This window comes from Protopterus annectens, chromosome 8.part1, assembly GCF_019279795.1.
Source record: "Protopterus annectens isolate FY-2018-M chromosome 8.part1, PAN1.0, whole genome shotgun sequence".
Classification (NCBI taxonomy): Eukaryota; Metazoa; Chordata; order Ceratodontiformes; family Protopteridae; genus Protopterus; species Protopterus annectens.
The window spans coordinates 522,434,129-522,506,217 of NC_056742.1; positions in this window are offsets into that span (position 1 = coordinate 522,434,129).

A 72,089-nucleotide genomic window follows, 5' to 3' on the forward strand; every position below is an offset into this window, starting at 1 on the left:
ATCTTCAGGCAAGGTTTCTACCAGGAGCACAGAACTCCTTAGCGGATGTGTTGAGCAGACAAATTGTGGATCCTCACGAGTGGAAACTGGATCCTCATGTGTTTCAAAAGTTGACAATGTTATGGGGACTCCAGACATAGATCTGTTCGCTTCTCCACTAAATTACCAGTTGCCAAAGTTTTGCACAAAATGTTTCATCCCACAGCTTAGAAGGTGGATGCTCTATCATTCAGTTGGAACAATCTTCATGTCTATGCCTTTCCACCTCTGCCTCTCATTCCCAAGGTACTCCTGAAGGCCAGAATAGACAAGCCATCCATGATTCTGATAGCGCGGATTGGCCTCGACAGCACTGGTACCCACTACTGAGGAGTTTGACGGGAGCCTCCATGGCCTCTGCCTTTGATTCCGCATCTTTTGTCTCAGGAGGGCAATCACTTCCTCAATGTCAAGATTCAGTCTCTGCATCTCACAGCCTGGCATATTCTGTTTTAGACCCTGGAGGGTCTCAGCTTCCACAACAAGTTTTGAATGTTATTTTGGAGGCCAGAAGGCCTAGTGCAAGGAAAGTTTACGCTGATAAATGGAGGAGATTTTTCTTTGGAGCAAAGCGAAGGACTTTGATGTTTCCAAGCCTGATTTAAGTGTTTCTCTTCAATATCTTACTGAGTTATTGGACAAGGGTTTGTCTTTCTCCTCGATAAAGGTTCATGCTGCAGCCATTTCTGCTCACTATGACTGTGACCCTCCTTTATTTTCCCATCCTTTGTTTAAGCAATTTCTTAGAGGGGCAAAGAACATAAGACCCCCGTAGAGCTCCTACTCCTGCTTGGGATCTCAATTTTGTGTTGGAAAAGCTTACTCTACAACCTTTTGAGCCTGCAGCTACTGCCGAGTTAAAGTATTTATCATGGAAGTCTGCTTTTTTGTTGGCCATTACCTCTGCAAGAAGGATTTCTGAATTACAGGCCCTTATGGCAGTGGAACCTTTCCTGATTTTTCATAAGGATAGGGTATCTTTGCGTATTAATCCTTCCTTTATGCCTAAAGTGGTTTCTAGTGTGGCCTTGAACCAAACTATTCATTTGCCTACTTTTTATGCAAACCCTCAAAATAATGGGGAGAAGATTTTGCATACTTTGGATATTCACAGGCAGTTACGTTATTATTTGAGCAGAACCAAGGGGTTCATGCAGTCTCAGCAGTTGTTTGTTTCTTTTGCTTTGGGTTCTCAGGGAAAACCTGTTTCAAAACAAACTATTTCTAAATGGATTGGGTTTTGTATTTCTTTCTGTTATTCCCATCATGGTAAGGAGATTCCGGCTGGAATCAGACCTCATTCCACTAGAGCTACTGCCACTTCTACTGCCTTTCTAAGGGGGGTAGCTACAAAAGATATTTTGGAAGCAGCCATGGAGTTCAGTACATACTTTTTCCAAGCATTACCACCTTCCTCTTTATTCTAAGTCTAGGGCTGGATTTGCCACTGCTATATTACAGGGCATTTTAGCAGCCCCTAATGCTTTATGATTTTGCCATCCTCCCTTTACCTCTGCTTTGGGATTCTACCCATATGTAAGGACTGCAGCAATGTGAGATGAAGAACATAGTACAGTTTTGTACCTACCATAAATGTAGATGTTCGAAGATCCACATTGCTGCAGTCCAATACCTCCCTCCTTCCCCTCTGTAGTTTGGCATGGTTATATGGTTTGGGTGATGGTTGTTGGGCATGTTTTTGGGAGGCATCCTGTTTTTGGGCTGTGGCCTTTCCTTTTAGGGCCTTCTGACATCTGGGGCAAGAAAAGACTGAGGATATGACGTCGGTCATGCGCTTTTATACCCTGACGCTATGATGTCAGATCTGAGCGCCCATGACCGACGTCAGCCTAATACTTTGGTATTCGGGCCGACCGAGGACAGCGGACTACCCATATGTAAGGACTGCAGCAATGTGGATCTTCGAACATCTACATTTATGGTAGGTACAAAACTGTACTTTACAGGCATTAATGGCGGTGGAACCTTATATCATTTTTCATCCGGACAGGGTTTCTCTAAGGACTAACCCAACATTTATGCCAAAGGTAGTATCTGGTGTGGCTCTTAACCAAACCATTCATTTGCCAACATTTTATCTAAATCCCCAGAATAAAGGGGAGGAACTTCTGCACTCTTTGGACATACACAGGCAGCTATGCTTCTACTTGGCCAAAACAAAAGCTTTCTGAAAAACTGAGCAACTGTTTGTAGCCTATGCTGCAGGATCACAAGGAAAGGCCATCTCAAAGCAGACTATTTCAAAATGGATAGGACACTGTATTCGTTTCTGCTATGCACAGCATGGCAAGTCAGTGCCTAAGAATATTAGGCCACATTCTACCAGGGCAGCAGCCTTTCTCAGAGGAGTACCAACCAAGGAAATTTTGGAGGCTGCAACTTGGAGTTCAGTGCACACTTTTACCAAGCATCATCACTTACCGCTTTACTCTAAATCCAGAGCAGGCTTTGCCACTGCAGTTCTGCAGGGCCTCATAGCCACTCCTAATCCTACTTAGACCCAGCCGCCCTACCTCAGCTTTGGGATTCAACCCAAGTGTAATGACTGCAATAGTGAAACACGAACATAGTACAGTTGTGTACCTACCATAAATGTAGATGTTCGAGTGTATTCACTGTTGCAGTCCAGGTTACCCACCCTCCATCCCCTTTTCTTTGCTGGGACTTATCTATACTTCTCTATCCTATACAACCTATGTGGTGTATTTGATTGTAGATGAAGTTTATTTCACTGTGTGTTTTTATAAGCAATATATATTGCCTACCTTCTTGGGGGCACCTGACATCTGGGGCAAGAAAAACTGAAGAAAATGGCGTCTGCTGCATCTTATATACCCCTGGCGCACTGACGTCAGGGAAGAGGCAACAGCAACCGACGCCGAACCAGGACTTTGGAATTCAGGCCGACTGAGGTTAGCCTGCCAGCAGGATAACCCAAGTGTAATGACTGCAACAGTGAATACACTCTAACATCTCCATTTATGGTAGATACACAGCTGTACTTTGTGTACCTACCATAAATGTAGATTTTTGAGTGTATTCACTGTTGCAGTCCAGGTTACCCACCCACCATCCCCCTTTCATTGCTGGGACTTATCTGTACTTCTCTATTCTATACAACCTATGTGGTGTATTTGCTTGTAGATGAAGGTAATGTTTATTTTAGTGCATGCATTTTTATTGGCATAATTTTTAGCCTACCCTTTTGGTGGCACCTGACATCTGGGGCAAGAAAAACTGAAAAAAATGGAGTCTGCTGCATCTTTTACACCCCTGGCGCACTGACGTCAGGGAAGAGGTGACAGCAACCGACACCGGACCAAGACTTTGGAATTCAGGCCAACTGCGGGTAGCCTGCAAGCAGGATAACCAAAGGGTAATGAATGCAACAGTGAATACACTCTAACATTTACATTTATGGTAGGTACACAATTGTACTTTTCCTGTTCCTTCCCTTGCTAAGGTCAAGTGAACGTTTATACTGGTTTCCGTTGGAAAGCTTCAAATTGTCTTCATATGGCACTTAACCAGTTGCTTTCTGTTCCACTGGTTTCCCCTTAATTTTGGATGTCCTTTGCTCTGTCCTGATGTTCTTCGTGTTTCACTGTTGCAGTTATTACATCAAGGTAATCTGCTGGCAGGTTGCCCTCAGTCGGCCTTAACAGTCTTGGGTCCTGCATTGGTTGCTGTCTCCTCTTCCATGACGTCAGGGGTATAAAACATGCATCTGACGCCATTTTAATCAGTATTTCTTGCCGTGTGGTGCCCGAAGCAGTTCGCAAATGCTGGTCGGCAGACTCCTGAAGTTTTCGTTTTCGAGTTTCAGAACCGAAGTCTTCAAACTAAAGCTAAGTACCCTGTTGTGGAAACTTTTTCTTGCTCCTTACCGATGTCAGTAAAAGTTAATAATTGCATTACTTGTTGGAATCAAATACCTCATAAGGATTTTCATTTGTATTGTATTCCTTGCCTAGGCCCTGATCACAACGTGCCTTGCTGTCGTTTTGTGCTAAATGTAACCGGTGCGCTATTAAGCGTCTGTATGTTTTTGCTTCTAAACATTTGGGGTAAAGATTTAACTACCCTGAAATGTCTGTTAGCAATCAGACTACCGGAGTTCACAAAAAATGCAAGGAAAAAGACAGACAGACCGAGGTCCAAAACAGACGAAGCTTCTCCTAAGCCATTCGCCAGTTTGTCGGTACTCAGGTGCTTTTGCAGCCCCTGATGCCTGCTACTTTTGAGTTGCAGGCCTCTACTGAGACCCATTCGGAGTCCGGTATGCCTCGAGATTCGTAAAGTATTGAACCCGTGGATGTCTCTCCCTTGGATGGGTCTGGAGCTGCTAGGCAGGCACCGGCTTTTGAGGGTGTTTTCAGGCCTCAACATTTTTATATTAAACCGACACCATCAACAAAAACAATGTCAAAAACAACTTTGTCTAAAAAAACAGACGCATGAGCCACGTGCTCAGGCCCCTATGCCTAAAAAACAAATGATCAAAATGGCTGAGTATTTAATTACCTTGATCAGGGGTTCCCAACCATCCCCTGTTAAGAGGCCTAGACAAGGCACTGATTATTAATCTTCAGATCAGGTTTCCATTTTTTCTGATTCCTCTTCTGATCAGGAATTTTCTGTCCCACCTTATGAGGATTCTCATGCAGAGGAATCCATCCCATCTGCTTCTCCTCTTGAGGATTACTCTTTTTGAGAGATTTTGCATACTTTAAGGGAACATTTTCACTGGGAGAGTCGGGACTTCTCTGAATCAAAAAGAGGCTTAGGGATTTCCTTCTTCCTCAGCGTAGGCCTTTGGCAATACCTCCTGTTTTAGACATTGTTGATGGGTTCTCTGAATCATGCATGGCTCCTGATTCCCTGCTTCCGGCTTCTAGTAAGCCAGACAGATATTAGTGTTCCTGACTCCCACAAATTTCTTATTAAAAATCCTGCTGCTGATCCTGAGACTAATTCTCAGGGTCCCCAAGGGTGTAAAGGCTTCTGCAACCAAAAATCCTACCCCTTCAGATAGAGATTCCAGGGCGCTGAATAGATGGGGTAAGAAAGTTTATACGTCTGCAGCCCTGGTAATCAGGGCTTTAAACTGCCAATTTCATATGCTTAAATATCAACATGTTATGGGATTACTGAAACAGAAAATTGTTGATTTCCGATTGTGTGGAAAATAGTTACAGGATTTATTGCATTCAGCAGAACAGGTTGGAAAAGCATACTTTGCAATGTGGTTTTTGTTCCTTGGAGGCCTCTTGCAGGGCCGCCGTTACTGGATCTGTGATAAGAAGGCATGCCTGGCTCAAGGAGCAAAATATTGCCTGATCATGTTAAAGCTAAATTGTTGGATGCCCCTTTGCAGCATGATACTCTGTTTGGTAATAAGGCAGAAGAGGTATTAAAGAAAATGGAAGACAAAGCCAAATCTATGCAAACTGTAAAAGATTTCTTGCAAGTGCAGCCACCCAGGTTCAGTAGGCACTGGCCTACTAAAAATTGGTCCTTTCCTGTGTCCAGCATTGCCAGTCAGGGCAAACCCAGGCGTCAAAAGGCTCCAGATATCAATCACGGGGAGCTTACTACAGGTCAAAGCAATGGGGTGCCTCCACCTCCAAATCTGGAGGTGGTAAAGCACAACCCTACAGTAAGCAGTCTCAATGACTTCCCTTTACCATCTCCAAGCCCTTAACTTTCGGCAGCCGCCTTGGGGGGAAAACTAGCACTTCATGCACAAAATTGGCAGTTAATAACCCAGGACAAGTGGGTATTAAACATAGTATCCCGGGGTACAGATTTCATTTCCATAGTTTGCCAGTTACAAATGGATGGCCGGATCTGCCACAAAACCAGTGGGCAGAGGCCCAGAAACAAGTCATGTCCCTCATGGATATGGGGGCTATTCAGCCGGTACCAGAAAAGGAAAAAGGACAAGGATTGTATTCAAGACTGTTCCTGGTACCCAGAAAAGACAGTTCATGGCGTCCAATACTGGACTTACTGATTCTGAACACGTTCCTGGACATCCCAAAATTCAAAATGTTGACATTACAACAGCTACTGCCTATGCTATGCAAGAATGCTTGGTTAGTAACTCTAGACTTAAGTGGCATACCTGCATATCCCAATAAGGGAATCTTGCAGAAGATATCTCCGCTTCAAAGCAGGTTTTTTGCATTACCAATTCTCTGCACTGCCCTTTGGCTTATCTACTGCGCCCAGGGTCTTTACAAAGTGTCTGGCACCAGTAATTGCATTCTGCAAACAAAGAAACATTCAAATTTATCCTTATCTGAATGATTGTCTCATTCAGGCAGAGGAGAAGGACACTCCCCTTCAACATCTGGCGTTTGTAAAAAGGCTTCTGTCATGCCTAGGTTGCACCATATATGAAAAGAAATCACAGCTTGTACCCTCTCAAATAATTGCAATCCTGGGTGCAAGCTTGAATACAACTGCCGAGATGGTTTACCTCATGCCAGACAAACAAGTACAATTGACAACATACTTCAAACAAATGACAACAAAAACCTAGTTATCTGCAAGACAAAATCTGCAGGCTTTGGGGTTCATGGCATCCTGCATTCTTGTAATTCCATATGCAAGACTGCATATGAGGAAACTTCAATGGTACCTTAAAAGTTTATGGAATCAACGTTGTCACAGCCTGGAAACAATGATTCCTCTCATTTCCTGCCTACAACAAGAGTTTATTTTGTGGGCAAAGACATGTCACCAAAGCCAGGGACTGTCATTCACTCTACCCCCTGCCACCCAGACTGCAACTACAGATGCATCAGACTATGCTTGGGGGGGGCCACCTGGCAGGGAGATGCATTCAGGGCAAATGGAGCCCAAACCAAATGCATCTGCATATCAACCAGAAAGAAATGCTAGCTGTTCAGAATGCTCTGACAGCCTTCAAGGACTCATGTCATCCAGGACAACTACTGATAGACTGACAACACCACAGTTATGTGGTACATAAACAAGCAGGGGGGTACCCATTCCTACCCTCTTTGCAGACTTGCCATGACCTTGTGGAACACAGCCTTGACTTAGCAAATACATCTTCAAACTCAATTCCTGCCAGGAAAGCAAAATATTCTGGCAGACTTACCTATGCAGAAATCTTATGGACCCGCACAAATGGAAACTGAATCAACAAATCTTCAGCATGTTAAAACAGAAATGGGGAAGCCTAGACATAGTTTTGGGGAGAGCAAATAGATCTATTAGTTGGACAAATTCTGCACAAGAACTTCACAAAAAAGCATGGAAAGTGGATGCTCTATCCTTCAGCTGGAAAAACCTGTCTGTCTATGCCTTTCCCCCTCTGCCTGTACTCTCCAAAGTCTTACTAAAAGTCAGGCAGGCAGGAAAAAACAAAAATGATTGTAATTGCTCCGGACTGGCCTCGCCAACACTGTTGCCCGCTTCTAAGGAATGTCGCACCTTTCTCCGTGGTACTTGCCTCAAACACCTCATCTACTGTCTCAGCAGAACTATCAAATTCTGTACACTAAGCTCCAAACTCTGAATCTTGCAGCATGGCTAATCATTTGATTATTCAAACCGCACCTCTCAGTAAACCTGTGATGGATGTCATTTTGGAAGCCAAAAGGCCTAGTTCTAGAAAATCTTATGCTGACAAATGGAAGAGATTCTGTGCAAGGAATACACACAGCCAGGCCCAATATTACTCAGATTTTACAGTACTTAACTGAGATGCTTGACAAGGGCCTATCTTTTTCTTCAATAAAAATCCATGCCTCTGCCATTTCGGCTCATTACAACACAGAACCTCCCCTCTTTTCTCATCCTCTGCTAAAACAGTATCTGGGGGGGGGGGGGGGGCAAAAATTTAAGGCCTCCCAGGACAGCACCAACTCCTGCATGTGGCCTCAATTTTGTGCTGGAAAAACTCACCCTGCCTCCTTTTGAACCAGCAGCTACTGTGGATATAAAATTTTTGTCTTTGAATACCGCTTTTCTTTTGGCGGTTAACTCAGCTAGAATGGTTTCGGAACTACAGGCTCTCATGGCAGTGGAGCCTTTCATTACCTTCTACCCGGACAGGGTGGCCCTCAGGACCCAACCCTTCCTTTATGCCTAAGGTGGTATCCAGTGTGGCTCTTAACCAGACCATTCACCTGCCAACTTTTTTCCCAAATCCGCAGAACAAGGGGAGCGGATTCTGCATTCATTGGATGTGCACAGACAAATAAGATTCTACTTAAACGGGACAAAATTTCTAAGAAAGTCTGAGTAACTACTGGTAGCATTTGCTGTAGGATCATAGGGGAAGGCTATATCAAAGCAGACTATTTCTAAATGGATAAGCCACTGCATTCGTTTCTGCTATTTGCACCATGAAAAACCTGTGCCCAAGGGGATCAGATCCCATTCCACCAGGGCTGCCTCCACTTCAGCAGCTTTTCTCAGAGGGGTCCCAACCAAAGACATTCTAGAAGCTGCAGCTTGGAGCTCTGTTCATACGTTCTCAAAGCATTATCATTTACCTCTTCTCAAAATCTAGGGCAGGCTTTGCCACTGCAGTCCTGCAGGTCTTTATAGCTGCTCCTAATGCCGTTTAGTTCTATCCTCCCCATCCATAGCTTTGGGATTCTACCCAAATGTGATGACTACAACAGTGAAACACGAAGAACATAGTACAGTTGAGTACACTTGCCATAAATGCAGATGTTTGAGTGTATTCACTGTTGCAGTCCAGGTTACCCACCCGCCATCCCCCATTTTATACCTTTTCTTTCCTTCACTATACTCAAAAGCCTTTGTAGTGTATTTGCTTTAAGTTGAAGGTAAATTTTATTTTTCTAAAGTGCATATATATATTTACAGTTTATTTATATATTTTTTGCTCCCCATTTGCGGGGCACCTGACATCTGGGGCAAAAAAAACTGATTAAAATGGCGTCTGCTGCATGTTTTATACCCCTGACGTCATGGAAGAGGAGACAGCAACTGACTTTGGACCGAATACTTTGTTATTCAGGCCGACTGAGGTCAACCTGCCAGCAGATTACCCTGATGTAATGACAGCAACAGTGAATACACTCTAACATCTACATTTATGGTAAGTGCACACAACTGTACTTTGTGGTGCTCTATGTATTAGATTTTCTACAATGAATCCTTCACTTTGCAGGTGCTCCATAACTTCAGTTTCTTTCTTTAACTTCTCCATTACTAATCTCCTTGTCTACTTTTCCTTTTAGTCGTCTTATTTTCTGTATTGTAAAGTTTTCCATACCAGGATTCCTTTGCCTGTATTTCTCTCTAAATATCTTTGGTGCTGCACTTTTTGTATTGTTTAGTTTTGCTTTCTCCTTTGCATAAACATTACACCATATTAAATCTCTCTTCCTTTCCCATGTTCATAGTTCTTCAGATGTCTCCTGATCTTCCTGCTTCGCCTTATTCTGGGAACTGACTCCATCATGCTGTGATGTAGTCTGTTAGACCTTCCACAGTAAATCCTTCACTTGGCAGGCACTCCATCACTTCTATTTCTTTAACTTCTGCTTCCCCACAGACGCCTGCGACCAGTGTTTCTTGTGTAGGCAATGAATGCAACCAGGAGAACTTTGCCATTTGCCGTTTGTTTGTCCCTAAGACCTTACGTCGACGGTTGCAGGCCTTACACCTGTGTCTAGAGAATCAGCACTTAAACCAATTTGCATTAGGGTTAGACGCAGCGTCTGATACCATGTGTGAACTACATAGGAAGAGGGCCAAGTTGATGCGGCCTACTTCATCTGCTGTGTGTCTGTCATACCTTAGTCTGTAGCAGATGTCAGCTTGGCCTAGGGTCTGACATCCGCCGGTGTAGATAAAGCGGGTACTCCTGAGGAAGCCAGACAATCTCGAGCGGATGGCACGTCCACAGAGTAATTACTAGCACCTTCCCTAGATACTGGGGGGGAACCAGTGTTCACTCTGGGCCCGTTGGAGCCCACCTCCAACATTCCGATGCCTGACCCTATACCTATCTCTACTCATATACCTGCTAGGCCTTTAAAAACAAAAGCAAAATACTAGACACCTCACTCTGACCTCTGAAAGCATGCCTGACTGGCATGCCTTCATCCAGAGTTTAACGTCTTTATGGCCCTTAGGCCTCCTGCTGAAGCCTCTGCCACTGCTCTTCCCCTTCTTAGCCTAAGACCTCACACTACTGAAAGGAGGACAGATCAGGCTGAAGAAGAGGAATCCCCATCTTACTCCTCCCAGATCTCATCCCCTCTGTGATATGGATCTCCTGAGGATGGCTCCGTCGAACCTGACTCTCCCCTGTTGAGAACCTAACCTTTGGGGAAACAATGTGATGAAAGGCCACTTCATGTCCTAATCCAAATGGACTCTCCCAGTCCTACTGCTATACCTCCCATTCAACCTGCATTCCTGGATGCATTTGCCTCTGCCCCATCAGCCCAGATTCCCAGCCTCCAGCTCCTCGTAGGGCAGACAAACTATAAATTGCCTGAAACAGAACAATTTCTCCAAGTGCCCTCCTGCTGACCCGGGCACTATCTCCATGACTTCTGATAGGGCCTCCAAGCTCCTTCTGACCACTGCTATCCTTCCTGCTGATGAGGACAGCAAGAGCATGGAGAGGCTAGGAAAGAAAATTTACACCTCAGCTTCCCTCTCCTTTAGGGCCACCAACTACCAGACTCGCATGATTAAATACTCCTTAGCTCTGCTGGAGAAAGCCACTAAGGACCTAGGTGATATTCCTGACTGTGCAGCCAAAGCTTCTCTGTCTTCCCTGATAGCCCGCAGCTCTCAAGTGAATAAACACTTAAAAATGCAGTTGCGATGCAGCTGAAGCCTCTGCCAGGTCAGCTGCATCATCATCAGTACTCAGGATACTCATGGCTGCGACTCCATCCTCTCCCTGATGACTTCAGGGCCAAACTTCTCGACACACAGGTGAGCAATTCAGCCCTATTTTGTGCAGCAGTGGTTGATCTTTTTAAATCCTTGCAAAAGAAAGTTAGAGCTACAGGACTTAAAGCACCTTCTAATTTCGCCCATTTCCAAGTTCCAGAGGAACTACCCAGCCAAGACAGTTATTCTGGAAAACCTCCATGCGCACAGCTTCACCTGTGTCTAGAACACCCCCTAGAAGGCAGCCTCCTCAGGCTAGACCTTCTCAGCCCTCCAGCCAAAGGCTCCCCCTTTCCTGATAGGGCAGGAAGTGTGACTGCCTGCCAATACTACAGCCCCCACCATTCCCCTATCCACTTGCCTCTCTCACTGTCTTCCTGCATGGTCTCATTACCACAGAGAAGTGGGTTCTGTCCATCATTCAAAACGGGTACTTCATGTCCTAGATCACCCCCCCCCCCTCAACAAAACAGGGCATCCCACTGTCTCCTCCCAGCCAGATACCCTTTCTCCATGTCCTGAAAACCCTACTGCTACAAGGCACATAGAACCAGTGCCTCCACAGGAAAGAAGAAAAGGATTCTGCTCCAGAATCTTTTTGGTACCCAGAAAGGAGGGACCATGTAAGCCAATCTTAGACCTCTCACAACTCAAACCCTTCCTTTGAGTTCCCACCTTCCAGATGCTCACCCTCCCTACTCTTTCCTCTCATCCTCCTTCTGGGCTTCATGGCCACCCTGGACATAGTGCCTACCTTCACATTACCCAGAAAGCCCACCTTCAGTAAATACCTCCAGTTCATGCAGACTTATGTCACTTTCAGTTCTGTGCCTTGCCCTTTGGACTTTCTACTGCCCCAGGATATTTACAAAATGCCTGGCTCCAGTCATCGCCTGTTGCAGGGTATTCAAATATTCCCATACTTGGACAATTTTTTAATCCAGGCAGAAGACAAGGCATCTCGTCTACGTCATTGCCAGGACCTCCTGATAAACTACCCAAAATCTCACCTCAGTCCCACACAGGGCATTGTCGTCCTGGGTTGCAGAATCAGGACAGAACTCATGAAGGCTTTCCTCCAGCAGAAAAGATGGTATCCCTTTCACACCATCTTATTACAGCCCTGCAAGTTACGGAGCTAACTACAAGACAATTCCTGAGATTTATGCTACCTGGCAGCTACCATTCCCATGCTGCTTGTAGCAAGGATGCACATGAGGAAATTGCAGTGGTACCTTCGGTCAGTGTGCACCCAGCACTCCCACCCTCTGAAGTTTAGAATTCCACTGCTCCCGTATGTACATCAGGAACTGAAATGGTGGCTTGCTCAGGTAGCCCAGAACCCAGGCATCCCACTGCAAACACCCTCTCCCTTCCAGACCATGCATTCAGATACCTCAGATTTGGGCTGGGGAGCAACTCTGGGGGGGGGGAAAGTACAAGGTTTGCAGACTGACACAAATGGGATCATATAAACGTCCGAGAAATGAGGGCCATCCTCCTCGCTCTACATGCCTTCTAACCCTACCTAGACCAGGGGCCTTTAAAAATATTCACAGACAACACCACAGTTATGTGGTATCTCAACAAGCAGGGGGTACCAATGTTTACCTTCTATGCAGGTGTGGGAACTGGCTACCTCTCAGGGGATTTCCATCCCGGCCGCCTGCATTCCATCCTTGCAGAACTCCCAAGCAGACCACCTAAGGAGAACCATTTCTAACAACCACGAATGGATGCTGCAAAGGAATGTATTCTTGAATCTGGTCCACAGGTGCAGTATTCCACAAATAAACCTGTTTGCCTCCTCCATAAACAGGCAACTTCCTGGCTACTGCACCAGGATATCACACCCCAAGGCATTAGCAGCAGATGCCTTCTTGGTAACATGGAAGGTGAAATTCCGTTATGTATCCCCCCCCCTTTCCTCTGTTTCAAAGGAACCTGCAGAAAATTCAGCAGGACACGCCAACAATTTTGCTGGTGACTTTCTACTAGCCCAAGACAGCATTGGTTCCCCCCTCCTTCACCTGTCTAAGGGCAGTCACCACAAGTTAACCCCCGTCAGTGGACCTGCTCACACAGCACAAAGGGACTCTGATACACCCACAGTAGCAATCCGTACATCTCACCCTGTGGCAAATAGAATTCTGATCTCCTTCACACACACCTATAACAATAGCATGCTCGCTGTCCTGCAGGAGGCCAGGAAACTTAACACTAGGAAATCCTATCTCTCTAAATGGATAAGGTTTTCTATCTGGTGTCACAAAAGACAGTTGGATCCGCTGGAAAACGATATGCCTCTCATCCTGTCTTACCTATGTGAACTCAGGCATACAGGGTTGTCTTACTCATCCCTGAAGGCACACTTGACTGCGGTCTCTGTCTGCCTTCCCATGGATCTACCACTTGCATGCAGACTCACCTCCAAACTTTTCCTCAAGGGTGTATTGCACATGAGACCACCCAGGATGCTATCTCCCCCTCCCTGGGACCTTAACTATGTTCTAGAGAAACTCGCTCTAGCTCCTTTTGAACTAGCAGAGAAGGCCTCCTTAAAGTTTTGCACATGGAAAGCTGTATTGCTGGTAGCTCTGATTTCTGCCAGAAGGGTTTCTGAATTGCAAGCTCTTACGTCTACTCCACCTTTTCTAATTTTCCACCTTGACAGAATGGCCCTCAGGACAAACCCATCATTTATTCCCAAAGTGGTGAATGGCATATCCTTGAACCAGGCCATTCACCTGCCTACCTTCTTTCCTAACCCACGTTGGGGATAGTGAGAGTGCTGCGTTCTCTAGGTTTTAGCTACATAAAACCAGACCTTGTAGGAAATCTGACCAGCTGTTTGTCTCCTTCCACCCCAGGGCCATGGCAAAACCAGTGAGCAAACAAACCATTTCGGCCTGGATCTGCTGGGCCATTTCCTTCTGCTACTTTCACCATGGCAAGACCTTGCAGGGCAGTGTCAAGTCCCACTCCACCAGAGCCATGGCCTCTTCTGGAGCCTTCTTTAAAGGACTAGACAACAACTCTGTACTGGAGGCACCCACTTAGTATTCAGTACACCTTCACCAAACACTACAAACTGGACCATATCTCCAGAGCTAGGGTGGGGTTTGCCAGGGTTATCCTACACTGGTTCCTGGAAACTTCAACTAGGCTACCTCCCATTCCTCAGTGAGCTATGGTACTCATCCACAAGTTGAATACTGCAACACTAGATGTCCTTCTCTTCCATGTTGCAGTATTCCTTTCCACCCACCTTCCTTTCTTGTATTACTGCACTTGCTCTCCTTTGTGACACTGGACAGCCTATGCCCTCACAAGACTGGTTCCGACAAGGGTCAACTTTATGGCCCACGTACCTGCTACCACGTCAGATGTCCGGACCAAGAAGGGTTGAAAATCTTTGGTAAACCTGGCCAGACTAATTGGAGAGGTAGAAGAGTGAACCCACAAGTAGAATAATGCAACAAGGAAGAGGAGGACATCTATGGTTATGGTAAGATTTTACACCACTTCCTTTCTGCACTGTCATTTTTTCCCATCCTGGCACCAGTGCACCTACCTGGATTGGGCACATGTTCTTCATGTTGCACTGTTGCAGTCGTCACATTTGGGTTATCCCTGCCAGGGTAGCTCTGTCGGCCTAGATACTTAGTATTTCTGCATCGGTTGCTATCGCTCCAGGACTGATGTCAGGTCGTCAGTAGTATAAAATAAGGCAGCCGATGCCATTACATCAGTCTTAATTGCAGAGGAGCCCAAAGCAGAAGCAGATGTCCTTCATGGATGCATCTGCAGTCATAACAATTGGGTTGTCCTGTCAGGCAGCCCTTCGGTCGGCCGGATTCCAAAGTCCGGGTCCGGCTTCGGCTGATGTCGCACTTCACCCGACGTCATCTCTGCTGGTCTTCGGGTATAAAGGCATCAGCCGACGCCATTTTCTCCAGTCTTTCTTGCCGCCCGAAGCAGAAGCTGTTCGCAAGTGCCGGTCGGTCAGATCCAGAGATTACTACTACCGAATACTCCTTCGAAGACTTCTAAAAGCTAAGTACCCCGTTGGGGACTCTTTCTTGCCTCAGCCGATGTCAGAAAAAGTCAATAACTGTTTAACTTGTGGGAAACAAATACCTCATAAAGATTTCCACTCTTACTGTTTGCCTTGTTTAGGCCCAGACCACGACGTAGCAGCCTGTTCGGCCTGTGCTTCTTTCAACCGAGCGGCTTAGGCGTCGATCGGAGTTTGCTGAACAGTTTTTCGGCTCTGAATTTGCGTACATTATGCCGCCGGATCCTTCGACTACCCAAATTATTAAAAACGCAAAGAAAAGACCGACACTCACGGTCCGCGGTTTCGGCGAAACCATGGTTAAGCAAACGCGAGTGTCTCGGTTTCGGCGAAACCGAAAACTGATCAGAGTACAGCGAATCAGTGACTACTACTGAGGTTCCGGTTACCTTACTTGAATCGGCCTCAGAAATTTTACCTACTACAGTGGTTACTAGTGACTTATCAGACACCATCCCTTTGGATGTCTCTACCCCAGCACGTGGTGCTGCTAGGCCTCCTGCAGCCATGTCTATTAAGGCCTTCGCCAGGGCTAAAGCAGCCAAATCTACTAAGTCAGTGCCTGTTAAACCCCCTCAACCAGGCCCACTTCTAGTTCACAAATGCTTACTCTGGCAGAAGATTTAATATCCTTAATTAGGGGATCTCAATCTCACCCAGACAGGGCCTCTCAGCCCCAGAAAAGAGACCTAGAGCAGAGCCCCTCGAGCCTGTGTCCTCGGATGATTCTGCGGAAGACTCAGATATTACAGACCAGCCAGAGGCTCCTTTCTCCAATTTTGAGGACTCAGATGCTGAAGAATCCATTCCAGCTGCTTCCCCACCAGAAGAATTCTCCTTTGGGGAAACCTTACATGCCATGAGAGAACATTTCCAATGGCAGGAACAGGATTTTCAGACTCCAGAAAAGACTTAGGACTTTTCTGCACCTTCCACAACACAGGCCCTTAGCTATACCTCCTGTCCTCTCTGTTGTGGATGATGCATTTAATGATGTTTGCACTGCACCAGATTCTTTACCTCCAGCACCTGCCAAACCAGATAGATTTTACAGGGTGCCAGACACTCATCATCACCTATACAAGGCCCCTCTTGCAGACCCGAAACTATATCCCAGGGCCCTAAGGCAGTAGCCTCAACCACAGCAAAAAACCCTATTCCTTCTGAAAGGGAAGCCAGGTCTTTAGACAGATGGGGCAAAAAGGTTTACACCTCTGCTACTCTCTCAGCTAGAGCTTTAAACTGTCAGTTTCACATGATACAATACCAAGAGTTTATGCTTGATCAGTTAACTAAAAAGCTATCCTCTGATGACTCTATAGATAAGAAAAATCTATTAGAAATGGTAAATAACATACAACAGGTTAGTAACCATTCCTTAAAATGTGGCTATGATGCACTGGAGGCTTCATTTAGATCAGCCATGACTGGCACAGTGATAAGACATGCATGGCTGAAGGAACAAGTTTTACCGGATCATGTTAAAGCTAAGTTATTAGATGCTCCTATGGATAAGACCAGTTTGTTTGGTACACCTGCCCAGCAGGTAATGAAGAAAATGGAAGAAAAGGCAAAATCTGTACAAACGGTTAAAGATTTCTTGCAGGTTCAGCCCCCAAGGTTTAGCAGGAACTGGCCTGCCAAAAATTGGTCCTTTCCTGACTCCACAAGATCCCAAAGGGGCAGGAATAGACGTTCCAGAGGCAGAAATCAAACCAATGGGGGTGCCTACAGAGGACGACAGTGGCAAGGTAATAACAGAGCCACAGGCACAGCCACTACCACTACAACAGGGCAATCACAGTGACTTGATTCTAACTCCGCCTACCAGGGAACAAATAGCAGCACCCTTAGGCGGAAAATTAACCTTATTTTCAAAGAACTGGCACTATATCACAAAAGACAAGTGGATTTTGCAAACCATAGACCAAGGTTACCGGTTCCACTTCCACACTATACCAGTCAAAAGAGGAATGCCAAACCTACCTCCAAATCAAAAAACAGAAGCTCTACAGCAGATAATGCAATTAACAAAGATGAGAGCTGTGGAAAGAGTACCAATAACAGAACAAGGCAAAGGATTCTACTCCAGACTATTCCTAGTTCCAAGAAAGGAAAAAAGCTGGAGACCTATTCTCGATCTGTCCACCTTAAACACCATACATCATTGTCCCAAAATTCAAGATGCTGACCCTACAGCAACTTCTTCCCATGCTGGGCAAGGAGTGTTGGCTGGTAACTCTAGATCTCAAGGAGACATACCTGCACGTCCCCATTCGACCAATTTGCAGAAGATACCTCAGATTTCTTGCAGGATCAGAGCACTATCAATTCTCAGCATTGCCCTTTGGCTTATCTACTGCGCCCAGAGTATTCACAAAATGCCTGGCATCAGTAATCGCCCACTGCAGACTACAGGGAATCCAAATGTATCCATACCTGGACGACTGCCTGCTACAAGGGGACAACAAAAGCAAGCTGACAACAGATTTACAAAGGGTCATTTACTTGCTACAAGCACTGGGATACACAGTCAATTTGCAAAAATCAAGGCTGATTCCATCCCAAACAAGGACATTCTTGGGCGCGGAATTGGACACAGTAAAACAAATGGCATTCCTAACTGCAGAAAAACAAAAAGATCTCCCTCTTTACTTCTTGGCACTAACAAACCACAGCAAGTTAACAGCAAGAAAAGTTCTGCAGGCCTTGGGCTTCATGGCATCATGCATAATCTTGGTTCCACATGCCAGACTGCATATGAGAAAACTACAGTGGTACCTAAAGAATTTATGGTCCCAACACAGGCACAGCCTAGAAACAGAAATTCCACTAATTCCATGCCTAAAACAGGAGTTCCTATGGTGGGCTCAAGCATGCCAGTCAAACCCAGGCTTACCCTTTCACAAATATCAAGCAAGCCAAACCATCACAACAGACGCCTCAGACCTAGGGTGGGGGGCTCACATGCTGGACAAATGCGTGCAAGGATTGTGGACGCAGGACCAACTTCACCTGCACATCAACCTAAAAGAAATGCTGGCAGTAAAACTGGCAATCCAGAAATTCAGACCATTTCTCAAAGAAGGCCATTTGATGATAAGGACAGACAACACCACAGTCATGTGGTACATCAACAAACAGGGAGGCACTCATTCATACCCCCTATGCAGAATGACTTTGGACCTTTGGAACCTGGCACTCAGCTACAACATCCAGTTACAGGCAATGTTTGTACCGGGAAAGGAGAACACTCTAGCAGACATGTTAAGCAGAACCACCTTGGATGCTCACGAATGGATGTTACACCCGGACATCTTCAAGACCATCGCAAAGAAATGGGGAATGCCACAGATAGATCTATTCGCTTCCCCTCTCAACCACCAGCTCAAAAAATTCTGCACAAGGACATTCCATCCACTTGCATCGAAAGTGGATTCGCTCCTTCAGCTGGAAAGGCCTGACAGCATATGCATTCCCACCTCTTCCCTTGATACACAAGGTATTACTAAAAATCAAGGAGGAACGTCCAAGGATAATCCTGATAGCTCCAAACTGGCCAAGACAACACTGGTACCCATTGCTGAGGAGCATGTCTCGGGACAAAATGTGGTCAATACCCCTGATGCCCTTGATGTTAACTCAGAACTACTACAGCATCATGCATCCAAACCTAAAAACGTTGCAGCTGACTGCATGGCACATCACATAGCAGCAACTATTCCAGATCTCTCCCAAAGGGTTAAAGACATTATCCTTGAAGCCCGCAGACCTTCAACAAGAAGGAGCTATGCAGGGAAATGGAAAAGGTTTGTCATTTGGAGTGCTGAAAGAGGGAAGGATGTGTCGAATATAGATATGGCTAACATTCTGGAGTACTTGGCAGAGCTTCTACATACAGGCCTGTCCTATTCCTCCATCAAGATACATGCATCAGCTATTTCAGCAGAATACAGCTTTGATCCACCTATCTTCTCACATCCTCTACTCAGGCAGTTCCTCAGAGGGATCAAGAATGTAAAACCTCCTAGGAAACCACCACTGCCAGCTTGGGATTTGAACTTTGTGCTAGAAAAGTTGACACTCGCACCTTTTGAACCAGCAGCAACAGCAGACCTACAGCATCTGTCATGGAAAACTGCTTTCTTACTGGCAATAACCTCAGCAAGGAGGGTTTCTGAACTTCAGGCCCTAATGGCAGTACAACCCTTCCTAATCTTCCACCAAGACAGAGTGTCCATGAGGACTAATCCTACATTTATGCCTAAGGTGGTATCCAGAGTGTCCCTAAACCAGGCAATCCACCTACCTACCTTCTTCCCCAACCCACAAAACAGAGGGGAAAGAATGCTGCATACCTTGGATGTACACAGACAGCTACGCTACTACCTGGACAGAACAAAAAGTAACAGAAAAACTGACCAGCTTTTTGTAGCCTATGCAACAGGAAGGGAAGGAAAAGCAATTTCCAAACAGACAATCTCCAAATGGATAGGAAATTGCATACGATTCTGTTACTCCTTCCATGGAAAACCAATTCCACAGAACATACGACCTCATTCTACAAGAGCAACAGCCACTACCACAGCCTTCTTACGAGGAGTGGCAACCAAGGACATTATTGAGGCGGCTACTTGGACCTCCGTGCATACATTTGCCAAGCATTATAATTTACCTCTGTATTCCAGATCCCGAGCAGGGTTTGCCACTGCTGTACTGCAAGGGATCCTAACCACACCATAATCTATTCTTCCTCCTCCCCTAGTTGGCTATGGTATTCTACCCAGTTGTTATGACTGCAGATGCATCCATGAAGGACATAGTACAGTTTTGTACCTACCATAAATGTAGATGTCCGAACTGGATAGCATCTGCAGTCAGGATTACCCTCCCTCCTTCCCCTCTGTGGTACTCCTAGGGTATTTACCCTCCTAATAGCTAGCTGGTGGGGGGGAGTCTCTTATGGTGTATTTGTTTGTATATATGTACATACATGCTTATTTTTTGTTTGCCTTCTATCCTTTGGGAAACATTGGCATTTTTACCCAAAATTTAGCCTTCCAAGAGGGCAACTGGCATCTGGGGCAAGAAACACTGAAGAAAATGGCGTCTGCTGATGCCTTTATACCCGAAGACCAGCAGAGATGACGTCGGGTGAAGTGCGACATCAGCCGAAGCCGGACCCGGACTTTGGAATCCGGCCGACCGAAGGGCTGCCTGACGACAGGACAACCCAGTTGTTATGACTGCAGATGCTATCCAGTTCGGACATCTACATTTATGGTAGGTACAAAACTGTACTTTTGCACGAGTGCCGGTCGGCTGCTACCAGAGTTTTTGTTTTCTGAAGTGAAGTTGAAGTCTTCTAAAGCTAAGTACCCTGTTGGGGAATCTTTTTTTCTTGCTCTAACCGATGTCAGAAAAAGTTAACAATTGTCTCGCCTGTGAAAAGCAAATACCACACAGAGACTTTTATTCTTACTGCGTCATTTGCTTAGGCCCAGACCACAACGTCCCTCGCTGTCACTTTTGTGCTTTGTTCAACACCAGAACTATACGTCGTCGTGCCCTTATCCTAGCTAGATATTTTCACTCTTAGCCCTCGAATTCTGAAATTGCTTCAGTAAGCCATCCGACAGCAGATCTTCCGAAAAAACGTAAGGATAAAGACAGACTGCACAGGTCCAAACCTACCAATGACGCTTCCTTTAAGCTAGTTGTCAGTTCTCCGGTCCTCCGTGAGGCACTTGGCAGCCCTTGAAGCCTGCTTTTGTGGATTTGCAGGTCGCTACCAAGACCCTTTTGGAGTCTGGTATGCTGTGAGACTCTTCGACTAAGGATCCTGTGGATGTCTCTATCTTGGATGGGTCCGGAGTCGCTGAGCCAGGTATTGGCTTCCGAGGAAGTACTTCATGCTACCGATTCTCAACACAGACTTCTTTCGCGTCTACTGTTCTTTCGAAAATTATAGTTTCTAAGGCCCAGGGTATGAACCACACCCAAGAAACTGACAACCCAATCTCCGGCACCTGCTACCTTGCCTCAGTCTCAAATGCTTAAAATGGCAGAAGACCTTATAATGCTGAACAGGGGAAGCCAAGCTACCCCTTCCAAAAGAGATTTGTCCCCAGTAGTTTTATCTGAACAGGAGTCCTATGACTGATTCATCTGAATATGAAGACATGCAATCCCTCTCTTCTTATGAGATTTCCGATGCAGAGGAATCCTTTCTTTCAGCCTCTCCACCCGAGGACTTTTCCTTTGGGGAAACCCTGAGACTCGGGGAATTCTTATATCTTCCACAGCATAGATCTCTGGCCATTCCTCTTGTCCTGGATGTTCTGGATGATTTCATGGAATCTAATTTGACTCCTGACACCCTCCCTCCTGCTCCCAGGAAACCTGACGGGTACTAGAGTCCCTGACTTTCATTTCTTTTCAAAAATCCTACTGCTGACCCTGAGGTTATTTCTCAAGGGCCTAAAGAAATTAAAGCAACTTCTACTAAGAATCCCACCCTCTTGGCTAGGGATTCCCAAGCTTTAGACAGATGGGATAAAAAATATACACCTCTGCTACTCTTCCTGTTAGAGCACTAAATTGTCAGTTCCATATGCTAAAATTATAGCAACATACCATGGAACTCCTCAAACAAAAAATATCTTTTTCTGCTTGTGCAGAAGATAGTTGCAAGAGTTGCATTCTGCAAGTCAAGTAACTAAGCGCACCTTACATTGTGGTTTTGACGCCCTAGAAACATCTTGTAGGGCAGCAGTCACTGGTTCTGTCCTTAGAAGGCATGCTTGTCTTAAGGAACAACCCTTGCCAGACCATGTCAAAATCCAAATTATTGGACACTCCCTTGCACAAAGGCAACTTTTTTTGGCACCAAGGCAGAGGAGGTCTTAAAAAAAAAAAGATGGAAGAAAAAGCTAAATCTGTGCAGTTAAGGACTTCCTGCAGGTCCGGCCACCCAGACTCTAGGCATTGCCCCTCCAAGCACTGGTCCTTTCCTGCCCCCTGCAGGTCAGGTCAGCCCAGACCTCAGGGGGTCAAGACAAATAGAAGTTGTAAGGAACGTACGTTAGAACATCTAAGGGATATAGCAAATGCAAAGGAGACCAATGCCCTGGCAAGACATGTACAGGTAGAAGGTACACAACATACCTTTAGTTTTATGGTCTTAGAAGTTTTAGAAAAAATGTTTGGGGGTGGCAATATGAAAAACAGGGCGGAGATAGCTTAACAGCAATGGATCCTATTACTACAAGCTGAAAGACCACCAGGGTTAAATAGTGCAGTGTCACTTAAACCTATTCTGAAGGCTAGACCACTGAAACATTGAGTTTCTATGTACGTTTAAAGACTTAGGAATACCCATGGGATTATATGCACCTATTTTTAAGCCACATTTTTAACTGTTTCTTTCATAAAAAAAATTTCTGGATAATGTACTGTTACTTTAAAGGTTAGACTATTTTATTATCTGTGACTGGGTTTAATGTGGTTTATATTTGGTGATCTCACTTGTGTGAAATAGTCTGAAGAAGCGATCAGTAAGAGATCGTGAAAGCACTTGCTTTTTATCTGGTTTCATTAAATTGAAAGTTTTATCTTCTTTCCTCAGCTGTGGTTATTTTGTTTCTGTTTATTATTGGTTGCTCTGAGGTGAAAACAGTGTTAATCCAGTCCTAGGACATCTTTTTATTCTACTCCAGATTCTTCCTGGTACCCAGAAAAGAGGGCACATGACGCCTCATCCTTGATCTATCCATTCTAAGCACCTTTCTGGTGATACCAAAATTCAAATGCTCACCCTCCAGCAACTACTACTTATGCTCTCCAAGGGTGCTTGGTTAGCCACCGTAGACCTAAGAGGCCTACCTACACATCCCAGTCAGGCAGTCATGCAGGAAATATCTACGATCATCGTGTTACACTGCTGCAGTCATTACACTTGGGTTATCCTGCCGTCAGGCGGTCCTGCAGTTGGCCAGAGTTCCAAAGTCTTGGTCCGGCGTCAGTTGCTGTCGCTTCTTCCCTGACATCAGTGCGCCAGTGGTATATAAGATGCATTCAACGCCATTTTCTCCAGTCTTTCTTGCCGCACGGTGGCAGAAGCAGTTCGCAAGTGCCGGTCGGCCGACTCCTGAGATTTTCGAAGTCGAATTTCAGATCCGAAGTCTTCAGTAAAGCTAAGTACCCCGTTGGGGAAACTTTTTTCTTGCCTCAGTCCGATGTCAGAAAAAGTTAATTGTATTTCTTGTGGGAAGCAAATACCTCATAAGGACTTTCACTCTTACTGTATTCCATGCCTAGGCCCTGATCACGACGTCACTAGTTGTCGGTTTTGTGCTAGTTTTAACAAAAGCGCTATAAAAAGATGTTTTGATTTTTGCTTTGCACTACTTTGGCCAAAGATTCAATTATACTATGCTGTCAGATCAACCGACGACCGCAATACCGAAAAAACGCAAGGACAAGGATAAAGACAGACATCCGAGGTCCAAAACCGATGACGAAACCTCTTCTAGGCCAGTCGCCGGTTCTCAGTGAGGCGCTTTTGCAGCCCCTGACACCCGCTACCTCAGAGCCACAGGCCGCCTCCGACTCCCACGTGGAGACAACTAGGCCTCTGGAAACTAATCCCTCAGATGGGTCCGGAGCCGCTGAGCAGGCATCTGCTTCTGAGGGTATTTTCAGACCTTCACAACTTACCATTAAAACAGCCAAGACAAAAGTACCATTAAAGACAAAGAAAGAAGTGCAGCATTCTCCTAGGACAGTACTCCATGCCTAAGAAACAGATGCTTCAAATGGCCGAAGACCTCATTACTCTAATCAGGGGTTCCCATCCCCCTTCTGAGAAAAGGCCTAGGCAGGATGCAGACTGATTCCTCTGATCAGGTTTCCATTTCCTCTGATTCCTCTTCAGACCAGGGATACTCTCTACCCCTCTATGAGGACTCTGATGCTGAAGAATCTATCCCTTCAGCCTCTCCTCCTGAGGATTATTCTTTTGGGGAAACTTTACATACCATGAGGGAGCATTTCCATTGGGAAAGTCAGGATTACTCAGAATCCAAGAAAAGGCTCAGGGATTTCCTTTTATTGCCTCAGCACAGGCCCTTGGCTATTCTGCCTGTGCTAGATATTCTGGATGATGTGTTATCTGAATCCAGCTTATCTCCTGATTCTTTGCCCCCTGCACCAGCCAAGCCAGATAGATGATATAGAGTCCCTGACTCAAGTTTCTTTATAAAAACCCTTCGGCTGATCTAGAAACTATTTCCCAGGGTCCAAAAGGCATTAAGGCTTCCATTGCAAAAAATCCAGTACCCTCTGACAGAGATTCCAGAGCTTTAGATAGATGGGGGAAGAACGTATACGCTTCTGCAAATTTAGCAGAAAGAGCTTTAAATTGCCAGTTTCACATGCTTAAGTACCAACAATATTTAATGGCTCAGTTAAAACAGAAAATGCTTGCAAGCTCAGAAGCTCCTGATTGTAAAGAAATACAGGATTTACTGCATGCAATTGAACAGGTGGGAAAACATACTCTACAATGTGGTTTTGATTCTTTAGAGGCATCTTGTAGAGCCGCAGTTACAGGTTCTGTGATTCAAAGACATGCTTGGTTAAAAGAACAGAGTTTACCTGATCATGTTAAGGCAAAATTATTGGATGCTCCTTTACAGCATGATACTTTGTTTGGTGTTAAAGAAAATGGAGGATAAAGCTAAATCTATGCAAACGGTCAAGGATTTCTTACAGGTACAGCCACCTCGATTTAGCAGAAATTGGCCAACAAAGAATTGGTCCTTTCCAGTGTCAGACAGGCCACAGAGAGGCAGATACAGATGTCCAAGAGGCAGATCTCAACCCCAAGGCTCAAACAGACGACAGTGGGGGCACCTCAACCCCAAAAGGAGGTGAGGACAAGTCTCAACCTTACAGGAAACAGTCACAATGACTTTCCCCTTTGTACACCTTTTGGAAGCCCCCTTAGGGGGAAAACTAGCACTTTTTTCTCAAAACTGGCAAACAATCACCCAAGACAAATGGGTTCTGAATATTGTATCTCAAGGTTACAAGTTCCACTTTCATACTTTACCAAGGCTAAAAGGAATGCCAGACCTGCCACAAAATCAATGGGCAGAGGCACAAAAACAAATTTCAGCCCTCATGGACATGAGAGCTATTCAAAAAGTACCACAACAGGAACAAGGACAAGGATTTTACTCAAGGCTCTTCCTGGTCCCCAGAAAGGACAAGGCCTGGAGGCCCATACTAGACCTTTCAATTCTAAATACTTACTGGATAATCCGAAAGTCAAAATGTTGACATTACAGCAGCTTCTACCCATGCTGGGCAAGAAGGCTTGGCTTGTTACTCTGGACCTCAGAGGCATACCTGCATGTCCCTATCAGACAAAATTGCAGAAGATGCCTCAGATTCAAAGCTGGTGCAATGCACTACCAATTCTCTGCACTGCCCTTTGGCTTATCTACTGCGCCCAGGGTCTTCACAAAGTGCTTGGCACCAGTAATTGCATTTTGCAGACAAAAAGGAATTCAAATATATCCATACCTGGACGACTGCCTCATTCAAGCAGAGACAAAGGACATTCTAATACAGTATCTGGCGTTTGTAAAAAGGTTGCTAATTTCTCTAGGGTACACAGTAAACAAAAAGAAGTCAAAACTAGTGTCCTCATAACAGATTATATTCCTGGGTGCCAGCTTAAATACAACGGCCCAGATGGCTTGCCTCATGCCAGACAAGTTCAACTAACTCAATATTTTCAACTACTGGCAAAAAAGTCCCATCTCCCTGCAAGAAAAATTCTGCAGGCCGTGGGATTCATGGCATCCTGCATACTACTAATACCATATGCCAGACTGCATATGAGGAAATTACAATGGTAACTAAAAAGTGTTTGGACTCAACACTCTCACAGTTTAGAAGCAGTAACACCAATGATTCCCTGCTTACAACAGGAGTTTCAATGGTGGGCACAGGCATGTCACCTAAACAAGGGTCAGCCTTTTACCCTACCCATAGCCAAGGCAGACTCTATGCTTCGGATTATGCCTGTGGAGCACACATGGCAGGAAAATGCATTCAGGGCAAGTGGACCACAGACCAGATGCATCTTCACATCAATCAGAGATGTTGGCTGTTCAAAATGCCCTAACAGCTTTCAAGGACCTTCTGCATCCAGGACGATTATTAAAGACAGACAACACCACAGTAGTGTTCTACATAAACAAGCAAGGGAGCACTCATTCTTATCCCCTATGCAGGCAAGCCATGACCTTGTGGAACACAGCTATAACGTATCAAGTTCACCTGCAAGCACAATTCCTGCCAGGAAAGAAAAATACTCTGGCAGACTATCTAAGCAGAAATATCATGGACCCTCACGAATGGAAATTGAATCCACAAATCTTCAGCATGGTAACGCAAAAATGGGGATGCCCAGACATAGATCTTCAAAATGGGGATGCCCAGACATAGATCTTTTTGCCTCCCCATTGAATTGCCAACTACAAAAATTCTGCACAAGGACTTATCACAAACAAACATGGAAAGTGGATGCTCTTTTGTTCAGCTGGAAAAACCTAAAAGTTTGCCTTCCCGCCACTGCCTCTCCTTTCAAAGGTACTCCTAAAAGCCAGACAAGAAAAACCACAGATGATCCTGATTGCTCTAGACTGGCCACGCCAACACTGGTACCCTATCTTAAGGAACTTAGCTCAAGGCCCACCATGGATTTTGCCTCAAATTCCACACCTTCTGACTCAAAACAATGAGATCTTGCACGGTCAGCTCAAAACCCTAAACCTGGCTGCATGGCAGATTGATTAGTCAAACAGGCAATATCTCTCTCTAAAGCTGTTATGGATGTCATTTTGGAGGCCAGGAGGCCTAGCACCAGGAAAGCTTTCTCAGAAAAATGGAAGAGATTCTGCACCTGGTACCAGGCTCAAAACGTTGACCCTCTTGTTCCAAACATTCCTCAGATTTTACAATAATTAACTGAGATGCTGGACAGAGGCCTATCCTTATCAATTAAGATCCACGCTTCTGCCATTTCAGCACATTACAACACGGATCCTCCTTTATTCTCTCATTCCTTGTTAAAACAGTACCTCAGAGGGGCTAAAAACATAATACCGCCCCGGAGAGCACCAACACCAACTTGGGACCTCAATTTCAATTTGGAAAAACTAACCCTGCCACCTTTTGAGCCAGCCAATACAGCCGATCTAAAATTTTTATCATGGAAAACAGCTCTGCTCCTGGCAGTAACTTGAGCACGAAGAGTCTCAGAGCTACAGGCATTAATGGCAGTGGAACCTTTTATAATTTTTCATCAGGACAGGGTTTCTTTAAGGACAAACCCTACCTTTATGCCAAAGGTGGTATCTAGTGTGGCTCTTAAGCAAACCATCCATTTGCCAACTTTTTATCCAAACCCCCAGAATAAGGGGGAGAAACTTCTGCATTCTTTGGACATACACAGGCAGCTACGCTTCTTGAACAAAACAAAAGCTATCAGGAAAACTGAGCAACTGTTTGTAGCATATGCTGCAGGATCACAGGACAAGGCTGTCTCAAAGCAGACTATATCCAAATGGATAGGACACTGTATACGTTACTGCTACACACAGCATGGAAAATCAGTCCCAAATAACATTAGGCCACATTCCACCAGGGCAACAGCCTTTCTCAGAGGAGTACCTACCAAGGAAATTTTGGAGGCTGCAACTTGGAATTCAGTGCACACCTTTACCAAGCATTACCACCTGCCTCTTTACTCTAAATCCAGAGCAGGATTTGCCACTGCCGTTCTGCAGGGCCTCATAGGTTCATAGGTTCATAGTTTAGTACTAAGCTAACTGCCCTTGCGAGCCATTTTAAGCCTAGCCAATTATCCCTTGTGAGACTCAAACCCTGCACCTTGTGTTTGCAAAGCAAACACCTTAGCCATTAAGCCACCCTCCCAACCCCTTAATAGCCCCCATAGCCCCCATAGCCAATCCTAACTCTTTATAGACCAGCCACCCTCCCTCCATCCCCTCTGAACTAGCTGGACTTATCTATACCTTTCTATCCTATACAACCTTTGTGGTGTATTTGCTTGTAACTGAAGGTATTTTTATTTTTATATGTATATTTTTTATTAGCAATATGTATTGCCTACCTACTTGGGAGCACCTGACATCTGGGGCAAGAGAAACTGAAGAAAATGGAGTCTGATGCATATTATATACCCCTGGTGCACTGACGTCAAGGAAGAAGCGACAGCAACCGACGCCGGACCAAGACTTTGGAACTCTGGCCGACTGCGGGACAGCCTGACTGCAGGATAACCCAAGTGCAATGACTACAGCAGTGTGAACTCGAACATCTACATTTATGGTAGGTACAAAACTGTACTTTTCAGGACAGGATCCACTGTACTTTCAGTTCTCCGTGCTTTGGGTTATCCACTGGTCAGAGTTTTCACAAAATGTCTGGCTCCCGCCATTGCGTTTTGCAGGCAAACAAATACTCAAATTTACCCGTACTTAGATGACTGCCTAATTCAGGGAGACGGTCAGGAAAAGCTGCTCAAGCACCTGACCTTTGTAAAGGACCTTACTGACCTCCTCCTTAGGGTATACTATCAACGAAAAGAATTCCAAAGTAGTACCCACCCAAAAAATTATATTCCTGGGAACAAGCCTGAACAAAGCATCCCGGATGGCATTCCTTACACCAGAAAAGCAAGCCTACCTGACAACCTGTTTCTCTCAACAAGCCACCAGACCCCAGTTATCCACAAGGAAAACCCTGCATGCTCTGGGGTTCATGGCTTTTTGCATTCTACTCATTCCATTTGCTAGACTGCATATGAGGAAACTGCAGTGGTACCTAAAAAGCCTTTGGTGTCAACACTCAAGACCTGGAAACACTTATACCAATGATACCTTGTTTAAGGAAGGATTTTCTTAGGTGGGCAGCAGCATGCTACCGCAACAAGGGACTACCCTTCTCACAACCCCACGCCTCCCAGACCCTCACAACAGACTCATCAGACTATGCTTGGGGTGCACACCCGACGGCTGGTGCATACAGGGCCAATGAAGCCCACATCAAATACATCTGTACATCAGCCAAAAAGAGATGTTAGCTGTCCAGCACGCACTGACAACTTTCAGACCTTTTCTCCCTCTGGGCTCTACTGATCAAAACGGCTACCACCACTGTGATGTGGTATATCGAGAAGCAGGGAGGGACTCTCGTACCCTCAGTGCAAGCTCGCCATGACCCTTTGGCACACGGCCTCAGTCATGCAGCTACACCTGTTAGCACAATTCCTGCCAGGTTCTCTCAACTCTCTGGCAGACAACTTAAGCAGAAATCTTCTGGGCCCACACGAGTGGCAGCTGGACCAAAGAACCTTCACCCTTGCAAGTCAGAAATGGGGCAACCCGAAGGTTGACCTCTCTTGCTTCCCAATCCATCAGCTCAGCAAGTTCTTCATCAGGGAGCCTCACTGCAAGGCCTGGAAAGTGGATGCTCTATCCTTCCAGTGGGTCAACCAGTCTATGCATTCCCCCACTACCACTCATTTACAAGGGTACTGCTCAAAATAAGGGAGGAAAAACAGAGGACAATCCTGATTGTCCTAGACTGGCCACGCCAGCACTGGTACCCACTGGTGCACAGCCTGTCGCCTCTGCCACCATGGCATCTCCCTCAGATCCCAACACTCCTGACCCAGAGGGATGGAGAATTCATGCATCCCCAATTGCAGACCCTCAATCTGGCAGCCTGGCTTATTCCCTGACCCCACTGTACAAGCTGCCAGTCTCAGTAAATAAGTTCTAGATGTACGTGAGGGCAGACGTCCTAGCACTAGAAAGTGTTATGCTGACAAATGGAAAAGATTTTGCACCTGGATCCAGGCTAAGGGAGCCGGGATGGCACAGCCCTCCCTACTTCTCATCCTGGATTACGTTGCTGACCTACTACACAGGAGTCTATCCTTTTTTTCTATTAAAATTCATGCCTCATCAATGTCTGCTCATTTCTGCACAGAGCCACTTCTTTTCTCGCACCTTCTCATCAGAGTTCCTAAGAGGGGCTAACAACTTGAGGCCACCCAGAAGAGCACTTACCCCAGCTTGGGACCTAAACTGTGTGTTGGAAAAAAGCTCACCCTGCCCCCCTTTTAACCAGCAGCTTCAGCAGAGTTAGTTTCTCTCTCATGGAAGACGGCCTGTCTTCTGTTCATCACTTCAGCAAGAAGAGTATCTGAGCCACAAGCAGTAATGGCTGTAGAGCCCTTCATCATTTTCCATGCTGACAGGGTCTCCCTCAGGACTAACCCATGTTCCATGCAAAAAGTGGTGTCCAGTGTGGCTCTCAATCATTTCATTTGTCCACCATTTTCCCTATCTCGCAAAACAAGGTGGGAAGGATACTGCACACTCGATGTGCACAGACAGCTCAGATTCTATCTAGACAGGACTAAATCATTTAGAAAGACTGATCCAATTGTTCGTCAGCTTAGCTGCAAGAGCAGAGAGCAAAGCCATATCCAAATGATCCATTTCCAAGTGGATAGCACACTGCATCCATTTCTGCTACAAGCAACATGGGAAACCTCCCCCTAAGGGGGGGTCAGGACGCTTTCTACCAGAGCAACCTCCACCTCTGCAGCTTTCCTCAGATAGGTCCCCACCAGTGACATCCTGGAGGCTGCAGCATGGACATCAGTTTGTGCCTTCACCAAGCATAACCACCTGCTTATCTTCTCCAAATCCAGGTCAGGCTTTGCCACCACAGTCTTGCAGGGCATCATAGCCATCCCCCAGTCTTCTTGACTGCCTCCACCCTTTTTTTCAGCTTTGGGAATCAACCCAAATGTGATGACTGCAACAGTAAAACACGAAGAACATAGTACATTTGTGTACACTTGCCATAAATGTAGATGTTAGTGTATTCACTGTTACAGTCCTGATTTCCCTCCCTCTATCCCCCTTGTCTGTTTCTCTCTCCACCCCCCCCCCCCCACACAAGGAATTTTTGGCATTTACTTTCTGCTGGTGGTCTTCCACCATAATAACCTAGCTTTGTTTTTGAAAAATTGCTTGACTCCTTTTTGAGCCTGCAGCTTCAGCTTCCTTGTAACTTTTGCAATGAAAGACTTATTCATTTGGCTGTTCCGCTAAGAGAGTCTGTGTGCTAGGCTCTTATGGCTGTTCCTTTTTTCTTTGTTTTTTCATGGGGACAGGCTGTCTTTGTACTAATCCTTTTATGCCCAAGGTGGTTAACAAATCGCCTTAGTCTATTAATTTGTCCTCTTTTTTTTTTTTTTTTCTCTTTCCCTGCAGTCCATTAGTGAGAAGGTTCTTCACACATTGGATTTGTTTAGACAGTTCAGATATTGTTTACATGAAACTAGGGTCATTCACAAATCTGGGCAACTTTTTATTTCCTTTCATCTTAGATCTCTGGCTTTGCCCTTTTCGAAGCGAACCTTTTCCTCCTTGATCTAACGCCATTTCTTTTTGTTACTCCACGGAAAGAGCCTCTCTTCTTCTGTAAACGCTCATTCTACTAGGGCTGTTGCTTCCTTTGGTGCTTTTTCCAGAGTAATGGATACCAGTCTATCCTCGAGGCTGCTACTTGGACCTCTGTCCATACTTTGACTAAGCATAACAAGTTGGATGTTTCTAGAGCTGTCTTGCAGGGGTTTCCTGAGGGCTCTTCTGAGCATTGGCATTCTCCCTTTTGTAAAGAGAACTACATTTGCAGTAATGCAATATTGGAAGGACATGGTTCAGTTGTTTGAAATCTTACCGAAACAGTTGATGTCCTTCTCTTCAGTGTTGTAGTGTTAGCTCCCTCCCTCCTTCCCCTTTGACTCTGCTGTTTTCCTGGCCTGGAATTCCTTTTTATTTTTTTCATTCTGGATTCACATGTTCCTCCCCAGTCCTAGGGCTGTTGCTCCTCCTTGGGCTGTTCAGTTCTGAGGTATGTATATGTGTATGTCTACTCTGTGCCCTACGCCTTGTGTGGGGAGCAACTGTGTGATGTTCGTCTATACAATCATAAGGCTTTGGTATACTGGCCAGCAGTTGGACTACCCTTGGCCTGGAATCCCCCTTTTGTAAAGAAAACTGCAGCCGTCAAGAGAAGGACATATACTGATGTCCTTCTATTCCAGTGTTGCAGTATTCTACTAGTGGGTTTAGCCTCCTTCTGATCAGCTTGTCCGGCCAGGTTTCCAAAGCTTTTAAAGTCCCTCATGATGGGTCAGACGTCTGATGTGGAGGTAAGTACATGGGCCATAAAGGTGACGTCTGCATGCACCAGCCCTCAGAACTTTTCAGCTGCCAGCCATATGCCAGGTGTTTCTGCTACTCGCGGACGTCTTATCTGTTTCGCATTAAAGATAAGTACCCCATTGAGGCTTTTTTCAGTCCTTTTGTAGTATAGTCCATGTCCGGTAAGAGCAAGTGCAACTGTGGTAGTCATATTCCCCATAAAGACACCCACGACCAGTGACTCTTTTGCCTGGGTAGGGATCACAATTACAAAAACTGCCCCATCTGTAAATTGTCCTTAGCCAATACCCTTTGCCGCCGCTTATAGGCTGTCAACTTATACCTTGAGAACTAGCGCCTAAGACTGATTGCTCTTGGTTTGGAAGCCGCCTCCAATGCCCCATCCGAACCACCAAGGAAGAGGGCCAAGCCCATGCAGCCTACTACTTCCACTGCGCCTCTCTGCCACTCCTCAACCTGTAGCCGCCGTCAGCTTGGCTGAGGACCCAGCTTCTGGCACTACAAATACAACTGGTACCTTACAGTGCAATGTATAGCAGACCCATCCAGGGAGGATGTACCGGCACTTGCTCCAAACGCCAGGAGGGAACCAGTACCTTCGATGGGCACCTTGGACCTGGCCTCCGCAGTTTCAATGATTTCTTACAGGCCTACCACCAGCCAGACACCTTCTAAGAAAAAATAAAAGGCCGGACATATTATTCCGTCACCAGAGGCCTTACCTGATTGGCAGGCCTTCAGCCAGAGTCTTAACATTGCTTTCTTGGCTCTCAGGCATTCATCAGAGTTCACCCCTGCTGCTCCACCTCTTCTCAGCCCCAGGCCTTTCTTACCTGAAAGGACTGTGAACCAACCTTCAGAGGAGGAACTGTCCGACTCCTCAGAGGACTCACTGTCCCATTCTTCCCAGACTTCCTCCCCCCTGGGTTATGGATCCCCTGAAGAAGTCTCCGCTGAGCCTTATTCCCCAGTGGAAGACCTTACCTTGGGGGACACTGTTAACCTGACAAAAGAACACTTTAAGTAGGAATGCTTAGACATGTCTGAAGCACGAAAAAGATTTTATGATCTTATTCAGATGGAATCACTTAATCCATCACCTATCCCACCTGTCCAACCTGCCTTCCTGGACGCATTTGCTGCAGCATCCATTAATCCAGATTCCCAACCCACCTGCTCCTCGAAGGGCAGACCCATTATACAGGGTCCCTGAATCAGATAATTTCCTGTTCAAGTGCCCTCCAGGAGACCCAGCCACTGTCAGGTTCCACGGACAGGGCATCCAAACTCCTCCCTACCACCACCGCCCTGCCTGCAGATAAGGACAGCAAAGCCATGGAGAGGTGGGGAAAAAGATTTATACTTCTGCTACCCTAGCTTTTAGGGCAACAAATTAACAGTCTCACATGGCCAAGTACTCTCTGGCTGTCCTGGACAAAGTCTCCCAAGAGCTTAATGACATTTCCTTACTGTGCTGCTAAAGCATCCTTGTCTTATTTGCTCGGGCTTATCTCACAAGTGAGCAAGCATTTCCTTAGGTGTGGATGTGATGCAGCTGAGGCTTCAGCATGGTCAGCTGCATCAGCATCCATGCTAAAAAGATATTCCTGGCTACGTATGCAGCCCCTCCCTGATGACTTCAGAGCAAGCTCCTGGACTCCTCCTTGGACAACTCTGCCCTCTTTGGTACTAAGGTGGCTGATCTTTCCAAGACTCTCCAGTAGAAAGGGAAAGAGCTCCAAGACCTCAAGCATCTCCTTGTCTCCAATCCCAAAGTTCCAGAAGAACTACCCAACTAAGACACAATTTATAAGAAAGACAGCAAATCCTTTAACCCCCCCCCCTCCCCCAGGTCTAGAAGGCCTCTCCAGGAGGCAAACTGCTCAGCCAAGGACTCCTTAGGCCCCTGGCCAGAGGCCTTCCTTTTCAGACAGAGCTGTCACTGTGACTGCTTGCCACTTTTCCTCCCCCCACCTCCTCCCACTACCTCTTTTTCCACCAATCTCTCACTGTATCCCTGGTAGTCAGAGAAATGGGTTTGGTCCATCATGCGGGACGGATACTTTGATTTGGATCCCTCCATCTCCAAGACGGCCTATTCCACCACCTCTCGCATCTCAGTGGTCCCTCCTACACCAGGTCGTAAACAACCTGCTGCTTCAATCAGTCCCTACCCCTGCTCAAGGGAAAGGTACCTACTATAGAATTTTTCTGGTGCCCAGAAAGGAAAGACCATGGAAACCCATCCTAGACCTCTCCCGCCTCAACCTCTTCTTAAAGGTACCCTTCTTCAAGCTGCTCACCTTACTCGCTCTTTCCCCTCTCAGGCCTTCATGGGAACCCTAGACATAAAGGAGGCTTATCTTCACATTCCCATAAAGCCTACCTCCAGGAAATATCTCAGATTCATAGCAGGCTCTTCTCACTTTCAATTCTGTGAATTGCCTTTTGGGCTGTCCACTGCCCCAAGGGTATTTACAAAGTGCCTAGCCGAAGTTATTGCTTACTGCAGAACAAGGGGAATTCAGATATTCCCGTACCTAAACGACCTACTCATTCAGACAGCAGACAAGGCCTCCTAGGCCACACCAAGGACTTCTGTTCCTGCTGCAGTTTCTAGGGTTCCTGATAAATTTCTCAAAAGTCCCAACTCGATCCTATACAGCACATTATCTTCCTGGGATGCAGAGTCAGGACAGACATCAGGAAGGCCTCCCTCCTGGTGGAAAAAGTGGTCTCTCACCCATCACTTTCAATCTGCCCTCCATTCATCAGCTCTGACTGCGAGGGAATTCTTAAGACTTCTGGGGTACATGGCAGCTACTATCCCCATGCTTCCCCAGCAAGGTTACACATGAGGAAATTTCAATGGTACATGCACTGTGTGTGAACCCAGCAGTCAAATCCTCTAGAGTTCAGGGTCCCACTCCTTCCTCGTCTTCACAAAGAATTAAAATGGTGGCTTGCCCAAGTTGCCTAGAATTCGGCCCTGCCCCTGCAAATGCCCCCTCCCCCCTTCCCAGGTCATGCACACAGATGCCTCAGATCTGGGCTGGGGTGCAACTCTAGGTCCAAGGACAGTGCAAGGTTTGTGGAGACAAACAAGTGCACATCAATATCAGGGAAATGACAGTAGTACTCGCCCTGCAGGCCTTCCAACCTTACTTCCAACAGGGCCTTTTAAATATCTTCACAGACAATACCACAGTAATGTGGTACCTGAACAAGCATGGAGGGACAAAGTCCTACCTCCTATGCAGACTAGTTCTACAGGTATGGGATCTGGCTATCTCTCAGGGGATCACCCTCCAGGCAGCCTACATTCCTTCCCAGCACAGCTCTCAAGCAGAGTCACTAAGCTGAACCATATCAGACTGCCACAAATGGATGCTGTCAAGAGAAGTGTTCCTAGATCTGGTCCACAGGTGGGGCTATTCAACAGATAGACCTGTTCGCATACTCCATAAGTAGGCAACTCCAGAGCTACTGCTCCAGAACTCACGACCTGAAGGCATTGCAAACAGACACTTTCTCAATGTTATGGAAAAGGAGGTTCCTGTATCCCCCCCCCCTTCCCTCTGATCCAGATTGTCTTACTGAAAATACAGCAGGACCTCCCAAAAATCTTGCTGGTGACTCCCTACTGGCCAAGGCAACAGTGGTTCCCTCTACATCTGTCCAAGGGCAATCACCACAAGGTACACCCCTCAGTGGACCTACTCACGCAGCACAAGGGGGCACAGATTCACCCACAGTGGCGGCCTCTGCACCTCTCCCTGTGGTGGATAGGATTCTTATTCCCGTCAGACACCTGTACAACGAGGACTTGCTTTCAGTCCTGCAGGAGTCCAGGAAACGCACAAAATCTTCTCTCCAAATGGAAAAGGTTTTCTATTTGGTGTCATAAAAGATGGATGGAGCTGCTGGACAGTGACTTGCCTCTGATTCTGTCTTAACTGTGTGAACTCTTGAAGACAGGCTTGTTTTACTCTATAAAAGCACACCTGTCTGCCATTTCTCCCTGCCTGCCTATGGACCCTCAGCTTGCATCCAGACTACCAGCCAAACTCTTCCTAAAGGGGGATATCCTATTCTCATGTTGCAGTATTCATAACAGTGGGGAGTTGCTGCCTGCAACCATCTGGCCAGTGTACCAGAGTCTTTGTAGCAGGTGGGTACGTGTGACATCCCTTACCAGGTCTATAAACCAGCGGGTATAAAAGTGACATCTGCACATCCTCATCAGACTTTTTCTGCTGCAGTGAATGTCTGACGCCCATTTGCCAGTTCCCCAGATCGCGTTTCTTCAGACCTAGTACGATTTTGTTCAAGACGAGACTGCTTTTGGACTGAGGCAGATAAGTGCCCTGTTTTTTTTCATTTCTTTTACAGTTTAGACTTGCATGTCAGCTAGAATTTTTATTTATTTTACATTTGTTGACCAGGCTAGTCCAGCTGGATATATATCCATTTTCAGCAGAGGCCCGGGGAGAAAAACTCCAACAATAGACATAGTCATGCATTACATTTATACATGTGGGATACAAGTATTGAGTTCATTAGAAAATAGGCAAGATTGATATGTACAATGACATAATGTCTGACATTTTAAAACCTGCACAGTTTATGGACTAAGAAGCAATCAAACATATAGTACAGCATAAAGTGTACTTGAACCTAGGGTTATAGGAGAGAGTTTGTTCAGGGTAAGTACAGGGACATAGCCAGCGTGTTTTTAAGTACGGTTTAAGGTTATTTTTGAAGGTTGTTACATGGAGTGATAAGGTTCTTTAAGTATGGGGGTGTTTTCAGGTTGATAGAGTATTTTATCTGCAATTATAATTTGATTGTGTTGTAGTTGGTTGGGCAATTCTAACCATCCTAATTGACTCTAGTTATGACAGTGGTGAGTTTTGTATGTGGTTCCTGTGGCAAATGCTTGCTAGAGATTATTTGTGTTTCACTGTTAGTCAACACATTTGGGTTATCTGCCTGCAGGTAGCCCTCAGTCGGCCTGAATACAATAGTCTTGGGATTTCTGCGTCGAATGCTGTCGCTTCTTCCATGATGTCAGGGGTATAAAACATGCAGCTGGTGCCATTACAACAGCTTTTCTTGCTGTGCAGTGTCCAAAGCAGAAGCAGTTAGCAAGTGCTGGTCAGCAGTCTCCTGAAATTTTCATTTTTCGAGTTTCAGACCTGAAGTCTTCTAAAAGATAAGTACCCTGTTGGGGATCCTTTTTTTCTTGCTCTAACTGATGTCAGAAAACGTTAATTGTCTTGCCTGTGGAAAGCAAATACCTCAGAGACTTTCATTCTTTCTCTGTCACCTGTTTAGGGCCCAGACCATGACGTTCCTTGCTGTCTGCCTTGTTCATCGCCCAAACAATTCGTCGTTGGGCTATTTTTGTCGCTAAAATCTTTCTTGCTTGTTCTCTGTATTCCGAAATGTCTGCAATAAGCCATCTGACTACTGATATTCTGAAAAAAACGTAAGGCGAAAGAAGACTGCATAGGTCCAAAACTGCCGACGAGTCTTCCATTAATTTAGTCGCCAGTCCGCCGGTACTCAGTGAGGTGCTTTCGCAGCCCCTGATACCCACTTCTACAGATTCGCAGACCTCTACTGAGACCCATTTGAAGTCCAGTATGCCGCGAGATGCTTCTTAAACTTTAGAACCTATGGATGTCTCTACTTTGGATGGGTCTGGAGCCGCTGTGCAGGCACTGGCTTCTGAGGGTATATTCAGGCCTTCCGGTTTTCATACTAAACCGACGACTTTGTCGTCCAAATTTTTCAGGACCAGAGTTCACACTACGCCTAGGAAACCGGCGACCAAAGCACATTTTCTGGTTCACGTGCCTCAGAAACAAATGCTTAGAATGGCTTAAGATCTTATTACTTGTAATTAGGGGAAGCCAGCCTTCCCCCCTCAAAAAGACCAAGAACTGATTTTCCTTCTCATTCTTCAGATCATGAGTCTGTTGACTGTGATCCTTCTGATTACCAGGACATACCTTTATCTACCTATGAGGATTCTGATACAGTGGATTCCATTCCCTCTGCTTCCCCTCCAGAAGATTTTTCCTTTCGGTGAAGCCCTGCATACCTTTAGAGAGCATTTCCGGAGGGAGCGCCAGGACTACCCACAGTCCAAAAGGAGACTTTTTAAACTTGCCTCAGCACAGGCCTCTAGCCATCCCTCCTGCTCTGGAAATTGTAGATGTCTTCTTGGAATCCAGCCTTGCCCCTGATACTTTTCCTCCAGTTCCCAGGAAATCTGACAGGTTCTACAGAGTACCTGACTCCCACAAATTACTCTCAAAGAATCCTGCTGCGGATCCAGAGACCATTTCCCGGGGACCTAAAGGCAGTAAGGCTACAACAGCCAACAACCCTACCCCTTCAGACAGGGACTCAAGGGCTTTTGGAAAATATACTTTGCAATGTGGTTTTAATGCCTTAGAAGCATCTTGCAGGGCTGCTGTCACTGGGTCTGTTCTTAGAAGGCATTCTTGGCTTAAAGAAAAAAATCTTGCCAGACCATGTCAAAGCAAAATTACTAGATGCACCATTAAACCAAGAACGCCTGTTTGGCGTTAAAGCAGAAGAGGTCCTCAAAAAAAATGGATGGAAAAAGCTAAATCTATGCAGACTGTTAAATATCTCCTACAGGTACAGCTACCTAGATTCAGTAGGCATTGGGCCTTCTAAAAACTGGTTCTTTCCAGTAACTCGACCTTTTCAGTCCAAACCCATGGGCAGCGGAACACCAAGATTACAGTCTCAGGGTATGCACCGATATAAGCAATGGAGTGTTCCCATCGCTAAAACAGGGAAGTAGTAAGCCACCATCCTATGGTAAAATCTCACAATGACTTGTCATTAACCCTTCCAAGCCTTGCCTAAGTACTTGCACCCTTAGGAGGAAAACTAGCCCTGCAAAAAACTGGGAATACATCACCCAGGACAGTTGGGTCTTGAACATTGTATCCCAGGGATACAGATTCTACTTCCACTCACTGCCAACCCCAAGCGGATGGGCAGACCTCTCCCCCCAAACCAGTGGGCAGAGGCCCAAAAGCAAGTACTTTTTCTTCTCAGTCTCAAGGGTATTCAGCCTGTCCCAGCAGAGTAAAGGGGACAAGGTTTTTACTCCAGACTGTTTCTGGTACCCAGAAAAGAAAACTCTTGGCAGCTTATCCTGGATCTGTCTATTCTCAACACATTCCTGGTGGTTCCAAGATTCCAAATGCTTACTCTCCAACAGCTGCTTCCTATGCTAGCTAAGGATTCCTGGCTAGCTACCCTAGACTTAAAAGAAGCTTAGCTGCACATCCCCATAAGGGAATCTTGCAGGAAATATCTACGTTTCAGAGCAGGCTGTATGCACCATCAGTTCTCTGCACTTCCCTTTGGCTTATCTACTGCACCCAAGGTATTCACAAAATGCCTAGCTCCAGCCATTGTATATTGCAGTCAGAGAAAAATTCAAATTTAGCCATACTTGGACGATTGCCTGATTCAGGTGGACAGTCAGGAATTGCTACTACAACACCTGACATTTGTAGAGACTTCTAATTTTACTGGGGTACACCATCGACAAAAAAAAATCAAATCTGGTACCCAGCCAACAGATTGTATTCCTGGGAGCAAGCTTGAACACAACTTCCCAGATGGCATTCCTCACTCCAGAAAAACATATTTATTTGACAAACGACTTCAATCTACTGGCCACGAAAACCCAGCTCTCTGCAAGATAAATACTGCAAGCCCTAGGGTTCATGGCCTCTTGCATTCTACTAATTCCATATGCAAGACTGCATATGAGGAAACTTCAGTGGTACTTGGTCTCTGGTGTCAACCTTCTCAGGACCTGGAAACAATAATTCCTATCATTCCTTGCCTAAGGACAGAGTTCCTTTGATGGGCAGAGGCCTGCTACCACAAGGGGCTCCCTTTCACTCAACCACCTGCCACCCAAACCCTAACAGAAGCATCAGACTATGGATGGGGCGCTCATATGACAAGACAATGCATTCAAGGCAGATGGAGCCCAAAGCAAATGCACCTGCATATCAATCAAATAGAAAGGTTAGCTGTACAGAATGCTGTGACAGTCTTAAAATGCCTTATTCTTCCAGGGCAACTATTGATGAAGACAAGACTGCACAGTTGTGGTAGATAAGCAAAGGGGGAACCCATTCCTATCCGCTGTGCAGATTAGCCATGTCTCTGTGGAACACAGCCTTGAGCAGTCAAGTGCACCTGCAAGCTCCATTCCTGCCAGCAAACTAAATTCACTGGCAGACGACTTGAGCAGAAATATAATGGACCCACGAGTGGAAACTGGAACCCAAAATATTCATGCTTCTTATCCACAGGTGGGTGGCACCAGAGGTGGACCTCTTTGCATCCTCTCAGAACCATCAATTGAGCAAATATAACACCAGAATTACCCACAGCCAAGCATGGAAAGTAGATGCCCTGTCCTTCACATGGGAAAACCTTTCAATCTATGCCTTTCCCCCTCTGCCCCTCCTCTCGAAGGTTCTACTAAAGATCATACAGAACAAGCCAAGGACAATCCTGATTGCACCGGACTGGCCACGCCAGCACTGGTACCCACTTTTGCGAAGTCTGACAGTGGTGCCAACATGGCACCTGCCTCAGACCCCTTCCCTGCTGTCCCAGCAGGAGGGCCAGATTTTGCATCCTCAGCTACAGACCCTGAACCTAGCAGTCTGGCTCATCCACTGAACTCATCACCAGCAACCCTCAGTAAACGGGTGCTGGATGTTATCCTTGAGGCAAGGAGGTCTATTACTAGAAAATACTATCGAAAAAGTGGAAAAGATAATGTTTTTGGTGCTGTCTCAGGGAATGGATACAACTGTGCCCAGCTTACCTCATATACTAGATTACTTAACAGAAATGCACCACAAAGGCCTATCCTTCTCTTCTATTAAAATTCATGCTTCTGCCATCTCAGCTCATTATAATATTGAGTCACCCCTCTTCTCTCCTCCTCTGGTCAAACAGTTACTGAGAGGAAGACCCTCCCAGGAGAGCTCCTGCTCCATCCTGGGACCTTAATTTTGATTTGTAAAAGCGCACACTTCCACCCTTTGAACCTGCTGCTACAGCAGAGTTAAAATTCCTCTCCTGGAAAGCAGCTTTACTTCTAGCCATCACTTCAGCAAGAAGAGTGTCTGAATTGCAGGCCCTTATGGCCGTGGAACCCTTCATTATTTTCCATGCGGACAGGGTTCCCCTCCGGACTAACCCTGCTGGATGGGTTCGGAGCCGATCCTCGGCTCCGACTCGGCCAATACTAAAGCTCGAGAGCTAATTCCACCGGCTCGAGGCTCCCCTATATCCCACAATGCTAGGCGGTAACTACTCAGATCTCGTTTGCCGCTATAGCTGACTAGGTGCGCTTTCTACCGGCTCAGGCAGGTTAGTTTAATATTTACTATTAGGTATTACTAATAACCCCCTTTTTTAGTTATAAAATATTTTCTATTGTTTAATTCTAATATTTAGTTATATCGACCCCTATCTGTCGAACCCTTCCCCTCTTACTACTTGTTCTAGGCCTTCGGCCCTTCCCTCACCCTAGTCCCTTTTAAGATTAGTGTTGTAGGGGCTTGTGTGTATGGGTTTCTGTATAACTGTAATTTTTAATAATTTTTTCTGTAAAGAGTGTCTGGTTTGTGTGTGTGTACAGCCTCTCTTGCCTTACTATGTCTAAGGGTAAGGTCTCAGGCTTCAAGAAGTGTGACTCGTGCTGTCAGAAAATGTCTCTGACAGACGGTCACACTTGTGTGTATTGCCTGGGACCTGTGCACCTGCAGGACTCATGTGCTGTTTGCCATGGTTTCAGACCTCGAGTCCTGCAGGAGCGCAAGAGCAAGCTGATCTTGCGGGGCTTGTTAAAGCCTGAAGGCCCCCCGACTCAGTCTGTGTCGGGGAAGCCTTCAAAAACTTCAAAGCAGTCGGCTCCTGCTCTTGAGTCGACTGCTGAAGTCGAAGCAGGCTTCGACATCGGCTCCGGCCGGAGCCGATGTTCTTAAGCCTTATACTGTTACCTCGGCTCCGGCTGGAGCCGAGGCTGATAAGTCTTCATCGGCTCCGATACCCTTATCGGAGCCGCATTCCAGAAAGAGGTCCAGGTCCCCTCTCGGATCCGTGCACTCGGCGCCAGGATCCCTCTCCTTCGGGCGAGTCACAAAACCCATTCCTCTCGGTCTTCCAGGTTATCAGACCATGATTTGCAGAGGGTGGAGAGTAGACTTCTTAAGTCCGAGGCACTGGCCCAAATGCTGCATAGCCCGACTCACCAGTCAGTGGCTATTCCCGTTCCACATTACATTCCTCCTCCGACTCCTTCGAGTTCGGTGCCAAGGCTTGTCGGAGCCATGACTGTCGGTGTGTCGGATCCGATACCTTCCATTTTGGCTCCGTCGTCTGCCCCGATCTCCTCTTTGGAGGGATCTTGGCGCCGAGCTTCCCTCGTCGGCTCTGAGGGGGCGAGTGGCATCGGACCCTTGTCCGACCCCGCTCTCCCTCTCGGAGCTTCGGCGCTGGTGAGTTCGGCTCCATCGGCTTCGGAGCCGTCTCTGTTGGTGCCGAGAGGTCCTTGTCTCTTGGTGAGGGCCTCGGGCCTTGCCTGACAGGGGTGCCTTCGAGGTCATGCGGAGCGTGCTAGAACCAGGTTCTGCCCCACAGTCAGCTCCTTCAGCCCCTCCATCTACAGTGCCTGCGGTGATTTCTACTCACCCCGTTGTCCCACACCGCAGAGAACCAACTCCTCAAGATTCCCCATTGGGAATTTCCTCTTCCGAGGTCTCTCCTGACCCTGCAGGAAATCCCCCTAGGAAGAGGCAGTGCAAGAGGAAGCACATTGACTCCCCTGAGTCTATCACCTCTGACACTGACTTAGAGGAATCCGAAGGGTCCCCTCGATCCTCTTCTGAGGATGTCTCCTTTGCGGACATCCTTGAAATCCTCAAACAGAGGGGGAACTGGCCAGCCCTTAATCCTTCGGAGGATGAGTCAGTGTATCTTGAGGCGTTTGGTTCTCGCCCTTCTACCTCCTGGGTGTCCCCTCCCTTTGACCCCCTTATGGAAGTGGTGGCAAGGAAGGCTTGTACGGCTCCTGACTCAGTGGAACCCACCCCGAGGAGACCATCCAAATTTATTACTGCCCCCAAAGACAAAGAGTTTTTATCCAAAGGTGTCCCTGTTGATGCCATGGTGGTGGCTGCGGCCACAAAGGAGGAGTTAGCTGATCCTTCGGTTCCTGTCCATCCTCCTAATAAGGAATCTAGGACCATGGACAGGTACGGCAAGCTGATGTTCTCGTCAGCGACCTTTTCAATGCGGTCGCTGAATTACTTATGCCACTTCACTCGTCTCCAAAGAGATTTACTCAAGGATATGGGTGAACTGATGAAGGATCCTACAGCTGAGGGGTTCAAAGACACAATGAACTCCCAGTTGGCAACCCTAAATTCCATTGTTAACTCCTCCATGCGGCTGGTCTCATACGCAGCAGATGGGCGAGTAGAGCCGCAGGCACAGGTGTTGCCTTACGAAGGCACGCCTGGATGCGGCTATGCAACTTTGCGGACCCTTTCAAGGTGTCCTTCACCAATTCTCCCTTTGATGGATCATCATTGTTTGGTCCACAGGTGAAGGATACATTGACCAGGTGCGAGGTGGAAGGTAAGACTCTCTCTGCCGTAGGAGTCCGTTTTTCTACCCCTTCTAGACCCTATCCCAAAGGTCAAAGGGGAGGAAAGATGTGGTTCCGCAAACAATCCCAGGGAGTCTCAACTGACGCACAAGGCCGATTCCCCTCTAGAGGCAGAGGGGGGAATAATAATAGACGCCACCCTAGAAGCAGAGGAGGTCCGCAAAACCAGGGTAGCAGAGAAATGTTCTCTGACAAACCCTTTCAGCACCCCTGAGGGGCTGCCTGGCTGTCCGCCTTCGGAGGTAGTCGGGGGAAGGTTATCACTGTACCCAAAAGCCTGGCTTTCCCTAACTCGAGACAAATGGGTACAGTCGATCATATCTGAGGGTTAGAAAATTCCCTTCATTCATATTCCAACCCAACCAAAAAGATCCCTTCCAGACGTTCCACCCGGTCTAAGGGAACAAGCAGCATTAGAAATTTCGAAGCTGCTATCAAAAAGAGTCATCCAATCAGTCCCGGCAGACCAGCAAGGATCCGGAATCTACTCCAAATTCTTTTTGGTACCAAAAAAAACAGGGGACTGGAGACCCATACTGGATCTCAGCTACTTAAACAAGTTTGTCAAGAAAACAAAATTCCGGATGGTCACGCTACAGTCCATTCTACCCTTCTTGGGTCAGGACAATTGGATGTGCTCGATAGATCTTCAGGACGCGTACTACCACATCAGAATGAACAGACGCTCCAGGAGATATCTCCGCTTCAGGCTGGGAGCCAGTCACTACCAATTCAGGGCCCTGCCCTTTGGTCTCACTACAGCCCCCCGGGTGTTCACCAAATGCATGGCAGTGGTCACGGCTCACTTGAGACGCCAAGGATTCCAGGTGTTTCCATATCTGGACGATTGGCTCCTTACTGCCACCACCAGACATCAGCTTCTCCTATCCAGGGACTTCACCATTCAATCTTGTCAAGCTCTAGGCATTTCAATAAATTTCGAAAAATCTGCCTTGTCGGTCTATTATTTTTATAGGCGCCACCTTAGATACACAGACCCTTTCAGCCAGACTCACAGAGCAGAGGGTGTTAGACATCCGGAACCAAGTGTCCCTTCTCTTACAATATGTCAAAGTCAAAGCCAGACTGGTATTGAAGGTACTAGGACTCATGGCAGCAGCTATTCCCCTTCTCCCCTTAGCTCGCTTTCACATGAGGATCCTCCAATGGATGCTTTTTACTCAATGGTCCTTTCAACGACTCCCGATGTCCCATACCATACTGATAACTCAAGTATGCAAGAGTCAACTGTCTTGGTGGATCACATCACCTCAACTTCTCCAAGGAAGACCCTTCACTCTCCCCCCCCCCCCCAGTTGCCACGTTGACAACAGATGCCTCCCTGATCGGGTGGGGGGGCATTATCAGGGCAGGACTGTCCAGGGCACGTGGCAACCCTTCGAGTGCCACTTGCACATAAATGTCTTAGAGATGAGAGCAGTGCTTTTAGCGTTGCAAGCCTTTCACGATTCTCTTCCCAAGGGGACTATTGCAATTCAAACGGACAACATGTCCGTAGTGTGGTACATCAACAAACAAGGCGGAACCAGATCATACCCTTTATGTCAAGAAGCACTCAGATTTTGGCAATGGGCGATCTCTTCTCAGCGTTTTCTGATAGCAACGCATATTCCCGGGAAATCCAACGTTATTGCAGACAAATTGAGCAGAGCAATTCTCATGCCACACGAGTGTTCTCTAAAGAAATCAGTTCTAGAAGAAGTATTCCTAAGATGGGGCCACCCTTGCTGCGATCTTTTTGCTACTCCCCCAAAACAGCAAGTGTCACGACTTCTTCACTCTCTTCCTGTTACCAGGCCATCCCACCAGAGACTCTCTAGTCCACGATTGGCCCTGGGGACTTCTGTATGCCTTTCCCCCCTTTCCACTGATACCTCAACTAATTCAGAAAGCCATCGCCTTGAGAGTGACAATGATCCTCATTGCCCCTTCCTGGTCTCGACAGATATGGTTTCCCTTTCTTCATCGTTACCTTTTGGAGCAGCCTTGGCATCTGGACCCAGTACCAGATCTGATTACCCATCAATCGGGTCAGCTGCACCAATCTCTGTCTTCTCTGAACCTCACAGCGTGGTTTCTCCGATTCCAACCTTAGCCAGGCTCCCCTCAATATCTCGCTCTGTCCGAGATATTTTGATAGCCTCTCATAAATCCTCTACCCGGAAGATTTATACTAGCAAGTGGAAACGTTTTTCCCTTTGGGCATCATCGAAAAACATAGATCCCTTTACTGCACCTATCCACTCTATTTTAGACTTTCTAGCAGAACTCTTTCATTTAGGATCTTCTGCATCAACCATTAGAGTTCAATTGGCTGCCATATCAAATTTTCATGTTGGTGTCTCAGAATCCAGCATCATGGCTCACAAACTCTGTAAAGCCTTCTTAAGGGGTGTATTTCTTCTCAAACCTCTAATCAAAGACCCTCCGCCTCAATGGGATTTGAACTTGGTTCTGGCATCTTTAATTCTTCCCCCCTTTGAACCGGCGGCTTCATGTTCTCTGAAGTTGCTTTCTTGGAAAACACTTTTTCTGGTAGCTATAACTTCAGCGAAAAGAGTATCTGAACTCCATGCTCTGTGCAGTCGTCCCCCTTACTTAGTTTTTCACAAAGACAGGGTATCCCTCCGGACTAATCCATCCTTTTTACCTAAAATTTCTTCTCAAATTAGCCTAAACCACGTTATTGATCTCCCCGTTTTTTTCCGTAGCTATTCAAATAGGTCAGAGCAAAAGCTGCATTTTTTGGATGTTCATCGCCAACTGAGATATTACTTAGGACTAAACAATTCAGGAAATCTGATCAATTGTTTGTCATATGCAGAAGGTAGATTGGGCCTTCCAGTCACTAAAGTATCCCTTTCTAGGTGGCTCACGTCTACAATTAATTTTATCTATGAGATCAGACATCAAAAACTATCCTCAAGACCTAGAGCTCATTCAACTAGGGCATTAGCTACAGCCATAGCCTTTCAGGACAGGTTGTCAATAGATTCAATTTGTGCAGCAGCCACCTGGGCTTCTCCTCATACATTCATTTCACATTACAAATTGGACATGGTTTCCAGAAGCCGTGCCAATTTTGGTTCCACTGTTCTCAAGAGTCTGTTCCGATAGGCCACCCGGGATAAGGTGCTAGGGACGCGGTCCCATCCAGCAAGAATGAAGGCGAGATTGACAACTTAACATTAAGAAGTTATGTACCTACCATAACGTTCCATGTTAGTTGTCTTCTTCTCGCCTTCTTTCTTGCGTCCCTCACACCTTCCGCCAAGCCTGGACAGACCCAACGGAATTCTTTTGTGTTTCTTCTTCCGAAATTTGTTACTCCCACACTTTCTCCCACCTCTTCTATCTTTACTGAGGTCTGCCTTTTCTTTACGCAGACTGTTTGAGGTGGGTTTCCCTACTCCATTCTAGGGAGACTAGGATTGCTTGGTATAGCTATCAAACGAGATCTGAGTAGTTACCGCCTAGCATTGTGGGATATAGGGGAGCCTCGAGCCGGTGGAATTAGCTCTCGAGCTTTAGTATTGGCCGAGTCGGAGCCGAACCCATCCAGCAAGAAAGAAGGCGAGAAGAAGACAACTAACATGGAACGTTATGGTAGGTACATAACTTCTTATTTATGCCCAAGGTGGTATCTAGTGTGGCTTTAAACCAATCCATTCATTTGCAAAGTTTTTCCCCTAATCCTCAGAATAAAAGGGAAAGGATCCTGCACTCCCTGGATGTGCACAGGCAGCTTAGGTTCTGTCTGGACAGGAATAAACCTTTCAGAAAATCTGACCAGCTGCTAGTCAGCTTTGCTACAGGGGCAGAGGGCCAAGGCCATTTCAAAGCAAACCATTTCTAAGTGGATAGCCCACTGCATCCATTTCTGCTACAAACACCATGGGAAACCTACCCCACAGGGGATCAAAACACATTCCACTAGGGCTACCTCAACCTCTACAGCATTTCTCAGGGGAGTCCCCACCAGGAACATCCTGGAAGCTGCAACCTGGAGCTCTTTACACACTTTTACCAAGAATTACCACTTACCTATCTTATCTAAATCCAGAGCTGGATTTGCCACAGCAGTTTTACAGGGCTTGCATGCCAGCCCTAGTGCTTCTTGACTGCCTCCACCCATCCTTAGCTTTGGGAATCAACCCAAATGTGATGACTGCAACAGTGAAACACGAAGACCATAGTACAGTTGTGTACACTTACCGTAAATGTAGATGTTCAGAGTGTATTCACTGTTGGTGTGCTGGTTACCCTCCCTCCAGCCCCCTGACTTCTCTATACTTCTACCTATCCTTTTTGTTTTCCCATATCTTACATTATTGGTATTTGCTTTTTGCGTGGGGGGGTTCCACACCACGTAATTGTTTCCTATTTTGGGGGCTCCTGACATCTGGGGCAAGAAAAACTGATGTAATAGTGTTGGCTGCATGTTCTATACCCCTGACAACCTGACGTCATGGAAGAAGCAACAGCATTCAATGCAGAAATCCCAAGACACTGGTGTTCAGGCCAACTGAGTGCTACTCTGCAGGCAGATAACCCAAATGTGAGGACTGCAACAGTGAATACACTCTAACATCTACATTTATGGCAAGTGTACACAACTGTACTTTTGTTAAGGTCGTTTTTACTCACGTTTGTAAATATGGGGGTGGCATAAAGGGGTGGGTAGAGTGTAAGTGGGCTACAGGGATTAACAGTCCTAGCTTAGAGGTGTAAGAAAGGGCTTTATCCTTTATAGTGAGCCAAGTTTTTTAACTGATCTGAAGTGATTTACTTCTTTTGGTCTTCAACCTGTGGGATCCCAGATCCGAGCCGGCAAATTTACTAGCATCTGCTCTGAGCTCCAAACTCTTCCCCATATTGCACCTCCACTACCTTACAACCCTTAGATCTCGTTTGCCGCGAATAGCTAAAGCATCGTGATCTCCAGAGCTCCAGGTTGTAAGTGGGTTAACTTTAAAATACCTCTTTTTCTCTCTCTAAACTTTAGGTAGTGATAGTGTAGGTTCCACTTTCTCCTTCCCTCGCTTGGTGCGTCGAGTTTCTAGTTTTTAGAGTTGTAAGCTTAGTTTAGAGTAGATGTTCTTCGTGTTTCACTGTTAGTCATTACATTTGGGTAACCTGCTGGCAGGTTGCCCTCATTCGGCCTGATTAACAAAGTCTTGGGTCCTGCATTGGTTGCTGTCCCTTCTTCCATGACGTCAGGCCGTCAGGGCTATAAAACATGCAGCCGATGCCATTACATCAGTCTTTCTTGCCGTGCAGGTCCCGAAGCAGAAGCAGTTCGTAAGTGCCGGTCGGCCGACTCCTGAAATTTTCTTTTTCGAGTTTCAGAACCAAAGTCTTCAACTTAAAGCTAAGTACCCCGTTGGGGAAATTTTATCTTGCTCCTTACCAATGTCAGTAAAAGTTAATAATTGCATTACTTGTGGAAAGCAAATACCTCATAAAGATTTTCATCTGTACTGTATTCCTTGCCTAGGCCCTGACGATGACCTACCTTGCTGTCAGTTTTGTGCTAAATTTAATCAGCGCACGATCTGTCGTCTGTATATTTTTGCCTCTAAATATTTCGGATGTTCTTCATCTCACATTGCTGCAGTCCTAACACTTGGGTAGTCCGCTGTCCCTCGGTCGGCCCGAATATCAGAGTATAAGGCTGACGTCGGTCAAGGCGCATTTGACTGACATCAGAACGTCAGGGTACAAATGCGCATGACCGACGTCATATCCTCAGTCTTTTTTGCCGCATGGTCCGATGCAGAAGCAGTGTTGCAAGTGCCGTTCGGCGTTCTGAAATTTTTCGAATTCTGAGTTTCAGACCGAAGTCAGAGTTGGTTAAGTACCCCGTTGGGGAATATTTTGGTTTTTCTTGCCTCAGTGGTTTACGGATGTCAGAAAAAGTGAATAACTGTATTTCTTGTGGGAAACAGATACCGCATAGGGATTACCATAATTTGTGTATACCTTGTTTGGGACCTGAGCACGGCGTTGTTGGGTGTCGCTTTTGTGCTAGGTTCAATAAGCACTATAAAGCGAAGGTTGGATTGTGCCAGGTTGGTCTTTGGGAAGAGGTGCAATTACAATATGCCGTCGGGTGCTCCGGCTTCCTCAAAGAAGCGCAAGGACAAGGCAGTTAAACCTAGGTTAGAGGTCGTCCGAACCGGACGCCGGTTCTTTAGAGGTCAGTGGAACCAGTGGTTCCGCGAAGGCCTCTCTGGAGTCCCAGGGAGAAACTTTGATTTTACAGGATGTGGCCTCCCAGGAGGCAGGTCAGGCTGTAGGGGCTTCTCAGATAACTGTACTCCCTCCCTTCCTAAGGGGTCTAGGCCCTCTCTTTCTGCTTCCAAGGCTTCTCCTAGAGGCAGGTCTAGTTTAGCTTCTGTGGGTGTCACTCCTAGTTCTTCAGGTTCTGTGCCCAAGAAGCACATGCTTAAAATGGCAGAAGATTTAATTACTTTAATTAGAGGCTCTATGCCCCTCCTGATAAGAGGCCTAGGATGGAACCAGTGTTGGGGATTATGAGCAGGCTTGGATGTGTCTGAGTCTTGACTGAAGACTTGCAGGAGTATTCTCATTATTCTGATTCTGATGTGGATGATTCTACTCCTTCTGCTTCTCCTCCTGAGGATTTTTCTTTTCAGAGACCCTTCACTCCATGAGAGAGCATTTTAAATGGGAAGGTCAGGACTTCTCTGATTCCAGGAAAAGGCTTAGGGAATTTTGTTTTACCCCAGCATAGGCCTTTGGCTATACCTCCTGTTCTGAATGTGGTGGAAGATGTGTTTGCAGAGGCTTCTCTTAATCCTGATTCTTTGCCTCCTGCTCCTGTTAAACCAGATAGGTATTACAGGGTGCCTGAAGCTCATAAGTATCTTTTTAAGAGTCCTAGGGCAGACCCAGAAACTGTTAGCCAGGGGCCTAAGGGTGTTAAGGCTTCTGTTGTCAAGAATCCGGTTCCTGCAGATAAAGAGGCCAGGGCCTTGGATAGATGGGGAAAGAAAGTTTATACTTCTTCCACTCTTGCCATGAGAGCTTTGAATTGCCAGTTTCACATGTTGAAATATCAAAATTATCTCCTTTCACAGTTGAAATCTAAGGTTTATGCTCTGGCGGAAGGTATTGATTGTAAAGAGTTACAAGATTTAGTGCATGTTTCTGAACAGGTGGGTAAGCATTCTTTGCAATGTGGTTTTGATGCTGTACAGGCCTCGTTTAGGGTGGCTGCCACTGGGTCAGTTCTTCGCAGGCATGCCTGGCTGAGGGATCAAAATTTATCTGACCATGTTAAAACTAGGATTTTGGATGCCCCTTTGCAATCTGATGTCTTGTTTGGTTCTCCTGTTGAGGCAGTTTTAAAGAAAATGGAAGACAAGGCTAAGTCTATGCAGACTGTTAAAGATTATTTGCAGGTTCAGCCTCCAAAGTTTAGTAGAAATTGGCCTACTAAGGGGTGGTATCCTTCTTATGATTCCCAGTCTAGGGGTAGATCTAGGCGTGGCAGGGGCAGAGGTCAGGGCTCTTTCAGGCCTAGAACAGGGAGTTCTCCTGCACAGTCTTCGGTGAGGGCAGGGGTCAGTCCTTTCGTAAACAGACCCAATGACCTACCTTTTCAGCTGCCAGAACCTTCTCGCCTGGCAGCACCTTTGGGAGGAAGGTTGGCACTTTTCAAAGAAAATTGGAGTTTGATTACCCAAGACAGATGGGTATTGGATATCATACATCACGGTTACAGGTTTTATTTCCATACCTTGCCTCCTTTCAAAGGCATGCCAGACATTCCTCCTCAACAAAGAATAGAGGCTCACAAGCAAATTTCTCTGTTACTCCAAATAGGGGCCATACAGCGGTTCCTATGCCAGAAAGGGGCCTAGGATTTTATTCTCGCCTGTTCCTTGTACCAAAAAAGGGGAACACGTGGAGACCAATTTTGGATTTATCTATCCTCAACACTTATCTGGACATTCCCAAGTTCAAAATGTTGACGTTACAACAGCTTTTACCTCTGCTGGGCAAGGTTCACTGGATGGTAACTTTGGATCTCAAGGAGGCTTACCTTCATGTTCCTATCAGGCTAAGTTGCAGGAAGTATCTGCGTTTTCGGACTGGGACTTCTCACTATCAGTTCTCTGCATTGCCCTTTGGCTTATCTACTGCGCCCAGAGTATTTCAAAGTTCTGGCTCCAGTGATAGCTTTCTTCAGGCTGAAAGGAATACAAATCTATCCTTATTTGGACGATTGCCTGATTCTGGTTCAAGGAAGGGACGAGCTTCTTCGTCATTTGGAATATGTGATAGCAGTGCTAAGATGCCTGGGGTATTCTGTGAACGAAATAAAGTCCAGTCTAGTACCCTCTCAAGACATGTGCTTTCTGGGTGTAAGACTGAATACAGCATCCCAGATGGCCTTTCTAACCCCGGACAAACAAAAGAATCTTTCCCTTTACTTCCATCATCTATCTCTTCAGTCCGGGCTGACTGCAAGGACAGTCCTTCAAGCCTTAAGGTTCATGGCATCTTGTATTCTGGTGCTTCCCAATGCCAAACTGCATATGAGGAAGTTGCAATGGTATCTCAAAACTGTATGGACACAGCACTGCCAGGATCTGGACACTGTCATTCCAATAATACCTTGCATTCAAAAGGAATTTTTGTGGTGGGCTCAGGAATGTCACCTAAACAAGGGACTCTCTGTGACCCGGCCAGAGGCGAGTCAAATTTTAACGACAGATGCCTCGGACAAAGCTTGGGGAGCTCATCTAAACGGAAAGTGGATGCAAGACAAGTGGCCTGTCAGACTACAGCATCTACATATCAACTTGAAGGAGATGTTAGCAGTCCAGTTTGCATTAATAACTTTCAAGGATTTACTTCTTCCAGGGCAGGTGTTGATTCTAACAGACAACACAACTGTCATGTGGTACATCAACAAGCAAGGGGAACACATTCTTATCCTCTATGCAGGCAAGCAATGATTTTGTGGGAGACTGCTCTCAGTTTACAACTAAGTCTTCAGGCAAGGTTTCTGCCGGGAGCACAGAACTCCTTAGCAGATGTGTTAAGCAGACAAATCATGGATCCCCACAGTGGAAACTGGATCTTCATGTATTTCAGAAATTGACAGTGTCCTGGGGAACTCCAGACATAGATCTGTTCGCTTCTCCACTAAACCACCAGCTGCCAAAGTTTTGCACAAAGAGGTTTCATCCCACAGCTTGGAAAGTGGATGCTCTTTCTTTCAGTTGGAAAAATCTTCATGTGTATGCCTTTCCACCTCTGCCTCTCCTCCCAAAGGTACTTCTGAAGGTCAGACAGGACAAGCCAAGGATGATTTTGATAGCTCCAGATTGGCCTCGACAGCACTGGTACCCATTACTGAGAAGTCTAGTACGGAAGCCTCCATGGCCTTTGCCTTTGATTCCACATCTGTTGTCCCAGGAGGACAGTCATTTGCTCAATGTCAAACTTCACTCTCTTCACCTAACAGCCTGGCATATTCTGTTTTAAACCATAGAGGGTCTCAACTTCCACAACAAGTTTTGAATGTGATTTTGGAAGCTAAAAGACCTAGTACAAGGAAAGTGTACGCAGATAAATGGAAGAGATTTTTGTTTTGGAGTGCAGCTAAGGATTTGGATGTTTCTGAGCCTGATTTAAGTGTGGCTCTTCAATATCTTACTGAGTTGTTAGACAAAGGTTTGTCCTTCTCTTCTATTAAGATTCATGCTGCAGCAATTTCAGCTCACTACGACTGTGACCCACCATTGTTTTCTCATCCTTTGTTCAAGCAATTTCTTAGAGGGGCAAAGAATATAAGACCCCCACGAAGGGCTTCTACTCCTGCTTGGGATCTCAATTTTGTGTTGGAGAAACTCACTCTACAACCTTTTGAGCCTGCAGCTACTGCTGAGTTGAAATATTTGTCATGGAAGACTGCTTTTTGTTGGCCATTACCTCTGCAAGAAGGGTTTCTGAATTGCAGGCCCTTATGGCAGTTGAGCCTTTCTTAATTTTCCATAAGGATAGGGTATCTTTACGTACTAATCCTTCCTTTATGCCTAAAGTGGTTTCTAGTGTGGCTTTAAACCAAACTATTCATTTGCCTACTTTTTATGCAAATCCCCAAAATAAAGGGGAAAAGATTTTGCACACTTTAGATGTACACAGGCAGTTGCGATATTATTTGGACAGAACTAAAGGGTTCAGACAATCTCAGCAGTTATTAGTTTCTTTTGCTTTGTGCTCTCAGGGCAAGCCCGTGTCAAAACAAACTATTTCTAAGTGGATTGGATTTTGCATTGCTTTCTGTTATTCCCATCATGGCAAAGAGATTCCAGCTGGGATTAGGCCTCATTCCACTAGGGCTACTGCCACTTCAACAGCTTTTTGAGGGGTGGCAACTAAGGATATTTTGGAGGCAGCCACTTGGAGTTCAGTGCATACCTTCTCTAGGCATTACCACCTTCCATTGTATTCTAAATCCAGGGCTGGTTTTGCCACTGCTGTGTTGCAGGGCATTTTGGCAGTTCCTGCTTCTTTATAGTTTAGCCATCCTCCCTTACCTCTGCTTTGGGATTCTACCCAAGTGTTAGGACTGCAGCAATGTGAGATGAAGAACATAGTACAGCTTTGTACCTACCATAAATGTAGATGTTCAAGATCCACATTGCTGCAGTCAACCCTCCCTCCTTCCCCTCTGTAGTTTGAGGTGGTTGTGTGGGTTGGGTTATCCATCTGAGGTATATTGTGTATATTGTATATATTGTACATATTTTTGGTGTTAGGCTGGTTGGTTGTTTAGTTGTTGTCTATGGGTTTTGACCTTTCTTTTTAGGGTCTTCTGACATCTGGGGCAAGAAAAGACTGAGGATATGACGTCGGTCATGCGCATTTGTACCCTGACGTTCTGATGTCAGTCAAATGCGCCTTGACCGACGTCAGCCTTATACTCTGATATTCGGGCCGACCGAGGGACAGCGGACTACCCAAGTGTTAGGACTGCAGCAATGTGGATCTTCGAACATCTACATTTATGGTAGGTACAAAACTGTACTTTCTCTGTTTAAGTATCCAGAAATGTCGTCTGTTAGCCATCCGACTATAGGGATTCCGAAAAAACGCAAAGATAAAGACAGGTCGCCGAGGTCCAAAATTGCCGACGACGCTTCTCCTAAGCCAGTAGCCAGTTCGCGCTTTCGCAGCCCCTGATACCCGCTACTTCTGATTTGCAGGCTTCTACTGAGACCCATTCGGAGTCCGGTATGCTGTGAGATACTTCAGCTATGGAACCCGTGGATGTCTCTACCTTGGATAGGTCCGTAGCCGCTGTGCAGGCACCGGCTTCTGAGGGTGTATTCAGGCCTATAGACTTGCATATTAAATCGACACCGCCTTCATTAGTAAGGCCTAAATCTCGATCCACGTCTAAAAAAACCAGCGCCCAGGCCACATGCTCAGGCCCCTATGCCTAAAAAACAAATGATAAAAATGGCTAATCTAATTAATCAGGGGTAGTCAAACCCCCCCCCTTCTAAGAGACCTAGGGCTGAGCTTGATTATGAATCTTCCAATCAGGATTTTGTTTCTTCTGACTCTTCTGTTGACCTGGATTTGTTCATACCTACTTATGAGGATTCTGATGCAGAGGATTCCATTCCCTCTACTACCCCTCCTGAGGATTTTTCTTTTGGGGAAACTTTACATACTTTAAGGGAGTATTTCCACTGGGAAAGCCAGGAATTTTCTGATTCAAAAAAGAAGCTTAGGGATTTCCTCCTACCTCAGCATAGGCCTTTGGCTATACCTCCTGTACTAGACATTGTGTTCTCGAAATCCAGTTTGGCCCCTGATTCCCTGCCTCTAGCTCCTAGTAAACTTGACAGATGCTACAGGGTTCCTGAGTCCCACAAGTTTCTTTTCAAAAATCCTTTTGCAGATCCCAAGACTATATTTCTCAGGGGCCCAAGGGCATTCAGGCTTCTACTGCAAAGAAATCCTACCCCTTCTGATAGAGACTCCAGGGCACTGGATAGATTGAGTAAAAAGGTTTATACTTCTGCAACCTTGGCAATCGGAGCTTTAAACTGCCAATTTCATATGTTAAAATATCAACAGCATATTATTGCACTGCTTAAACAGAAAATGATGATGATTCCTGACTCTGTGGAAAATAAAGATTTACAGGATTTAATGCATTCTGATGAACAAGTTGGAAGACATACTTTGCACTGTGGTTTTGATTCTTTAGAGGCCTCTTGCAGGGCTGCTGTTTACTGGGTCTGTGCTTAGAAGGCATGCTTGGCTTAAGGAGCAATCTTTGCCTGATCATGTTAAAGTTAAATTGTTGGATGCTCCTTTAAATCAGGACAGCCTGTTTGGCAAGAAGGCTGAAGAAGTTCTTAAAAAGATGGAAGATGAAGCTAAATCTATGCAAACTGTTAAATATTTTTTTTATAAGTGCAACCTCCAAGATTTAGTAGACACTGGCCTACCAAGAATTGGTCCTTTTCAGTCCCTTCCAGGTCCTTTCAAGCCAAACCCAGAAACAGCAAAACCCCCAGGTTCCAGTCCCAGGGGGGACTCAGAACTAAGCAGTGGGGGGTCTCCACTTCGAAATCTGGAAATAATAAGACACCCCCCTATGGTAAACAGTCTCAGTGACTTCCTTTTAAAATTCCCAAGCACTTATCTGCCCCTTTGGGGGTAAAGATTGCTCTTCATACAAGAACTGGGAACTCGTAACCCAGGACAAATGGGTTTTAAATAGTGTCCCAGGGATACAGATTTCATTTCCACATGTTGCCAACACCAAACGGGTGGCCATACCTGCCCCCAAATCAGTGGGCAGAGGCTCAAAAACAAGTACTTTCCCTCTTGCGTATGGGGGCTATTCAACTGGCACCAGAAGAGGAAAAGGGACAAGGTTTCTACTCCAGGCTTTTTCTGCTACCCAGAAAAGACAAATCATGGTGTCCAATCCTGTACCTGTGTACTCTAAATACCTTTCTAGAGATTCCAAAATTCAAGATGCTGACTCTTCAATTACTTCTTATGCTAGGCAAAGACGCCTGGTTGGCAATTCTAGATTTAAAAGAAGCATACCTGCACATCCTAATCACGGAATTTTGCAGAAGTTATCTACGCTTCAAAGCAGGCTATTTGCATTGTCAATTCTCTGCACATCCCTTTGGCTTGTCTACTGCGCCCAGGGTATTCGCAAAGTGCCTGGCTCCAGTTATTGCTTTTTGCAGGCAAAGAAATATTCAAATATATCCATACCTGGATGATTGTCTAATTCAGGCCGAAAACCTGGGCATACTTTTAAATTATCTGGCGTTTGTAAAAATGATTCTAACTTGTCTGGGGTACACCATAAACGAAAATAAATCACAACTGGTACCCTGTCAACAAACTACATTCCTGGGTGCACGCTTGAGTACAACTGCCCAGATGGCTTTCCTCACGCCAGGAAAGCACATTAATTTTGTAATTTATTTCAAACAAGTGGCCACAAAAATTCTGCTATCTGCAGGACAAATACTGCAATCCTTGGTGTTCATGGCCTCCTGCATTCTTCTAATTCCATATGCAAGACTGCATATGAGGAAACTACAGTGGTATCTAAAAAGTCTATGCAGTCAACATGATCACAGCCTGGAAACAATGAATCTGAAGTAGGAAGTTCATTTGTCAGCAACCTGTGGGTCTTGGATCCGATATCGGATCCGAGCCGGCAACTTGTTTCAAGCTAATGGATCCGAGCTCCTAGCTCCTCCCTTCACCCATAATCCCCTGCTAACCCTCCATGACCTCAGATCTAGTTTGCTGCACTTGTGGATGGCTGGATCCCCTTGAGCTCGTCAGCTAAGTGGAATTTTACTGCATTTTACTGTGTTTTTCCTGTCAAAATTTTTCTTTTTTAGTTAAATTAAATAAGAAAAAGTGTGCAAGTGTTAGGTTCCCTTATTATTTTTACTTTAATTCTTCCTCCCTTCGCTGGTCGTTAGTGTGTGCGTGTGTGTTGTGTTTTTTTTGGGGGGCCTGTGTGTGTGTAGTTGTTTTTTCTTTCAAAAATGGCTGAGGCCCCAAAAGCCATATTTTCTAAATGTACCGAGTGTGGCCATAAGCTCCCCCCGGCTGATGGCCACACTCTGTGCTTTCGGTGCCTTGGGGTTGAACACCTTACCTCAGGCTGTACCATCTGTGCAGCGTTCAACCCCAGGGCACTGAGTGAGCGGAGGTCGAAGCTGGTCCTTGCCGGGACTTTTACCCCCGGACTCTGCTTTGGCCTCCGCTGCCTCTGCTGCTCCCGTGGCTCCACCACAGCCTGTGGTTGCTGCCACTCCTGCCCCCCTGCCACCGTCCGGGACTTAAACTCCCGCTATTAGTGTCGGAGGACAGGGAGGCCAGGAGGGAGAAACTGGTGGAGAAGCACCAAAAGCGGCGGGCCGAGACCTCCGTTTCGGCCCCGCCAGCTAAGCGGGCTTCTCCCTCCACTGCTTCTAGGTCTCGTCCTCCTCGGCTCCGATCCCCTTGTTTCTCCCCGGGGCCCGAGGAGGAGACCCGATCTCCGTCAAGGTCATTGAGGCGGCATTCCAGGCCTGCCTCGGTGGCCTCTTCAAGATCTACGTTTAGTATATCCGATGCATACTTGGACCGGATGATAAGATTCATCCAGGCCCAGCTGCAGATGGGAGTGCTCTTGCCTCCCCCCCTCCAGGGGGGAGCTCGACACCCTTTTTCCATCCTATTGCTCCTTCTCCGACCCGCTATCCGGGTTCGGAGCCGAGCAGCGTTGGAGCCCGGGGTGGGTCGGCACCGACAGTACTTGGTACTTCGGACCCGACCCTGCCCACGAGCCTGTCGGATCCAACCTCTCGGAGCCGTGGTCCGAGCTTCGGATCCGGGGGATTCAGTGTGCTTCGGCTCCGTCCAGGTCGGAGCCCACTGGTCCCTCGGATCCGATGGTCTCGGCGCCGGCTCCGATCCCTTCATCGGATCGGAGTGGGAGCCGACTTTCGGATCCAATAGAGAGTGGCTCTCCCTCGGCCTTCGATGTTGTGGAGAGGGCTCTGTTGAGAGCATCCGGACCCCCGGTCCTTGCATCGGCTCCTCCCTGCACTCCCTCTCTGCTGGGCCAGGTTTCCATCACCCGGCCAAAGGGACAGCCTGCTTCGATGCCACAGATGGTTCCATTGGAACAAGATGTTGCTGGCGAAGCCTCCTCGGACAGCCCCCCCCCCCGAGGAAGTTCCCCGCAAGCATAAGTGCAAAAGGAGGCACGTGGACTCCCCTGAGTCCTTAACCGAGGACACGGACTTGGAGGAAGGGGAAGGCTCCCCAAGATCGCCCCCTGAGGATGTCTCCTTTGGAGACATCATGGAGATGCTGAGGATCAGAGGTGGGTGGTCTGCCCCCAAGTCTTTCTCTGACGAGTCCGTGTTTCTGGAGGCATTCGAGGCAGGCCCGTCTACCTCTTGGGTGTCCCCTCTGGCCGACCCCCTGGTGGACCTCATTACCACCAGGGCGTGGAAGGATCCGGACACCGTGGAGCCAATACCGAAATGCCCGGATAGAATTCTTAGCCCCCCCTCAGACCGATCACATTGGAGTAAGGGGCCCCCCGTAGATGCCATGTTGACGGCGGCAGCCACGAAGAGGGAATTGGCTCAGGAGAGCCCCTCAGTCCATCCACCGAGCAAAGAGTCCCGTTTGATGGACCACTTAGGGAAGCGAGTTTTTAGTTCAGCGACCTTCTCGGTAAGGTCTCTGAACTATATGGCACGTCATCAGGATGCAGCGGGATCTTATCAAAGAATACGCTGCATCCCCCCCTGAGTCCATGTCGGAGGATGACAAACAATTGTACTCCACCTGAATGGCCACTCTGAGATCAATTTCAAACACCTCTATGCGGCTGTTGTCCCACGCCACAGAGGGAGCCGCTAGGGCTAGCGGAGCAGGCCTAGTCATGAGACGTCAGGCCTGGCTCTGTCATTGCGATTTTGCGGAGCCCTTTAAGGCGTCCTTCGCGAACGCCCCTTTCGATGGTTCTGCCCTCTTTGGCAAAACAGTTCGCGAGACACCCGTCCAGAGCGAGAAGGACGGGAAGACGTTGTCTGCCGTCTGAGTCCGCTTCTCTGTTCCCCAGCGGTCCTTTTCGAGGAACCAAAAGGGTCAGAAGAAGATGTGGTTCCGAAAATCACAACATTCCCAACCCACTCCGGACAACCAGTCCTACCGTGGCAGAGGAGGACCGGGAGGACGTCGCCCCAGGGGCAGAGGGGCTCCAAGAAACTTTGGGTCCAGAGAACCTTTCTCTGATCGGCCCACGCAGCAGCACTGGTACCCACTTTTCCGAGCCGGCAACTTGTTTCAAGCTAATGGATCCGAGCTCCTAGCTCCTCCCTTCACCCATAATCCCCTGCTATCCCTCCATGACCTCGGATCGAGTTTGCCCCTCAATATATGCCCAAAAAAGGGTATCCAACTACCAGTAGATCCGAAGAAGGCCAGGGGGGTGGAGGGGGGATGGTTGCAGACAAATGAAACTACCTACTCAGATGGAACGTTATGGTGAGTACATAACTTATTTCCATCATACCTTGCCTACGCCTGGAGTTCCTATGGTGGGTAGAGGCCTGCCACCAAAACAAGGGACTACCATTCACACTACCCCCTGCTGCCCAAACCCAACTACAGATGCATCATACTATGCATGGGGGGGCCCACCTGGCAGGGAAGTGCGTTCAGGACAAATGGAACCCAAATCAAATGCACCTACATATCAATCAAAAAGAAATGTTAGTTGTACAGAAGGCTCTGACAGCCTTCAAGGACTACATTATTCCAGGACAACTAATGGTAAAGACGGACAACACCACGGCTATGTGGTACATAAACAAGCAGGGGGAGTACACATTACTACTCCCTCTGCATACTAGCCATGACATTGTGGAACACGGCCTTGAGCTACCAAGTGCACCTACAAGCTCAATTCCTGCCAGGAAAATTGAATAAACTGGCAGACGGACTAAGCAGAAACCTCATGGACCCACACGAGTGGAAACTGGAACCAAGGATTTTCAACATGTTGACAAGCGAATGGGGGAGCCCAGACATAGATCTGTTTGCCTCCTCACAGAACTACCAGTTGGACAAGTTTTGCACAAGGACTCCCCACAAACAATCCTGGAAAGTGGATGCTCTGTCCTTCAGCTGGAAAAACCTATCAGTCTACGCCTTCTCCCCCACTGCCTCTGCTCTCCAAAATTCTACTAAAAGTCAAACAGGACAAACCAAGGATGATCTTGATTGCTCCAGACTGGCCGTGCCAACACTGGTACCCCCTCCTGCGCAGTGTGTCGCAGTTATCTCCATGGCATCTGCCTCAGACCCCTTCCTTGCTGTCTCAGCAGGAGAAGCAAATTCTGCACCCTCAGCTTCCAACATTGAACCTTGCAGCCTGGCTTATCACTTAAATTCACCCTGATCATTCCTCATCAAACATGTGATGGATGTTATCTTGGAGGCAAGGAGACCTAGTACTAGAAAATGTTATGCTGACAAATGGAAAAGATTCTGTGCCTGGAACCAGTCTCAAGGGATGAACACAGCAGCGCCCAATTTACATCAGATTTTGTAATACTTAACTGAGATGCTTCAGAAGGGCCTTTTTTTTCCTCCATTAAAATCCATGCCTCAGCTGTTTCAGCTCATAACACAGAACCTCCCCTCTTCTCTCATTCTTTGCTCAAGCAGTATATCAGAGGGCAGAAAACTTGAGACCACCCAGGAGAGCTCCAACCCCTGCCTGGGTCCTTAACTTTGTTTTGGAGAAGCTCACTATGCCTCCTTTCGAGCCAGCTGCTACTGCAGACTTAAACTTTCTTTCTTGGAAAACAGCCTTCCTTTTAGCAATCACTTCAGCTAGAAGGATATCTGAATTTCAGGCCCTTATGGCAGTGGGAGCCTTTCATCATCTTTCATGCGGACAGGGTATCTCTGAGGACCAATCCATCCTTCATGCCCAAGGTGGTTTCCAGTGTGGCTCTTAATCAGTCCATTAATTTGCCAACCTTCTTTACAAATCCACAGAACAAAGGGGACCGGATTATGCATTCCTTGGATGTGCACAGACAAGTTAGATTCTACTTGGACAGGACTAAATCTTAGAAATTCTGAACAATTTCTGGTAGCATTTGCTGCAGGGGCAGAGGGGAAGGCTATTTCAAAACAAACCATTTCTAAATGGATAAGTCATTGCATTCATTTCTGCTATAAGCACCATGGAAAACCTATTCCCAGGGGTTCAGATCTCACTCCACCAGGGCTGCATCTACTTATGCAGCCTTTCTCAGAGATGTTCCTACCAGGGATATTCTAGAAGGTGCTACCTGGAGTTCTGTACATACTTTCACCAAGCATTATTTACCAATTTTCTCTAAATCCAGAGCTGGCTTTGCCACTGCTGTCTTGCAGGGCCTGTATAAACTCTTCCTCCCAACCATAGCTTTGGGAATCTACCCAAATGGTAATGACTGCAACAGTGAAACACTAAGAACATAGTACAGTTGGTGTACACTTAACATAAATGTAGATGTTCGAGTGTATTCACTTTTGCAGTCCTGGTTTCCCTCCCTCCAGCCCCCTACTTTTTTCTGGCTATACCTCTACTTTCTTTTACTATACCTAAAAGCCTTTTTGGTGTATTTGCTTTTTGTGTTTTTCAATTTTATTTGCTCCCCATTAGGGGGGGCACCTGGCATCTAGGGCAAGAAAAACTGATGTAATGGCGTCAGCTGCATGTTTTATACCCTTGACAACCTGACGTCATGGAAGAAGGGACAGCAACTGATGCAGGATCCAAGACTTTAATTAGGCCGACTGAGGGCAACCTGCCAGCAGATTACTCAAATGTAATGACTGCAACAGTGAATACACTCTAACATCTACATTTATGGTAAGTGTACACAGCTGTACTTTTCTCCTCTTCAGTTAGTTGCCAGGCAAGCTAATCTCACCTCACCAGTTCGGGTCATCATTCTGTCCTTTCTTAAAGGGCCACTACGACCAAATGATGAAGAAAACATGTATTTTTTATCTTGCCATGATTTACTACACCTCCCAAAGCTGCCTTCAGCAAAATAAGTACTCATTCCTAATTTTATTTTGTTTTTACTCTGCCCTCATGGGGGCAGACATGGTGATTCCTTTGGAAAGCTAAATCTGTCCTATAATGCAGACTGAGGACAAATAGCCCTACCATTTGTTGTCAGACTAGACTTCCAATTCACTTACAATGGAACTCCTGAAAAAAGCTGCCAAGTTTGAGAGTCTGCAGCTCATGTGTCCTTGACTGGTATGCGCTGAGTTTTACAAATGTTGTTCCTACTGATGTACTATACACATTCACTGAAAGAAACTTGCAAAAGTGTCAACAAATTACTGAGATAAAAAAGACTTTTCACAAGGAGAAGTTTTGCAAGTTTCAGTTCCTGGCCAGGTTACTCCTCCCATCTCCCCTCCTTCAGTGGGCTACAGTCTCACATTTCCAGCTTTGCTAGATTCAACTATTTAGTCAGCTTTGCATGACAATAGAAATAAAAAAATAGCCTGGTGTGCCACTAAAACTGTTCCCTTCTATGCCTCTTCACTTCTGCAATTCCCAAGAATAATAATAAAAAAAAAAAAAGCAAACTCATCAGTCCAGAGTGTAGGCTAGTCTTTCCATTTTTTAAAATGTGCACAGTAAAATATTCAACTTGTAATGCATTTTGGCTCCTGACATGGTTATCTTTATATAGTTATTCTCTTATAGTATAACCTGAACTTATGGTATTTAATGATAAATTTTACAACAATTCTCAGTTTCTTAACTATGACCTCCCAAGCCACTGATGTGACCTAGTACTTTCTTACTATTGCTTTATGTAGTTTCTTAGTTGTATACTTGTAGTGTGTTTCTCATCCTCTCCGCAACAGACTCCTGGCGAAGCATATACTTTTATTGAAAGAGTACCAGCAGCTGTAGCAGTGATACCACACTCCAAAACAATACACTCAGTACTGACAAACACAAGGGAAAATGTATATGTCTGAATCAAGCAGTGATGAAATTGCTAGGGACTTCACTAAGCAAAATTTTACTCTTAATTTCTCCATTTCATAATGCATAACATTCGCACCACACTTACAAAGGCACACCTCCCCCTTCCGCAAACACAGCAACCCACACCCACACAGCTGCTACGGTTTCTCCCTTCAGTTATTGCAAGCCAATAATAACACTTTTTAGTAAGGATACCTACTAGACAAGTCTGCATAGTGCACTTCGTCTACCTGCATCATTGCAGCTCGGGCCCCCCAGCAACTGCAACATTGCCAGATAAAGCCACTGCTGCGGTCCGGTTTCTCCCTATAGTTATTGCAAGCCAAGAATAAAGTACAGTTGTGTACTCTTACCATAAATGTAGATGTTCGAGTAAGTTCACTGTTAGTCATTACTGCAGGGTTCTTCCTGCTGGCAGCAGCCCTAGATCGGCCAGAGTCCCAAAGTCGTGTCCAACGTCGGCTGAAGTCGCTCCTGCCCTGACATCAGTATGCCAGGGTTAGAAAGACCTCAGCTGACGCCATTTTCCCCAGTTTCTTGCCCCAGATGTCAGGTGCCCAAAAATAAAGGCCAAAAGCTTAATCAAAAAGAATAAGCAAACATAAACCAGAACATTCCCAAATATCACCAGCAAAAATACCTCTGAGAAAAAAGAAATGTCAAGGAGACACGGACAGCACTCAAAGAACAACAAAAGAGGGGACAGGAGGGAGGGTAACCCAGACTGTAACAGTGAACATACTCGAACATCTACATTTATGGTAAGAGTACACAACTGTACTATGTTCTTCGTGGTTCACTGTTAGTCATTACTGTTGGGTTGAATCCCAAAGCTAAGAAAGGGTGGATGGAGAAGGAACAGAAGGGACGGCCACAAAACCCTGCAGGACTGCAGAGGCAAAACCTGCCCTAGATTTAGAATAGAGAGGGAGATTGCAGTGCTTAGAAAAAGTATGCACAGAACTCCCAAGTTGCAGCTTCTAAGATCTCCTTGGTAGGAACTCCACTGAGAAAAGCTGCCGAAGTGACAGTAGCTCTGGAAGAATGTGTTCTGACATTAACAGGAACAGGCTTACCATGATGAGAGTAACAGAACTTGATGCAGTGGGCAATCCACTTAGAAATAGTCTGCTTAGTGATTGCTCTCCCCTGTGAGGCAGAAGCATAAGCCACAAAAAAATTGGTCCGATTTCCTGAAAATCTTGGTCCTGTCCAGGTAAAAATGAAGCTGCCTGTATATATCTAAAGAATGCAAAATACTTTCCTCTTCACTTTGAGGATTAGGATAAAAGGTAGGCAAATGAATAGTCTGATTCAAGGCTACTTTCGAAACCACCTTAGGCATAAAGGTGGGATTAGTCCTCAGGGACACCCTGTCCTGATGAAAAATAATAAAGGGTTCTACAGCCATGAGAGCTTGCAGTTCCGAAACTCTTCTGGCAGAGGTAATGGCTAAAAGAAAAGCAGTTTTCCATGATAACTTTAAATCTGTGGAAGCTGCAGGTTCAAAAGGAGATAGTTAACTTTTCCAAAACAAAGTTGAGATCCCAAGTGGGAACTGGTGCTCTTAAAGGAGGCCTTATATTCTTCGCCCATCTCATATATTGCTTAAGTAACGGATGAGAAAAGATTGGGGGATCCATATTGTAATGTGCAGAAATAGCAGAAGCATGAATTTTGATAGATGAAAAAAATAGGCCCTTATGTAACATCTCTGTTAGGTATTGTAAAATCAGAGGAATGTTTGGAACTGCAGAATCAAAACCCTGGGCCTGAGTTCAGGAGCAAAATGTTTTCCATTTACCTGCATAAGATTTCCTGGTGCTGGGCCGTCTAGCTTCAAGAATTAGGTCCAGTACCTGTTTGGTAAGGGTAGAACTGTTTAAAGACCCTGGATCCGCCAGGCTGCTAGATTCAAAGTTTTGACATGGCTGTGCAGGATCTGGCCGTCTCGTTGAGACAGTAGATGTGAAAGTTGTGGCAAAATCCAGGGTGGACCCTGAGCCAGGTTCATCAGGGAGGAATACCAGAACTGCCGAGGCCAGTTGGGAGCCAGTCAAATCATTTGTGGTCTGTCCTGTTTGATTTTCAGAAGTACCCGAGTTAGAAGAGGCAAAGGAGGAAAAGCATATATTGAGAGGTGCTTCTAACTGAATGAAAGGGCATCCACTTTCCATGCTAGCTTGTTGGTAGGTCCTCGTGCGGAACGTTTGAAGTTGATGGTTTTGGGGAGATGCAAAAAGATCTATGTCCGGCCACCCCCCACGCCTCCATTACCATCCTGAATATCCGAACATCCAACATCCATTCGTGTGGATCCAAAAGAGTTCTGCTTAGACTGTCCACCAGAGTGTTGTCCTTTCCTGGCAGGAATTGAGCTAGTAAGTCCACCTTGTTGGCTAGTGCTGTGTTCCACAGAGCCATGGCCAAACTGCACAGGGGGTAAGAATGAGAGCCTCCCTGTTTGCTTATGTACCACACCACCGTAGTGTTGTCCATCTTTATCAGTAATTGCCCCAGTAGAATAAGATCTTTGAAGGCTGTCAGGGCATTCTGTACAGCTAGCATCTCCTTCAAATTTATGTGCAGATGCATTTGGTCCTCTGTCCAGGCACCCTGAAGACATTTCCCTTGCATGTGGGCTCCCCCATGCATGATCCAAAGCATCCATCGTCATTACTTGATTGGCTGGAATGGGACAGAAAGGCCTCCCCTTGTTTTGGAGACAGGTCTTGGTCCACCAAAGAAACTCCTGCCGGAGACCAGGCAAAATTGCGATCACTGTTTCCAGACTGTGGCAATGCTGAGACCATGCACTCTTGAGGTACCACTGTATCTTCCACATATGCTGTCTTGCATATGGTATTAACAGAATGCAGGATGCCATGTAACCCAGAGCCTGAAGAACTTTTCTTGCAGACAGCTGACTCATTAAAGCCAGATTTTTGAAATAAGAAGCCAGTTGCACTTTTTTGTCTGGTGTCAAGTAAGCCATCTGGGTTGTAGTGCTCAGAAGCGCACCCAGGAAAGTAATTTGCTGCGTGGGTACCAGGTTTGATTTCTTTAGGTTCACAGTGAACCCTAGGCACAAGAGAAGATGCTGCACAAATGTTAGATGCTGAAGTAGTCTCCTTGTCTGCTTGAATGAGACAATCGTCCAGATAAGGGTATATTTGAATTCCCTTCTGTCTGCAAAATGCCATTACTGGTGCCAGGCACTTTGGCTTATCTACTGTGCCCAGGGTCTTTACAAAGGGCAGCACAGAGAACTGGTAATGCCTCGAGCCTGCTTTGAATCTCAGGTACCTTCTGCACTCTTGCCGTATGGGAATATGCAGGTAAGCCTCCTTCAAGTCCAAAGTTACCATCCAAGCGTTCTTGCTCAGCATAGGCAGCAGCTGCTGCAGAGTGAGCATCTTGAATTTTGGAATTTCTAGGAAGGTGTTCAATACGGAAAGGTCCAGGATTGGTCTCCATGCGTTTTCCTTCCTGGGAACCAGGAAAAGTCTTGAATAAAACCCTTGCCCCATTTCTGAATCTGGTACCAAACCTGTGGCTCTCATATCCATGAGGGACTGAACTTGCCGTTGTGCCTCTGCCCATTGATGCTTTGGCAGATTCTTGGCCATCCATTTTGATCTTGGCAAGGTATGGAAATGAAACCTGTAACCCCTTGAAACTATGTCCAAAACCCATTTGTCTTGGGTTATCCGGCTCCAATTGTGATAGAGAGATTTTTCCTCCCAAAGGCGCATCCAGGAGGGATGCCCCTGGAGCTAGTAAGGGAGAGTCATAATGACGGTTTCCTGTAAGGTTGTGACCTATCTTCCCCTCCCTTGGGAGAGGAGGCACTCCACTGCTTATTTCTGAAAGGGGGCTGTGCCTGACCCCTACCTCTGGAATGCCTGTATCTGCTCCTCTGAGGTCTGTCCGAGCTCGGAAAGGACCAAGGTTTAGCTGGCCAATTCTTGCTAAATCTAGGGGGTTGTACCTGTAGAAAATCTTTAACAGTCTGCATAGATTTGGCTTTGTCTTCCATTTTCTTCAATACTTTCTCAGCTTTGGCCCCAAACAAAACATTGTGTTGCAAAGAGGCATCTAAAAGCTTTGCTTTAACCTGCTCAGGCAAACTTTGCTCCTTTAACCAAGTGTGCCTTCTAATAACTGCGCCAGTTGCTGAAGCCCTGCAAGAAGCCTCCAAAGAATCAAAACCGCAGTGCAGGGTATGTTTACCCACCTGCTCAGTAGCATGCAATAAATCCTGTAATTCCTTATTGTCTGCACCACCAGTAACAGCAGACATCTTTTGCTTTAACACAGACAAAAGGTATTGCTGATATTTTAACATGAAATTGACAATTCAAAACTCTAATAGACAATGTAGCAGAAGTATAAACTTTTTTGCCCCATCTTTCCAAGGCTCTGGACTCTCGGCCAGAGGGAGTAGGATTCTTGGCAGAGGCCGATTAGGGCCCTGAGAAGTAGTTTCTGGATCAGCTGAAGGATTCTTAAAAAGATATTTGTGGGAATCTGGAAACCTATAATACCTATCCAGTTTGACAGGAGCAGGAGGAAAAGAATCAGGAGAGAGAGATGCCTCTGTAAAAACATCATCCACAATGTCCAATACAGGGGGAATAGCCAGGGGTCTATGCTGTGGAAGCAGAAAAAAAATCCCTAAGCCTTTTCTTAGATTCAGAGTATTCCTGCCCTTCCCAGTGAAAATGCTCTCTCATGTCATGCAATGTTTCCCCAAATGAATAATCCTCAGGAGGAGAGGCTGAAGGAAGGGATTCTTCAGCATCAGAATCCTCATAAGGAGGGAAGGAATAATCCTGCTCAGAAGAAGAAGCAGAAGAAATCGAAACTTGATCTGAGGAATCATAATCTGGCTCTAGCCTAGGTCTCTTGTCAGGAGGGGGATGAGAACCCCTGATCATAGTTAACAGGTCTTCAGCCATTCTAAGCATCTGTCTTTGAGGTCTAGGGCCCTGAACAGAAGGTGCCTGTGCATGCTGCTTTGTCTTTGCCTGAGTCTTAGTCTTTGCCTTTGTCCTTGACTGCAAAACTGGAGTCATCTGTACACGAAGCTGTGTAGGCCTTAAAACTCCCTCAGAAGCCGGTGCCTGCACAGCGGCTCCGGACCCATCTGAGGGAGCAGTATCCAGAGGTCCAATCCCTGAAAAGTCTGAAGGCCCCATCGGCTCCTCACGGGAGTCGGTACAAGCAACCGGTTCAAAAGTGGCGGACAACAGGGGCTGCGAAAGTGCCTCACTGACAACAGCCAAACCGGCAACTGGCTTTGGTTGAATAAAGTCGTCTACTTTGGACCTCAGAGACCTGTCTTTATCCTTGTGCCTCATATACACTGCAGTATCCAGATAAGAATCCGACGACATATTGTAATTAAATCTTTTTTCAAAATAATGGAAGGTAAAATCGTACCTACCCCTAATAGTGGATTGATTAAACTTAGCACAAAACCTACAATTAGCTAGGCCGTGGTCAGGACCTAAGCAAGGTATACAGTGAGTGAAAATCCTTATGAGGTATTTGCTTCCCACAAGAAATACAGTTATTAACTTTTTTGACATCGGACTGGAGCAAGAAAAAGGTATCCCCAATGGGGTACTTGGCTCAAAAGAAGTCTTCAATTCAAAAGCCACCAAAAAAAAACAGGCCGACCTGCACTTGCGAACTGCTTTGCAACGGGCACCGCACGGCAAGAAAGACTGGGGAAAATGACATCGGCTGAGGTCTTTATACCCCTGGCACACTGACGTCAGGGCAGGAGTGACTGCAGCTGACGTCGGACCCGACTTTGGGACTATGGCCGATCTAGGGCTGCTACCAGCAGGAAGAAACCTACAGTAATGACTGTAACAGTGAACCATGAAGAACATCACTTTTTATAAGGATGCCTACCAGACAATTCTGCATAGGTGACTGGATATTTACAGTTCTTGTTATTAGCAGATGTGGTCCTTAAACAGTTATGTTTTAACCATTGTGACTGGTTATTTACATTTCCTTTTACAACACATTTGTTACTTTTACTAGTTATTTTTTAAACATTGTTTTGGCCGGCATGCACACCTGCAAGGCCCCCCTCCAGGCAACTATAGCTTTGTCTATTGCCACTGGGTGGCATAACTTAACAATATACTTGCTGTATCTTGTCCCAAATAGATCTGCCTCCACACTGAATACTTGTAAAGTAAGGCAAGTACCATTTACTTGGTGTATTTTGTCCCCAGATAGATTTACCTTCCTTTGTATTACTTGCATACCAAGGCCTTAAAGTAGTGTTTCTGTAACTAACTGCTTACACTCCTAATTTCCTGCTTCGACCTCTTCCTTGCTTACACTTACATTACAGCTCCAAGGCTTCCACCACTTATGCTGATTACTTTTCTTTGCAGTTTTCTGTGAGGGGGTGGGCCAGATCTCTACCGGCTTTTTCTGGTTATACCTTCCCCCATTTTGTATCTCCCTCCTCTAACTCCCTCCTCCCCCATGCACATTAACTAGTCTATATTAGTGGGTCTCCTTGAGCGGCGCTCTTTTGAAAGTTATCTTTTGGCCTGCTTGTGGTGAGGAAGCTTCCCCAGACCTTTTTCAGTGTGACTGCATCAATATAAGTAAATCTAACTAGTACAATACAGCCAAACAGACACATTTGGTGTAAACAGAAACAAGTGGAACGATACATTTGGTGTACAAAGAAAATAAACAAGTAAACCCATTGATATAATTGGAGTTAGTGTTAGCCCCGCTGCGCTCGGGCTCACTCCGCTCCCCTCCCTGCTTCCTATTCTCACCCGCCCCCACTAGTGCTACATGTCAACTGAACTTAGCCACGCCCATCATGCTAACCACCAATCACTGAATCTGCCCCACCCTTGTACCCATTTCCTTCTCTTCCACTATTCCACATTCTGTAAAGCACAGTCTTCCATCTAACTACCTTACAATCACAAACACACCTCATCCACCACACCCACCCCATCCCAAGCAGATCTCTCACTCATGACCAAACCCAACCAAACCATGCCCAAACTACCTAAACCCACATACATACACCTCTTACTATTGCTCCTAGGTGTATCCGCACTCCCACTGCTAACTTCTATCACCAACCACCAAAAACAACTTAATTTTATGCATATACCAAGAAAAACTACTTCCACTGACATAACTACAACACACTCTTTTACTCAAGTAGTCCCACATCACTACCAAACCTATGCACACAGATCACAGCCATCACACTACCAGTCTCAAACAACTATAAAGAACTTTAGGACCCTAAGCAAACTACTCAATCTCTATTTTTACCTCAGAACCCAACTCATTAGCTGCGGTGATATACACCCAAACCCAGGCCCTGAAAATCTAGGAGCCCCAACCCTCAACCTGAATGATACCCTACTCCGAGACAAATCCACGCTCCACATTTTAAATTTAAATGTTAGGTATACTAAAAGTCCACTACCTTCATGCACTACTCTCCTTTTATCAACCTGAGATAGTCATACTAACAGACTTGGCTTAAACCAGGCAACCACAACAATGAAATCACTCCACCAGGTTACAATATAATTTGTAGTGATAGAATAGGTAAAAAAAGGGGGGGTTGTTGCTGTAGTGTATAAATCTCACATCATCCTTGAGAAAGTAGACATAACAAACCTAGACCTCATAAAGTTGAACTCACTCTAGCAAAACTAAAACTTAATGATAATAAACGCATCAACATCATAGGGTGCT